Here is a 72,089-nt window from a genome sequence, read left to right on the forward strand (position 1 = left end):
GACCTGGGAGATGAGACAACTTCTCTACATGAAGCAGCATGTTTGGGATTTGAACCCAGACACTCAGGGATACTAAGCAGAAGTTCTAACCTCTAAGCCACGCAGCTGCCACGTGTGAGAACCTCCTACACATAACTACACATAAATACTGGATTTCTTTGGACATACAGGTGATGGAATTACATTACTCAAGAGTTATTCTTCTTGATTTATTCTGTGATATTTGGTGTTTTTTTGTGGATGAGAGTAGAATATTACCCTCAAATTTTTGGGAATGACATTTTGACTTCTGATGTTGGTACACATATCACATTTTTTGGACTCAAATTCTGAATATTTGGAAATAATAAAAAGCACAAAAAAATTGTGATTCATTTTAAATTTGCATCAGCAATGGTATTGTTTGTGGATTATAAAGACACCTGTGTGAGTTTGGGGTAAAGATTGTTGTGAGATGGAGAGTAGCAAGTGAAAGTGACAGAAAAAAATATATTTTACCAAAACATCAAAACATTCCACATTCTAGTATTCTTAGGCCCCTTTCACACGGACGGACCGTCTATCCGTTTTTCTTCTATCCGTCGACGGACGACAATGCATTCCTATGGGCAAAACGGATGACCATCTGTTATCCTCCACTTCCGTTTTTATCCGTTTTTTTTAACGTACAAAGCTACGTCCAGATCCGTCAAAATGGATATTAACTGACGTTAACGGACAATGTCTGTCAACGTCCGATCAGTTAAGATCCGTTTTGAAAAAATACTTTTTTTTTTTTGTTTATCTGTATGGGAGGAGCAATGCTTTCTGGGTAATTTCCTTAAAGGCACAGAAACTGCTGTAAATGGATCAAAACTGATACAAAAACGGATGAAAAAACGGATGTGAACGTGTACATTAACGGATGAAAATGGATATTAACGAATCGGAAGACGGATGAAGCAACGGAAAAGAACTGATACGTTTTTAACGTGGCTAAACTGACAGTGCCCGTGTGAATGAGGCCTAACAAACAAAATATTTTAAGTAGAAGCAACAATGTTGCAAAGGAAAATTTATTTCACAGAAAGATACAATTCATCTCAACATTAAAAGGTTTTTTTTGTGAAAGTTAGAATTGTTCCATTGGAATCAATGGCTAAAACCTGATTTGGACTAAAATAGAGCAGATTTTCACTTTAAAAAAATGCTCTCTAATTAGCTCTCATTTTGGTATTTACTATAGCGCCGGGTAAAAAATGGAAAATTTATATCAAATACTTACCGTAATTTTCCTTTCCTGATAGGCTCCATGGCAGCATACGTGTGGGTAGGCTCCGCCTCCATAACTACCCAATAGGACCCCTCTCCCATAAATCTTTGCTCTAGGCTGCTATCCATGTTCTGTAACTAGCCTACTCCAGACATTTGGGAGGGACTACTGCTGCCATGGAGCCTATCAGGAAAGGAAAATTACGGTAAGTATTTGATATAAATTTTCTGTTTTCCTGACAGGCTCCATGGCAGCATATGAGTGGGAAATAACTCGCCAAAACACACCCGGGTGGGCAAAAATGTTTGAGCAAAGAAACCCAAATTTATTTAACATTGTCAACCGACAATACTTGTAAACCAAAATTAATGGATGACAGAGCAGCAGGCTCAACACAGTAGTGAGAGACAAATGTGTTAATAGAAGACCAAGAAGCCGCTTTACAAATTATTTCAGGCACAACATGCCGAGAAGCTGCCCACGAGGTCAAGATACTCCTGGTCGAATGAGCTGTCACTGCCTCTGGAGCAGCCAAGCCCTTTGCCTTGTATGCCCTCTGAATGGTCTGCACAATCCAAGAAGAAATTGATCTGACCGAAGCTCGCATTCCCTTGTTTTTACCATGGAGAAGAACGAAAAGAGATTCTGTTTGTCTGAATGGAGCCGTGACCTCCAGATATTGTTTCAGAGTGTGGCCTTACGTCAGGTGGATGAACATCCTGATTATCCGTTGTTCTGAAAGTAGGAAGTACAATCTCTTGGTTTTCATGAAAGACTGAGGTCACTTTAGGGTTTGACCCTAGCATGGGAATTAACACTACCCTGTCTGGAAATAAGGTCATAAAAGGTTCTTCTGAACCTAGATTTCTAATCTCCGACACTCTTTTAGCCGAAGTCACAGCTACTAAGAAGGTGGTCTTGAGCGTGAGGTCTCTCATGGAAAGAGGTTTGTCAGGATCTGATCCGAGATTGGAGAGAAAATCCAAGACAATAGGGAGGTCCCATTTGGGAAACCTAGGTCTTCTCTGAGGTTTAAGCCTGATAGCTCCTTTAAAGAATTGACGAACTAATGCGTGATTTGCCCAAGATACTCCTGTGAAGGCCGAGATGGATGAAACTTGAACTCTTAGTGAGCTGACTGCTAAGGATAGGTCAAGCCCTAAGTGGAGAAAACTTAGAATGTCCTGTACTGCTGGAGAGTTACAAGGATTTGACCTGGAAGACATATGATCAGTGAATTTAGACCATATACGCTCGTATACTCTATTAGTACTTCCCCTCCTGGCACTAAGAAGAGTTGGAATAGCTTCTTCAGGACAACCTAGAGATTCAAGCCTTTCCCTCTCAAGAACCACACCCTCAGGTGTAGGCAGGATGGGCATGGGTGTAACGTCGTGCCTTGAGACAGTAGATCCGGCCTGAGAGGTAGGGGAACTGGGTCTTGATAACTGAGGAGCGATAACAGAGGAAACCACGGCCTGTTGGGCCAGAAAGGAATCACTGCAATGATCTCCACCTTCTCTGTTCTGAGCCTCCGGAGAAATTGAAGAATCACCAGTACCGGAGGGAAGGCATAAGCCTTCTGAAACTTCCATTGATCTGAGAGAGCATCTATTCCATATGCCTGAGGGTCTCTGAACCTCGAATAATATCTGGGCATTTTGTGATTGCATGGGAAAGCAAACAGATCGACCTCTGGAAGTACTCCCAGGGTCAGAAGCCACTCGAACACCTCTCTGTGGAGAGACCACTTGTTGTTGTCCATTTGAACCCGCGAGAGGAAGTCCGCCTGTACATTCTGAATCCCCGGAATGTAAACTGCCGAGATGTTGGACAAGTACTTGTGAGCCCAGCTCATTATTGGCTCCACTTCCTGTAACAGAGACCAGCTGCGAGTTCCACCTTGCTTCTTTATGTAAGCCACCGCGGTTGTATTGTTGTATTTGGGGGCGCGCATCGCGCTGATCGGTGGAGCGGTGTGTCAGCCTGACACACCGCTCCACCGATCTTGGTAAAGAGCTTCCGGCGGAGGCTCTTTACCACGTGATCAGCCGTGTCCAATCACGGCTGATCACACTGTCAATAGGATGAGCCGTTGATCGGCTTTTCCTCACTCGCGTCTGACAGACGCGAGTAGAGGAGAGCCAATCTGCGGTTCTCCTGACAGGGGGGGTCTGCGCTGATTGTTTATCAGCGCAGCCCCCCCTCAGATCACCACATTGGACCAGCAGGGATGCCACTAGGACCACCAGGGAAGGGGGCAACATGTGGATGGCCAGGTATGTACCCCATGGCCATCCACATGTGCCCAATCTGTTCCAATCAGTGCCCACAGATGGGCACTGATTGGCACCATTATGTTTTAGTTATGCCCAGCAATGCCACCAATACATTTTATCAGTGCCACCAATCAGTGTCATCAGTGCCACCTGTCAGTGCCCACCTATCAGTGCCTATCAGTGCCACCCATAAGTACCCATCAGTGCCACCCATATGTACCAATCAATGCCACCTACGAGTGCCCATCAGTGCCGCCTATGAGTGCCCATCGGTGCCACCTATGAGTGCCCATCAGTGCCGCATACCAGTGCCACCCATCAGTGCCCATCAGTGCCACCGTATCAGTGCAGCCATATCAGTGCCCGTCAGTGCAGCCATATCAGTGCCCGTCGTTGAAGCAGAAAACGTACTTATTTACAAAAAATTTTAACAGAAACAAAGAAAAACGTGTTTTTTTTTTAAATTTCGGACTTTTTTTATTTGTTGCACAAAAAATAAAAACCGCAGAGGTGATCAAATACCACCAAAAGAAAGCGCTATTTGTGGGAACAAAATGATAAAAAACTGGAGTTAGACTTACCGGTAACTCCTTTTCCAGTGGTCTTCCAGGACAGCTCTTGAGAGATGGAGTCCCTCCCATCGACCCAGGAAACACATTGCCAAACAGTTCAAAAGGCGGTCCCTCAGGTCCCTGGTCAGTCATTCACCAAGAACCGAAGGATGGAACTGTAAAAACATAACCATAACAGGTAATAATGTTAGTACATTCACATAATCAAAAAAGGGTGGAATCGTGCTGTCCTGGAAGACCACTGGAAAAGGAGTTACCGGTAAGTCTAACTCCAGTTTTCCCCAGTTGTCTTCCAGGACAGCCCTTGAGAGGATCCCCAAGTACTCACCAGATTAGGGGGGGACCACGGCTTGGAGAACTTTTCTCCCAAAAGCCTGATCCTGACTGGACATTAAGTCTAGGCGATAATGCCTTGTAAAGGTGGAAAAGCTTGACCACATGGCTGCTTTACATATTTGCTCCGGGGTGGCACCAGCTCTTTCTGCCCAGGATGCTGATAATGCCCTTGTGGAGTGGGCTTTAATACCCCAGGAGGATCTTTGTTTACTGTCTTATAGCCCTCTGCTATAGCTAGCCTAATCCAACTAGCTATGGTGATTTTTGAAGCTTTTTGCCCCTTACGTTGTCCGGAAAAAAGAACAAAAAGTGAATCTGAGATTCTGAATGGATTGGTTACCCTAAGATACTCTAGGATACACCTCCTCACATCTAATAAATGAAAACGCCTTTCTTTCTTGTTTGAAGCCTTCTGACAGAAAGAAGAGAGGACAATATCTTGTGACCTATGGAAATTGGATGCCACCTTTGGTAAGAACCCAGGGTCTGTCTTTAGGATGACTCTGTCTTCCAGAATTTGGAGGAAGGGCTCTCTGACAGAGAGAGCTTGGATTTCACTAACTCTGCGTGCTGAAGTGATTGCCACAAGTAGTACTGTCTTGAAAGTGACCAGTCTTAGAGAGGCCTCTGAGATAGGTTCAAAAGGTGACCCCAAAAATGCCTTTAGAACGACTGATAGATCCCAGGATGGGGCGATGTTAACTCTAACTGGTTTGTGTCTGGAGATTTCTTTACAGAACCTAGCAATGAAAGGATCTTCTTGCAACTTTTTCTCTAAGTACACACTTAAGGCCACTATCTGGACCTTAATAGTACTAGGAGTTAGCCCTTTGTCTATCCCCTCCTGGAGAAACTCCAGGATATTTGCTGTATCCATGTTTACCTCACCTCGGCTGTTCAACCAGCTGTTAAACTTTCTCCAGACCTTCCTGTAAATGGCCTGAGTGACAGGTTTTATACTCTGTAGCAGGGTCTGAATCACTCTGTCAGTCAGGCCCTTGCTCCTCAAAATTTCCTCCTCAGTAACCACGCTGAGAGGTTCAGCATGGATACTCGTTGATGAAAGAGAGGTCCCTGCGACAGAAGGTCTGGTCTGCAGGGAAGCCTCAGAGGAGGTTGGTCTGTCAACCGTAGCAACGTTGTGAACCATGGTCTCTTGGGCCAAAACGGTGCCACTAAGATTAAACACGTTTCCTCTACTAGAAACTTCGCTAAAACCCTCGGGATGAGGTGAAGCAGAGGAAACGCATACGCTAAACTGAATGTTCATGGGGTCTGTAAGGCGTCTACTGCCCAGGGCTGATCTCCTGGGTGTAGCGAGCAAAAATTTGGAACTTTTGCATTCTCCTTGTTTGCAAACAGGTCCACTACTGGTTTTCCCCAGTAAGCTGCTATGTAGTTGAACACTTCCGGATGTAGAGACCATTCTTGATTTGACACTCGTTGTCGACTCAAGAAATCTGCAGTGTTGTTGAGCTCCCCTTTCAGGTGAACTGCAGAGATGGATGCCAGATTGGATTCTGCCCATTGAAACATGCGACTGGCCACCAGCATTAGTCGATGACTTCTGGTGCCCCCTTGCTTGTTTATATAAGCTACAGCCGTCATATTGTCTGAACGGACCTGTAGATGATGACCTTTTATTGTATTCTGAAAGAATAACAGAGCCCTGAGGACAGCTCCTTCCAATTGGACGAGAGGAGCTTCTCCTCTGCCGTCCACCTGCCTTGTGCCCAGTCTGAGTTGAGGTGGGCTCCCCAGGCACAGCTGCTCACATCCGTAGTTAGTATGGATGTGACGGGAGAGATCCAGAGAACCCCTTTGTTCAAATTCTCTGACTCTTTCCACCACCAGAGGGAGCGCTTTACTCTGGTGGGGATTGAAATCTCTTCTTCCAGATCCCTGTCTTTTAATTGTTCCAACAGAAACCTCTGAAGGTCTCTTTGGTGGAACCTGGCCCATTGTACAGCTGGAAAGGCTGCTGTCATCAGTCCTAAGACCGACATCACCTCTCTCACTGTACACTTGGCGCTGCTTTGAAGAAAAGACATTCTCTGGCGCAGATTCAATATCTTCTCTTCCGGCAGGACTATCCTCTGCTCTACTGACAGGATCTTGTACCCCAAGTACAAAATTTCCTGTGTTGGGGTAGTCTTGGACTTTTCCAAACTGACTATCCACCCCAACTGCCTCAGGTTGAGCTGTGTCAACTCTAGGTCCCGACGAAGTTGCTTCTCCGAATGGGCCATGAGGAGTAAGTCGTCTAGATATGGAATAATCGTGACTGACTGTAGTCTTAATGGAACTAATGCCTCCCCGAGAACCTTATTAAAGATTCTCGGGGAGGACGACAGTCCGAAAGGAAGTGCTCTGCACTGGAAATGATACATTTTGGTGTCTATCTGTATCGCCATCCGAAGAAATTTCTGGCATTCCTTTCTTATTGGGATATGCAGATAGGCGTCCCTTAAATCCAGGGTAGCCATGAACACCTCTTTTTGGAGAAGATTCCTTATCGAGTAGATGGACTCCATCCGGAATTTTTTGTTTAGGATGGAGCGGTTCAGAGCTCGGAGGTTCATGATTAGTCTGAACTTCCCGGACGGCTTTTTTACCATAAAAATGTGTGAGTAAAAACCGTCCCCCTGTTCCTGAAAAGGGACTGGTGTCAATACCTCTTGATCCATCATTTCCCCTATTAACAGAGGTAAGGCCTTGGCCTTTTCTGAGTGTCTTGGAAGCTTCGTCACAAGAAACTTTGAAGGTGGATCGCTGTGAAACTCCAGCGCATACCCTCTTTTTATAATGTTCAAGACAAACTCGTTTGAGGTTATCTTTTCCCACTGTGGGAGAAAATTCACTAACCTTCCTCCCACCGGGACCCTGATGTCACTGGGGTTTAGGGTTTGAATTGGGGCGGTTAAAAAAGTATGCCCCCTTTCCCTTTTTGTCCTGTCCAGTGCTTTTTGAGTTTGAACTCCTTCTCTGACTTAGAGGGCTCCTTTGAGGGACGAAAAAATTTTCTTTGAAAATTTTTCTTTTTAATAGGAAAGGTTTTCTTTTTGTCCGCCATTCTTTCCAAGGCGGTATCTAGTTCAGGGCCGAAGACTAGGTCTCCTGTAAAGGGGACACTGCACAAACATGTTTTAGACGCCGTGTCTCCCCCCCAAGTTTTCATCCAGACTGACCTCCTGGCTGCGACAGAAAGCGCCGCTGTTTTAGCCGTAAAATTTATGGCATCAGTGGAAGCGTCAGAGATGAATTTTGTCGCCTTAAAAAGCATAGGGAAGGTTTTTAAGAGCTCCCCCTAGGCGTGCCTGCCTTTAGATGCTCTTCTAGTTGGGCTAACCAGAACTCCAGATTCCTGGCAACACAAGAAGTGTCCAGAGCTGGTTTTAAACCTGCCATAGAAGCATCCCAGGCCCTCTTTAAGACTATGTCTGTTTTCCTGTCCATTGGGTCCTTTAAATGACCCATATCCTCAAAAGCAAGGTCAGACTGTTTTGAGACTTTGGACAGAGGGGCGTCTAGTTTAGGATTTTTATTCCAGACCGCCTCTGGGCTCTCATCAAAGGGGAATCTCCTTTTAAGGGAATTTGGGAAGAAGACCTTTTTATCTGGCTCGACCCATTCCTTGCGGACAAGGTCAGAAAGCACATTATGTATAGGGAATACCTTAGCTTTCTTTTTCCCCAGAGCCTCATACATTTTATCATGTCTGGTCAATTGAGTTTCTTCCTCATCAATTTCCAGTGTATCATAAATAGCGCTCAACAGCTCGTCTACATCCTCCAGAGACAGCTTGTATTTTGCTGCTTTGTTAGTTACAGCCTGATCCTCATCTTGATCTGAGTCTGCGTCAGAGGATTCAGGGCTAACTAACACGGGGCTATGCTCCCTGACTGTACGGGGCTCCCCAGAACTGGGTGTTGTAGGGCATGGTGAGGAGGAAATCGCAGCTGCTTTACTGGTGGAAGCAGACGTGCCTACATCTGCGATTAACTCGCGGAGAGATTTAAAGGTTGATGCCATCTCATCCTTAAAGGAGTCAAGGAATTTCGCCAAGGGAGAGTCTGCCTCTGTTTTAAGTAAGCCTGCAATACACTGCTTGCATAAGGATTTGTTAGAGCCTGAGGACAACTTATTTCCACAATTAGGGCATTTTTTGCAGCCTGACTTGTCTTCCCTTGGAGCTTCCTTACCCTAAAATAAAGAATAAACTATCTTAGCATCAGAGAACCTTTTTAACTCTCATTAAAAACACCTGTGCTGCAACCACTACTACATACACCCGGGACTGTGAGGTAACCACCACCATGGGGTACTACAAATCCCAGCCTTACAACAAAACCCCAGAAAAAAACCACAGTAAGGGCTTGCCCAGCAGCCTACCTGGGTTTGGCCAGTGCCTGCATCCACCGGAGTGTCCTGAGAAGTAGCCTCCATGGTCCCCCTCACAAGCTCCGGGTCCCGCCGATAGTCCGGTATAGCTGGACGCTGGTCGGGACTTGTAGGCCCAGCGTGGGCTTTCCCCTCCTCCTTGTGCCTTCTAGAGACTCAGAACCGGAAGTCTCGGCACACAGGATGACGCGGTTCCGCCGGAAATGACGCTCGGCGTCTCCAACCCCCACCGCTATTGCAGCAAGGAGCTGTGATGGAAGAATCCATCTGCACTGCTCCTGGGGGGAACCTGCACCAACCTGCCCCTGGCACACCTCAGCACTGGAAAGAGGGGGCGGGTAATGGCTCTGCTCCTGTCAGCTGGACGGTATCCGAGCCCCAAGCATTTTAAGGTAGGACTAAATTGGAGCCGCTGGATAGGACCCGGTTCCCCTGTGCAGCTCCGCTCCCCTCAGGCAGCCCCTGAGAGATAGAGTCCTTCTCCTGGTTCCTGGCAACATGTTCCTCCGACGGAGGAAACACAAATGACTGACCAGGGACCTGAGGGACCGCCTTTTGAACTGTTTGGCAATGTGTTTCCTGGATCGATGGGAGGGACTCCATCTCTCAAGGGTTGTCCTGGAAGACAACTGGGGAAAATTTGTTTGGGTACAGTGTAGCATGACCGCGCAATTGTCATTCAAATTGCGACAGCGCTGAAAGCTGAAAATTGGTCTGGGCGGGAAGGCGTCTAAGTGCCTGGTATTGAAGTGGTTAAATAATATACTGCATATTTCAGTACCATTTAGGCAATTCTATTATGCTCTAAACATTATTTCCATGTGCAATTCTCCAGGTGTTAGCAGAGTAAGGGTTTGGGCACTATTTGGTTTCAGGGAACTATAGTAAATTCGATTTTGGGGGTATTTTCTCACCAGCGCTATAGTGAATACCATTTTAGCACTAATTACCGCTAATTAGCGCTGCAGCTCTATAATAAATGACCCCCACTGTGTGACAATTACCACATAACCAGTGCGCTGACTTCCCCTTCTGCTTCATCAGCTGTTCAGAATGTATGTATTCTCTCCCTAAAATGTGCACACTAAGCGGTGCTGTTACCAATATGCAGATTTTATGTTTTTATCAGAAGTCAGCAACTGAGTTCCCATCGCCTCCCCCGGCCGCTGACAGCTGTACGTTTATCTGTATTTAAAGCTGAATTTTGGACAAAATAAAATGTGGGTGCGCCCCCTCATATATAAAAGATATATTGCTTGTTTGATCTGGGGGGCTCTAATAGGAAAGATTACTTAGCACCTGGCCTAGGCTAAGAACACCTAAAAAGGTACAAATCATAAAAATGTTTCACATTTTTGTAAGAGGGAGGAGAAAGAAAAAAGAAAAACAATGCTGCTATAAGGAGGTTCTGCTTTAAGATCAGGAAGATCTCTAGGGAGACATTTTAGGAAACTGGGACTGTCCTGAAATTCATGACACATTGTTTATTTTTTTTATTTACTTTTAAAATCACTTCAAACATGTCTATATTTACCGTGGCCGCGAACCTCCTGTTATGGGGTCCCCTGTCGGTGATCCTGGCCCCTCCCCTCCGTCCAGTGCCTCCCATGGGGGCACTCATGCATGCTCACACCTGAGCCCCGCTGCTGCGTCCATTGACAGAGAGACCTGGCCCCGCTTCCCACCCCCTTGTCACTAACTTTGATTGACAGCACTGTGCCCCAGTAAAACCAGCAAGACCCAGAAGTGAGGGGAGAGAAGAGCTGCAGACATGCAGGGCACTGGATCAAATGAGTGCTCAAGTAAGTAAACTGGGGTGTGAGGGTGGTGTGAAGGAATGTGATGTAGATAATAATAATAGTAATCTGAAAATGTCTATTTTCTTATGTGCATACATATTTTTCTCCTTACTCATTATATAAGTATACAGGTTTGCTCTGTTCCTATATTTTCTCAAGATGACGGGTACCCCCTGCATCCCACACATCAGAAGAACGCGGAACTGAAGATAAAACCAAAGACAGCCAGACCTCGTTATGAAGATTCTCCATTTTCTTTTTCTGTCTTAACCAATGAGATGTACCTATTAGACTAACATAGCAATGACGTATTTGTGTGTATAAAACATTAGCACCGCCTTGAATAAATTAGAAGTGTAAAAAGTAACGGTGCTGAGCGTGTCTCAGAGTGTTTACTTTTATATGCATGCATATCAACACTTTCAAATTAGAGACAGCAGCAGATAACCTTGGGCTCGATTGGAGCTCTTAATCATTACCATAACAGATGGTGCCGAAACCCGGGACCCCAGGCTACAGTCGAAGCCATACCGCGACAAGCATTCGGGCGTTAATTGAAAGATAACAGAGGGGGTCTTTGCGCAGCCCTAACAGTACGGTAAGTTTGATTTATATTCTTACCACTGTACGACTCTCTTATCTTTCGGTTGACGGCTGGATTCTGTCGGTATGCTGAGACTGTCTTAGAGGCAGGTATTTCCTCGCCTGAGGTTGTTTTAATGAACCTGCTGATGGGTTTCTGCTGACTGTATTTGTTCACTGTCTGCCATTCTTTGGGCTACGAAACTCAGCAGTCTAAGGGTGCTACATGTGTGAATGTGTGGTCTCTGGAATGAGATGGTTTCCCTTGTAGCAAACGTTTATAGACGGATTACTCTGGGTTTTTAACGAACCTTTGAGGGTTATTTTAGCTGCTGGCTTTGCAGCCTAAAGTGCTACATGTGTGAATGTGTGGTCTCATCTCCAGATGAGCTATCGGTCTCTGGAATGAGATGGTTTCCCTTGTAGCAAACGTCTATAAAACGGGTTTATTTTTGCAGGGTGGTCTGCCCTTGTGGTTATCTTAGCCTGCTGAAATTTTGCAGTTCGAAGAGTGGCAGGTGTAATGTCCTGTCGTGAGTGTATTTGTGATTTACTGTTTGCTATACACGAGAGGGGTTGGGGAGGGGGGGCTGCCCGGGGGATCTGTTGGGTCGCGGGCCGTTGCTCCTCACTACCCCTGATGTGTTTGTTCTTGTTCTGAGATTAACCGTACATTAGTCTTATGTGCCCCCACCGAAGGAATTTGTTGATAAGAACACTGAGAAAAAATATTAACCCCTTGGTTGTATGTAATCTCCTCTCAAGCCGTTAGCCGAGAAAGAGAGAGAGAAAAGAAAGTGATATTGTAAAGAAAGTCATATTGCAAAGAAGGAGAGAAGAAGATGTTGAAATAGTTAACAAAGTTGAACGAAGTGGCGAAAGTTATGTTGCTGAAGAAACAGGGAGAAAAATCCTGTGTGATAAAGAAAATTGGATAAAGGAAGTTAAGAAAGATGGCGATTGTATTATGTATGTTTATCACAGAATTGATAATGTGCCTAAACCACCCCCCTATCAAAAAACCTGGACCGAGAGAAGGGAGGGACAACCCTGCCCTCCACCTGACATCCACTCCCTTCTCTCCCTCCCAGCCCAAGCACAGCCCACTGTGACAACTCCTGCCGGCGGCCATCTTGGTGCACCCATGCCTTCACTGACTGCCCAGCCCAGTGCACTTCCTGCCGGCGGCCATCTTAGTGCACCCATGCCTTCACTTTCTACCCAGTCCAGTGCACTTCCTGCCGGCGGCCATCTTGGGACACCCAGGAAGCTTAAACAGCCTGTACCCAGCCCTCCCTGTTTTAAACCAAGATGGTTCATACCACACACCTGTCTTCCCCAATACGGGAGCATCACATTCCCAGGCCGGATATGTTAATGATGAAGAAGCATCTGAGTGGGAAGCCCAACAGCAGGCAGCAAGGTCACCCACTGATTTAACCCCCAATCCGGCTCCAGACTCTCAGTTCCGAGAGGATCTCAAACACATGCTGGCAACCGTAAGGAACAGTGCTTCTTGCCAGCCCCCGCCCCAACAACAGTCTTGGTTACCAGAAGGGGCACCAGTGATGTATGTCGCTTTTACTCTATCACAAGCAGCGGCCTTAGTGACAAGTCTGCCTGACCCAGAGAAGCAGCCAATTCCCTTCTACCACAGGATAGTGCAGATACAAGAAACTTACTCAGCTGCCTGGAGAGACTTGATCAGCCTATGCCAAATCAAAGCAGGATATGTCTTTTGGCCAGTCATGCAGACGGCCTTCAATGATGCCAGCCTGACAAGTGCCACTTCCTACACCTCAGGCGTGGAGTTCTGTGCACAACTCCACGACTGGGCAAAGGAGAAGTTGACGGATCAGAAGACCACAATCCAAGATATTACCCAAGATAAAGGGGAGTCTGAAGAAGTATCATACTAAACTCGTACAGGCCTTTGATGATCTGAGTTTCTCCCACTATGAAAAGAGACACACACGTTTCCTGCGTGGGAGTGGATGGGGTGCTCCGCTCCAATCCATTTGCAGAGCCACTCCAAGTGGGGACATTTCCTGATTTGCTTGACAGATTTGTGGTGTCCTCTACATGTCCCTTGAATCTACTAGGAGCTGATGTGTTGTCCGGACTACAGGCCTCAATCAGGACACGCCTGAAGGGGGGATGAAGTTACATACTCCCCTATCTTTAGAAGACTCATCTGCTTTATGTTCTCTGCCTCTCCTGATGACACTTAATGAAGCAAAAACTTCAAGTTCAATACTGCAGGAAGTACTTGACAGAATCCCTGCGTGCCTATGGTCCACAGGACCGGAAGACAACGGTCACTTAATGGTGCCACCAGTTTCAGTCAAGCTAAAAGAGGGCGCTTCATTGCCCCGGAAACCACAATAACCCCAAGAAGAGAACCTAAAAAGAGAACCAGGTACCTACTGTGGATGCCTTTGACTGCAAAATACCTCACAGAGGTGGACCTAACAAACGTTTTCTTCAGTGTCCACCCTCACCCCTCCTGCTGGTACCTTTTTGCATTCATCCACGGAAAGAAACGGCAACATACCTAAATAGTTGTGCCACAAGGGGCACAGAACTTTCCAAGCCAGTCTGCAAAAGCTATGGCTATCATCCTTGACACATGACAAGAGGAACACCCGGAAGTGATTCTCTTCCAACGTGTTGATGACCTTCTCCTTTGTGCAGCTGACTTACCCCCTGTTGAAGTCACCTCAGAAAGCCTGTTGTGCTATCTTGCCAACCAGGGGTGCAAAGTCTCAAAGCCCAAATTGCAGTGGTGCTCAACACCTGTCATTTTCCTTGGACACTGTTTGTCCCATGGGACACGACACCCCACTGAAGACAGGGTGCAAGTAATCTCTGACATCCCACTGCCACAAGGTCAGAAATCCCTTCATGCCTTCCTTGGACTAATTTCCTAGTGCAGAGCATGGATTCCAGAAGCCTTCCTACTGATGCTCTGCAATCAGACCCTTCCAGATGTCTCCTGAAGAAATATCTAAAGTTTGAAACCCTTGAGTGCGCCACCCCCGGCGCTAGGGCTCCCAGCCTACGACAAAACGCTCAAGCTCTTTGTATCCGAACGTCTGGGACATGCTGCAGGTGTACTCACGTAATCACACGGCATCAGCCTACGCCCCATAGGATATTATTCCTGTCGGCTGGATGCGGTAGCAAGAGGAGGCCTATTGTGTCTGCGAGCTGGATTTGCTACACAAGCCTTGCTTGACAAAAATTTGAACTTGGTCCTCGGACACTGCCTCGTTCTGCTTGCTCCCCATGACGTTGTTGCCATATTCAACCAAGATCCAGCCGAAACACTTGTCCACTACCAGACACTTGAGACTCCTGTGTTCCCTCCTACTGGACAGCATTACTCTATTAAGTTGTCAAACACTGAACCCTACCACCCTTCTTCCACTTCTCGAGGGGGGAAAAGAGGAGGAGGAGTAGAGTCTTGACTTGTCACCCCATGACCACACAGGACACGCGGTCACCACTGAAAACACTGTTCTACAAGCTGAAGCCTTACCACCGGTGATGTCTACACAGGAGGCAGAGCTGTAAGCACTTACTACAGCACGTAAATGGGCAGAGGGAAAAAGAGCCAACATTCATATGGACTCAAGATATGCTTTCAGCATTGCCCATGATAATGGTGTTATCTAGGACAGAGGATTCCTGATGGCTGCAGGAACACCTGTGAAAACTTGATTGATGCCTTGCTTCTCACAACCCAAGTGACTATTATGAGTAAAAGCACACGACAAACTGAACTCAAAGGAAGCTCAAGGCAATCATCTAGCCAATTCAGCTGCCAAACAGACAGCTGGTGGTCGACGGGAAGTGGACAGCAGGGTGGTAGAAGAAGACCACCCCATGCTTACTTTACAGACTTTCCCAGTGGACAGAGTTTATCTAAAAGAACTACAGAAAACAACAAGTCCGGATAAGAAGGAAAGCTGGAAACGGAGAGGAGGAACTCTCAGAAATGGACTATTCGAGTGCAACAAGAAGCCTTGTCTACCCAGGAGTATGTACCCAGCCGTGGTGCAATGGGCACATGGAGCTGCCCACTTGACAAAGACTTTTATGAACTCTCTTATCAACAAGTGTTGCACCAAGAGTTACCCCACTGAACTGACCGACAACTTCTGCAGATAATGTATTATCTGCACCAAATGTAACCCAGGATGCACAGAAGAAGCACAGAAGAAGCACCTGGCAAAAGCCCTATACCCCATTCCAGAGGATGCAAATTGATCATTCTCAAGTGCCAAGAAGTGGCAGATTCGAAAACGCCCTAGTGGAAGTGGTCACGACTGCCAGGACCACAGCTAAGAAACTACTAAGTGAGATAGTATGTAGATTTGGGGTCCCAGAGGTGATATTGAGAGATCAGGGACCAGCCTTAACAGCAACCCTTACTAAAGAGATTTGGGCAGCACTGGGGGTTCAGTTGGCACTACACATCCCATACCACCCTCAAAGTAGCGGGAAGGTGGTGTCTTTGAAGGTGGGGCGTGACCGGAAGCGGATGGTGGTGCTAGCCAGCGTGGAGTGAGTGTGTGTGTCCACCCCGCTCTCCCCGTTTCATGAACGTGCTGCTCCGGGGATAATCACTGCATATTTCTCCTATGCTGGAGTCGTGAGAGGCAGGCTGTGGGCTGCGGTGACCTGTCCGCCTTTGCTGTCTCCTCCCGGCGCTCCCGGGATAAACGGTGACTCTTCCCGAAGCTCTCTCTATCCACAGCCTGATAAACACAGGCGCAGTACGAGTACGAGTGAGAGCCGAGTGAAACTCTCGCGAGAACAGGGAGGAGGGGACGGAGCCCAGCTACGAGAACTAACTGTTTGGTGAGCCCCTGCCGTGGAACCCTCAATGCACCAGGAGCTGAAACGGTATTTGCTGCCCCAAGGAGATCCGGGAATAGAAGTGAGTACACGCTTTAGATCCGGCAGAGTTGTTGGGGAGAAATCAGCGTGATTGTCAAGATCGGCGGGATGATGTATTGAACTCTATCCCTTTCGTTGGTTAACTGGTGGTAAAGTGGAGGAGGAAAGTAATTATTTCAGATGTACTGAACGTCTGGTGGACTGTAAAACCCGCTATAAGCTTGGGGGGTAGGATAAATATTAGGACTGTTGGTGAAAGAGAGCTGTGACCCTTTAATTTACTACAGTCTATTGTGCCTGGTTAAAAGTTAAAGGACATTACCCTGTGGTTCAATAGCCTAACAGGGGAAAAGGAGAAGTGATCGGGCAGCTGTGATTTATCTGACCAGTTGGTTAAATCTCCTTGAACTGTTGAAACACGCATACTGGTTGAGAGGGGATTGGAGGGGTGTAAATAGAACCTTGCATTAAAGAGATAGTACTTATCTGTGCTAACCCCTTCTGCGGTTCCCTGGTTTCCCCCGTGCCCCACTTGTTCCCCACTGGTGGTGTTAGGTATCCAGGTACATAAAGGTAACAATGGCAATGTCAAGGAGGAGAGGGGAGGAACCAGCCAACATGGAGAACTTAGGGCCCCAGTCGTTACGATCTGCAAAGGAGAAGGGGAACCAGGCGGCAGCAGCTGCAGCAAAATTGGAGAGGTTTGCACACACTCCTGAACAGACCCCCATTAAGAATGGGCAAGCTCCGCAACCTAAGACCACCGGGGATAGGAAAAGTTATGGACAGGTATCCTCCACCCCAGCTGGAGTAGGGCATAAAAATCTAATTGTTAATAAAAATTCAGGGGCAGGGGAAAGAGTCCAGGTACCACCACCAGCAATGGCCTCTGCTACAGAGGTAGAACCAACCCTGAGGGAAATTTTTCAAGCGATCAACTCTTGCAGAGCATCGGTTGAGGGGTTAAGCTGCCAAATTAAAGAGATCAAGGATGAACTATTACTAATAAAGCAGGAATTGCAAAAGGCAGTAGATAGAATAACCGGCTTGGAGGGAAGAGTGAGCCAAGTGGAGGACGATGTTTTTCCCCTACAGCAAGATGTTAAATCTATGAAGGAACAACTGGGTAGAATTAATGAAAAAATGGATGAAATGGAAAACCGCCTGAGAAGGGATAACATAAGAATAGTGGGCCTCCCGGAGAGATGTGAAGGGCAGAACCCCATTGCTTTTTTGGAAGGATGGTTCACAGAAGTATTTGGAAGAGATGCATTTTCCCCACAGTTTGCAATTGAGAGAGCCCATCGGGTCCCCTTCAGGGCTCTGCCCCCTGGAGGGCGCCCCAGGTCCTTGTTGATGAAATTTTTGAATCACCGTGACAAGATAACCTTAATGCGTAAAGCCAGAGAGAAGGGGCTCATTTTGTACAACGGTGCAAGGGTCTCATTTTTTGCGGACTTCTCACCGGAGCTACAGAGATGCAGGGAAGGCTTTAGGGAGGTTAAACGTACCCTACAAAAATTTGATGTCAGATATGCCCTATTGTACCCAGCCAGGCTACGAGTTGAGGCAATGGGGGAGGTTCTCTTTTTCGACTCCCCGGGGGGGGTAACCCACTGGTACGAAGAAAATAAGCAGAGACTGAAATCCAAGGAAAGGAGCCCAGAGTGTTAGGCTGCTCGATTAGAAGATAAGAAGATCTGGACTGTGGGAAGCAATATGAACTTGGTATAGAGAGGGAGAATGATGGTGTATGGTAGATTGGGAGTGGGGGAGGAGGAGGTTACTATATTTAAAATTTTGCATATGTGGATACTAATGGTGCAGGGAGGGGGGGGAATGGTAGGAATGGTAGGAATGTTAGGAAGAGGTACATTGGAAGGAATATATGAGATGGTCACGAATAGAGCCCCAGGGGCTAACCTGGTAAGGTGGGGGAGGGGGGGGGGGAGAGGGGGGGTAGGGTGGGAGGGACTGGGGGGGTAAGGTGGGGGGGATAGGTGGGGGGGATTGGTGGGGGGGGTGAAGGAGGGGGAGAAGGGTTGTAAATTTATAGTTGGAACCAATATGCACATAGTACTGGTGGGGGTAATTAAAGGGAGGGGGGGGAGGGGGGATGTAGGATTAAGCACAGGTGTGGTAAATGTAAACAACATGAAAAAGCAGATATTTAGAAGGATCACTAGAATGGAATATAATAGCAAGGAAGCCTTAAGGGTCGTAAAGCACAAAGTACAGGGGGTAATTAAGGGAATACCCCTTTTCTCTCTTTTTGTTTGTTTTCCCTTTTTCTCACCATTTTTACACGTAGTGCACAATATGGTAGTAACAGAGGATTTTTCACTTTAGCTATTTCTTGGGTGTTTTTTTTTTTTTCTTTTTGGGAGGTATAGGGGGTAAGAAGATGTTATTTTCTGGCACGAAACAATGTACTAAGTTTAAGGCACCCACTTTGTTTTTTGGCTTCTTGGAGGCCATCTCTAACCTGTGGCCTGTTTGATGCAGTCTAAGGTTCTCAAAATAGGTTCCTGGAACGTACGGGGGATGGGGAATCCAAACAAAAGGGCTGCTATTTTTTCGCTACTGGAGCTAAGGGGGGTGGGCCTGGTCTGTTTACAGGAGACACACCTGACAAAGGATACGATGAAATATCTCCCAAGCAGGAGGTTTCAAGCCCAATACCACTCGGTTCACTCTTCATACTCTAGAGGAGTGAGCATATTGGTGACAAGAAGTGTGATGTTCTCTTGTAGGCAGACCAGGATAGATAGTTTGGGTCGTTATGTTTTTTTATACTGCTCTATTGAAAACAGAATGTATGTCATTGCTAACATTTATATCCCCCCACCTTTTAAACTAGAACTGCTATACAACTTATTGGAGTTTATGCTGGATAAGATAGATACCCCGGTGATAGTATTGGGGGACTTTAACGAGGTGGTGAACAGAGAGCTGGACAGATACCCAGCGAAAGTCCAAGCAAATAGTGTAGCAGGGGGCCGGTTGGGTCAATTCTTAGAGGAAGCAGGCCTAGTGGATATATGGAGGGCCCAGAATCCCGGAACAAGGCAGTATTCCTGCTTCTCTGCCTCCCACTCCACCTTTTCCAGGATTGATATGGTCCTGGGGAATGTGGAGGCAACACCACTAATGAAGGATATAGTATACTATCCGAGAGGGGTCTCGGATCACTCTCTGATGGTGGCCTCAATGGACATAGGGGTCAGGGAGGCTAGAGGGTTTTGGAAGCTAAGCCCATATTGGTTGGAGCTAATGGGGGAACCAGAGAGGATAATAAGGAAGTTAGAAGACTTCTTAATATCTAATGAAGGTTCAACCACAGTGGGTGTACAATGGGACACGTTGAAGGCATTCCTGAGGGGCATCCTGATCCAGGGGGTGGCAGGTGTAAAAAAACGGGCAAGGGAGTGGGAGGAGGGAATTAGGAAGGAACTGGAGCTGGCAGAGGAGCAATTCATAGCAAACCCTAGCCCAGAGAAGCAGAAATGGTGGGAGGGAATACAGGAACCCTATAGGGCAGCAGTCTTGAAGAAGGGTGAGAATAAGCAACTCTTCCAGAAACAACGGACATTTGGGGAGGGGGAAAGTGTGGGACGCATGCTGGCCTATTTGGTAAAAACCAACTCCTCCTCCTCGATGATTCCGGCAATCAGGACTCCAAAGGGCGAGATATCCTCCCAGAGATCAGAAATTACACGTATATTCGAAAAGTACTATAAAAATCTGTACAGGTCGCAAGGGATTGCCGAGGAGAAGGACATGAAAATTTTTTTTGAGGGTATAAGGATCCCGAGGGTTACTGAAGAGGATAGAGAGGGTATGGATGCGCCAATTACATTAGCTGAAGTACAACTGGCGGTAAAGGGAATGGCAAACCAAAAATCTCCAGGACCGGACGGTCTTCCGGTAGAGACCTATAAGCGGTACGGGAAGGTCCTTTTGCCAGAATTACTGAAGACACTGAACTGGGCTCTTCAGGGAGGGTGTCTGCCTGTTTCGATGACCGAAACAGAGATCATTCTGCTCCATAAAGAGGGGGGGTGACCCATTGGACCCGTCGGCATACAGACCTATATCCCTGTTATGCGCAGACGCCAAGATCCTGGCAAGGGTGTTGGCTGCCAGGCTTAATAAAATTATATATAAACTTATCCACGGGGATCAAACGGGATTTATTTCCCATAGGACTACGAGCATGAATATCAGGAGGGTCTATATGAACCTCCAGACCCCGACAGAGAATATGGGATCAAGAGCAGTATTGTCACTGGACATAACTAAGGCCTTTGACAGTTTGGAGTGGCCATATCTCTGGCGGGTGTTGGAGGAATTTGGCCTGGGCCCTGGTTTCAGAAGGTGGATAAAAATATTGTACAAGACCCCAAGTGCAAGGGTTAGGGTCAATAAAGACTTCTCAGGGAAAATATGCTTGGAGAGGGGAACAAGACAGGGGTGCCCTCTGTCCCCCCTGCTCTTTGCCCTGGCTATGGAGCCACTAGCAATTCATATTAGAACCAGCTTAAAGATCAGGGGGTTTGTAAGAAGAATAGGAGAGGAGAGGGTTGCCCTGTATGCCGACGATGTCCTACTGTTTCTTGGGGATACGGGAGGCTCGCTTAGGCAGGTAATAGATACAATGGAGAAGTTTGGTAATGTATCGGGACTGGTGGTGAACTGGAAGAAATCTGCACTTTTGCCGCTAGATACACCCATTGGCCATGACCCGCCGGGGATCCCACATTTAAAAATAACCTCAACAATCCGTTATCTGGGCATAAATATGTCAAAAGACCCTAATCAGTTTATTGTAGATAACCTGGTTCCACTACTGGATAAATTTGAGCGCAAAATCGATATCTGGAACAGGCTGCCCCTTTCTGTAGCAGGTAGGGGCAACCTAATTAAGATGGTTTGGTTGCCCCAATTGTTGTATTTACTACACAATTCACCGGTGTGGGTGAATAAAAAGTGGTTCAAAAAGATAGATTCACTTTTTAGGGATTTGTTATGGAGGAGAGGGAAGGCCAGGATTAGTCTCCAGAACCTACAGCTACCAGCTAAAGAAGGAGGAATAGCTCTCCCGCATCCGAGATGCTATTTTTTGGCGGCACAGCTGCAGCATCTAGGGGGCGGTTGTGCTGATAACAGCCTGTTAACCTTGGAGGCACCCCATAAAATTGTAGCGGTGGCATTGGAAGCAGACTCACTACCTGGTAGTAGCCCCACAACCAAGTTAATAACAAAAGTCTGGAAAGCAACGAAGTCTTTAATGGGATATGTCGGGTTTACAGAATTTGCTCCCCTCTGGCACAACAGAAACCTGCAGGAGATTGTGGCTATGGGGGAATTTAAGGATTGGGCGAGGTGGGGTGTTAACAGTCTCTCCCAACTGTATAGAGGGAATGTATTGAAAACTTTCGAGGATCTTCAAAAAGAATTTAGTATGCCAAAGCAAACATTTTTTAGGTATCTGCAAATGAGAGCGGCTCTGGAGGTGCAATTCAGGGTAGGTCCGCCTGTTTGGGTAGATGCGGTATTACTACAAAGAGTGATCAGACCTGGGAAGAGGAAGGGTTTTATTTCTGAAATATATACGCAACTATGTAAGAAAGCTGTCGTTAGTTCAGAGCACCTTGGCTGTAGGGAGGGGTGGGAGAAAGATATGGGAAAGCTAACCGACACACAATGGAGGGAAATCTTGGAGGTGGGTCAGGAGGTTTCAGTTTCACCTGCACAGAGACTCTCCCACCTAATGCTGCTATATAGAGCATACTACACCCCAAAGAAACTATTCTGCTTTGGCGTAAGACCTGACGCCAAATGCCCTAGGTGCGGGGAGGAGGGTGACCTGATCCACATGGTATGGAGGTGCCCCAAACTAGTACGGTACTGGTTGGGGGTAGTGGGCTTCATTGGAGAAAAGTGGGGAATTTCGTTAGAGGCAGATGTCAGGCTCTGCATACTCGGATATAGGGTATGGAGCCGAGAGGAGGCAACAGTCAAGATAGTGGTTCTGAGATGCCTTTACCAGGCCCGGAAGCTTATCATGCAGAGATGGCAATCAGTCCACCCCCCGACAGTTGATGAGTGGGTTAAAACAGTAAATGACGTAATATGGAAAGAGAGAGCTTTATATATCAGAAGAGGGAAAATTTGAGAAGATGTGGAACCCCTGGTTGGCAAACATAGGGTGTCAGGAATAATGGAAGGTTTGGCTTAGGGTGGGATGAGGGCAAGGGGAGGGTGGGAGGGAGTGGGGGTAAATAGATTCCTGTCGTCCTATTGTACCATATAAAATCATCTACTGGATACATTTTGTAGATTTAGTGGGAGTGAGGGGGGACTGGTGGAGGGATACAAGGCCCCTTCCCCCGCAGAGTTTCTGCTTATGTGAAATTGAGGATGTTTTTAATGGTGTATGTAAATTAAGAAATGTTAATAAAGATTATTTAAAGAAAAAAAAAAAAGTAGCGGGAAGGTAGAAAGGATGAATGGGACACTAAAAACAGGATGTTAAAGATGGCCCAAGAGACTAACATGAGTTGGCCAGACAGTTAGCCCATTGCCCTGTTCAGTGTCAGACACACCCCCAGGGGAAACATGCCCTATCCCCTTATGAAATTTTGTTTGGTTCAGCTCCCAGACTTGGTTGTTACTTTTCACAACAGTTACAGTTACAGTCTGATGTGTTGACTAATTATGTAACCATTTTATCACGAGAATTAACCTGAATGCATGTCCAGGTGTTTTCTTCCATTCCAGATCCTGAATTAGATACAGGAACACACCAACTACTGTCTGGAGATCCTTGAGCCAAGTTATGATGGTCCATTCCAAGTTTTGGTGACCACAGCCACCTCAGTCAAGTTGGCCAGGAAGAACACCTGAATGCACGCTTATCACTGCAGGAGAGCGTGTTTTCGGGTGCTGCATATCCTTTTTCTGTTTGATCTAAGGGGGGGCCATCACAAAAATGATAACATAATTACGTTTTGGGGTAACTCTTCAGGTACACATGTGACCACCTTTACCTTAGATTACTGTGACATAGTACCTTGTCCGTTTGACCCTTCATGGTGATGCCATTGGTACAGTGATATCCCTGACGGTAAGGACATATATGTATGCCACACAGACAGTTACTGGGGACAGAGTTGTGGTTTCTGTGGGAGCCAGTGGGTTGGAACACAGGGCCAGACTGGGCGACCACAGAGTGCATTTGACAAAAAAAGGAAGATGAAAATAGAAAGCCCCATATCCTAACCAAAGATACCCCTGATACATACACTGACCCAGCACACAGTCAGAGGAGGAAGCGAGCAGCTCTCTCCGGAAGCTTTGATCCTCATGTATACATACATGTCATAGGGGTTACAAGGGGGGTCCCTGATGAGTTTAAAGCCAGGGATCAGGTAAAAGCTGGTTTTGAGTCTTTGATCCCCATAACAACTGTCAGCAAGAATGTAGATTGGATTAACTACATGTCATGGTTATGCAATAGAGTTTGTCGATCAGCATACCTGTCTCCATGTGTTCATCTCTAGAGACCAGCTGACCCTGATATTCCAGCCTGCTGCCTCCTTCCTCTTCTCCTGTAGTCTACCGTGAGCGTGAGCTGTGAGACCCCGGGGGCCGCGACCTGGAGCCAGACTGCAGCGCAGTCCATCCTTACCATTAAAGGCTCTGGTGAACACCTGCTGGCTCTTAGACTCCGCGCCCTGGGGAATCTATGCTCTAGCTCCCAGTGGGATCTGTGTCAGTGATCCAGTAGACCTGCTTCCCGAACCTCTCAGGGTTCAATCCGCAGCAGTCAGCCGTAGGGTCCACTACCTTGCGGTGCACTCCTGATCCCGACGGTGTGCATCTGTCACCCAGCCTCTAGGTGACCTGACACTACACATATTATAACCAACAGAGATTTGTAAATTACACTAAAGATGCCCTCCAGCGAATTGCTGACCAGTTAGCCCCCACTTCCTACATGACATTCCAGGACCTGATGGCCTTAGACATGGTGCTATCTGGGAAAGGAGGTGTTTTGTAAAATCATAGGAAAAAAACAGGAACCTGTTGTACATACATTCCTGATAATACTGGGCCAAATGGTAAGGTTACTTTAGCTATAAAGAAATTAGAAGATCTGTCACTGGAGTTGAAGAAGAACTCAGGTATCACAGACCCATGGGACCAATATTTTAGCTGGATGAGTGGGTGGCAGAAGGTGCTCGCCCAGATACGGGTAAGGGTATTAATAATCCTGGTTCTTTTAGCCCTGATTGTATACTGTATTCTACCTTTCATAAAAAGTTAATGAGCAAGGCTGTAGACAATAGCACACCTACATTTCTCCGCCAAGAAGAAGAGGACCTCCTTATGATGGAAGATGACAAACCCTTCACTCCTCTCAGTCACTCCCTGTCCATAACCTCACCATCCTATAGGGTTATAGGGATAGATAGCGCCTGACTGCACCTCTCCAGCTGTATCGAGGAGGGAAGTGAACAGTTGCTGCCCAATTCTATATACAGCCAAAAAGAGTTGCTGAGGAGAAGGGCCAGGCTAAAAGTAGGACCTTTAGTATTAGGGACAGAAAAGAGAAAATAGTCATTTTGGGGGGGGAATTGTGAAGGAATGTGATGTAGATAAGAAAATAGACATTTTCAGATTACTATTATGTGCATACATATTTTTCTCCTTACTCATTATATAGGTTTGCTCTGTTCCTATATTTTCTCAAGATGGCGGGTACCCCCTGCGTCCCACACATCAGAAGAACGCGGAACTGAAGATAAAACCAAAGACAGCCAGACCTCATTATGAAGATTCTCCATTTTCTTTTTCTGTCTTAGCCTAATAGGTACATCTCATTGGTTAACATAGCAATGACGTATTTGTGTGTATAAAACATTAGCACCGCCTTGAATAAATTAGAAGTGTAAAAAGTAACGGTGCTGAGCGTGTCTGAGTGTTTACTTTTATATGCATGCATATCAACACTTTCAAATTAGAGACAGCAGCAGATAACCTTGGGCTTGATTGGAGCTCTTAATCATTACCATAACAGTGGGATACTGACACCTAAACATTTTTTACCTTAATGCAAGAAAGGAATGCATTAAAGGTAAAAAATGTTTAGGCTTTACAACCACTTTATACAGGTGCATCTCATAAAGTTAGAACATCATCAACAAAAAGTTAATTTCAGTTATTCAATTCAAAAAGTGAAACTCATTTTATATAGATGTGTTACACAGAGTGATATATTTCAATATTTGTTTCTTTTAAGTTTGACAATTATGGCTTACAACTAATGAAAACCCAAAATTCAGTATGTCAGAAAATTTGATTACATAAGAATAAAAAAATTTTAATATAGAAATGTTGGCTTACGGAAAAGTATGTCTATGTACAGTAGATTATGCACTCAATACTTGGATGGGGCTCCTTTTGCAAGAATTACTGCATCAATGCAGCGTGGCATGGAGGAGATCAGCCTGTGGCGTTGCTTAGGTGTTATAGAAGCCCAGATTGCTTGGATAGTGGCTTTCAGCTCGTCTGCATTGTTGGGGCTGATTCTTTTTTTTTGTTTAATAAATTTTTATTAGAGAAAACTATAACAGAAATACAATTATATCTCAAAGTAGAAAAACATTCTCATTTTTAACAATAGAACAGAGAGGGAGAGATAGTATCTCACAAAACATACCAGTTATGATAATTCCACAATTGCCTCTAGATAGGTACATAGAATTAGCGTACTATCCAACTAGGCGAAAGGTATAAGCTATGTGGGTATCATGTATCAAATATAGTTGAGTAAGAACATAGAATTTTGGTTTGTTAGCAATAGGTACCTAAGGAGTACTATTGAGGAGCGAGTGTAGATGAAAAAAGGAGAATAAAGGAAAGATAGAGTAGGAAGGGAATATAAAAAGAGGAAATGAGGGAAGAAGGGTGAGAAGGGAGGAGAGGGGAGGTGAAGGGTTGCCGGCATGCAGGGCCATGTGTTGAAAAGAGGGTTGCATTAGCGAAGTGAGAGACAATGTTATATGGCTAAGTTTGGTTAATTATTTTAAGGGGTTTCGGTAATGAGATTTTTATATAAGGAAGTGGTCTTAAATTTTTCCCAAGAATCCCATATAAGAGAATGTTTTTGAGAGGTCCCTCTGAGATCATGGGTGATACTCTCCATGAGGTGTACGTTATCAATCATTTGTAGCCAGTTTTTGATGGGAGGAATTACCGGTTGACCCCATAGAGTGGGAATCAAGGCCTTGGCAGTGTTCAGCAGATGAGGAATGATTGAGCGTTTGTACAACCTCATGGGAGTTTTTGTAACATGAAAAAGTATAGCCCACGGGTCGTTTGGTATGTGTACCTCGGCAATCTGAAGAATCAAATCGCGAATGGCATCCCAGTATGGACGGATAAGTGGGCAGGACCACCATATGTGTGCATGGGTAGCTTTGTTCCCACAGTTCCTCCAGCACAAAGGGGAACTGGCAGGGAACATTTGGTGCATTTTAACTGGGGTGTAATGCCATCTAGTGAGCAACTTGTAGTTGACCTCTGACATTTTTGATGCTAAGGACGTGGTGTGTGCTAGTTGTAGGATCCTGTCTTTTTGAATATCAGTCAGGGGAAGATCAAATTCAGCCTCCCATTTAGTCAGGAAGTGTGGGAATCCGGGATTTTGGAGAGTGATAAGGGCTTTATAAAATAACGAAATGCTATGTAAAGGAGGGTCTTTTGGGTAAAATATAGCTTCTATAGCATTTAAATCACTAACGCCCCTAAGTGGAGTAGTAAGAGAGTTTAGGAAGTGTTGTATCTGGTGGTATCTCCATTTATCTAAATACGTGACAGGTTTAGGGGCGAGGATCATAAATAGTGGTTTCAATACATTGCCATTAAGGATATGATGGAGCAAAAGAGGTTCTCCCGGTCTCCATGTCTTAAAGCCTGAGTCTAGAAGACCCGGCAGAAAGTATGTATGGTTGAGGAGAGGTAATAGGGGGGAGTCATAAGCCCAGGAGAGTTTTTTACGTAGGGCGTCCCATACATCCAACGAGGATATGGTGAGAGCCGAGGTGGAGCGAGCAAGGTTCCTGTGAGATTTGGGTATCCAGGGCGCCACCGAGAGGTCCATGCCACTCAAGGAATACTCAATTTGTACCCATAGCTTCGAATTAAGAGCATATTTCCACTCAGCTAGTCTGGCCAACACAGTCGCTTGATAATATGCTTTGAAATTGGGAAGTGCCAGGCCACCTGAGCATTTGGAACGAAACAATGACGCCCTGGATATTCTGGGATGTTTGCCCTTCCAGATGAAGCGGGAAACCATGGATTGTATAATAGTAAAGAACCCCACTGGAACATCCAATGGTAGCATTTGAAAAAGAAAGAGAATGCGAGGTAAAATGTTCATTTTAATTATATTTACTTTCCCCAGCCAGGTGTGAGACAGGTTGGACCACTTTCGTAAGTCATTTCTAATCCTATTTAGCATGGGGATATAATTATATCGGAAAAGGGAGTGGAGATTAGGAGTGAGATAGATGCCTAAATATTTTATACATTTTTGTTCCCATTTAAATGGAAAGAGGGGTCTAAGCGAGAGAGCTTCAGATTTAGGGATGTTAATGTTTAAAATTTCGGATTTAGATAGGTTTATTTTGAAGTTTGAGATTGAATGAAACAAGGAGAATTCGGATATTAAGTTGGGGATCGAAGTGCGTGGTTGTTGGATGAAAAATAGAACATCATCTGCATAAGCTGCATATTTGTGGGATTTGTTGCCTATTTGTATGCCTTTAATATTAGTGTTGTTCCTAATTGTGGCTAGGAAAGGTTCTAAGGTAATAGCAAAAAGGAGAGGGGAGAGGGGGCATCCTTGCCTGGTTCCATTGTGCAGAGCAAAGGGGTCACTGAGCGTCCCATTAATTCTGATTTGAGCCAGGGGATCAGAGTATAATGATGAGATACAGTGGAACATTTTAGGTCCCAGACCAAAGTGGCGTAAGGTCAATTTAAGGTACTCCCAGTCCACCCTATCAAAAGCCTTCTCTGCGTCTGTAGACAGGAGTAGGGTGGGCTGGGAGTAGCGTCGGACATATTGAATCAAGGAGATTGCCCGAAGGGAGTTGTCCTTTGCTTCTCTGGTGGGTATGAAACCTGATTGGTCGGTTGTAATCCATTTGGGTATAAGGGGAAGTAAGCGGTTTGCCATGACTTTGGCGAATAATTTAGTGTCGACGTTAATTAATGATATTGGTCTATAACTATTACAATTGGTAGGGTCCTTATCTGATTTGGGGATGACAGTGATATGAGATAGAAGTGATTCCGGGCGAAGACCTGAGGAGGAAGAGATAGAGTTTGCGTATGCAGAGAGGCGAGGAAGCAAAATGTCACTGAATTTTTTATAATATAGAGTAGTGAACCCGTCTGGTCCAGGTGCTTTACCGGAGGGGGAAGACTTTAATGCTGCTTGAAACTCCTCCACCGAGAAGTCTGCTTCTAATTCTTTAAGGACGGCTACAGGCAGTTTAGCAAGATTGGCTTCAGTCAGATAGGAGAGCATGCGATTCCGTCTCTCCTTATGAGGAAGAGAGGACAAGTCGTTTTTGACGTTATACAAGTCCGAGTAATAATCTCTAAAGGCTTTAGCGATATCTGGAGTTGCATGAGCTAGTGAACCAGACGGGAGTTTAATTTTGGGAATAAATGATTGTGATTGCTTAGTCTTTAATGATCTAGCTAACAATCTGCTAGGTTTATTTCCCCATTCGTAAAATTTTTGTGACAGGCGTTGAAATTTTCGCTTAGTGTCTAAGTTAAGGAGGGATTTCAGTTCCTCTCTTTTAAGTGTAAGGGATTGGAGATGTGCAGTATGTAAGGAAAGTTTGTGTTGTTTGTCCAGAGCCGCTATCTGTTGTAAAACCTGGTCAATTTGTTGACCATGCTCCCTTTTCTTCCTAGCGCCAAGCTCAATGAGTCGGCCTCTAATAGTGGCCTTGTGAGCCTCCCACACAGTAGAGGGGGAGGTGTCAGAAGGTTTGTTTTCCTTGAAGTATTGTGATAAATGGGAAGCCAGCATGGAAACCTCCACTTCATCAGAGAGCAGGGAGTCATTCAGCTTCCAGTTAGTGGTGCGTCGGGGTAAGGAAGGCATGGTCAATGTCATCGACACAGGTGCGTGGTCTGAGATAGATGCGGTGCCTATATGAGTAGAGTGTAAGAGAGGGAGATGAAAGTGATCTAAGAAAATATTGTCTATTCTGGAGTATGATTGATGCGTTGAGGAGTAATGTGAAAAATCCCTCTCTTTGGGGTGAAGAAGGCGCCATGCGTCCATTAATTGAAGATCGAGAAGTCGTTTTTTCACAAATTTCAATCGTTTGAAGGAGATATTAGAGCGGTTTTGTGACGTATCAATGGAGGGATCTAATGGCATGTTTATATCCCCTGCTAGGATAGTAAGGCCTTTAGCAAAATGTGACAATTTAGTCAGTATTTGGGATAGAAAGGTTGGTTGATTATGGTTCGGGCAGTAGATGTTCGCAAGGGTGCATTGAGTATTTCCAATAAAACCCCTAAGAAAAAGAAAGCGACCGTGATCGTCTGCAAGCATTTCAGATAACCTAAAGGACATGTTTCTACAAAAACCAATAGCTACACCTTTAGCTTTATTGGTGTCCGATAGGCTATAGTACCACTGTGGAAAGTTAGGTGACGTTAGTTTAACGGGTGTCGTGTGAGTTAAGTGGGTTTCCTGAAGAAAGGCAATGGAACATGTAGCTTGTTTCAGTTCTCGATATACTTGGTGTCGTTTAGCAGCAACATTAAGACCCCTAACATTGTAGGACACTATCTTTACCTTAGCCATTTAGAAGTAAGACGTGAACCTTCAAACAAGTTAGCCCGGCATGCCAGCAGGAAGAAAGAAATGAAAGAGAAAAGGGAAGAGAAAGTAAGTAAAGAGAGAGAAGAGAAGATATGGGAGAGGGTAAACATATATAGAAGATATACCTGTGAATTAAAGAACTTGTGGGAAATAAATGAATGTCACGCAGAAATCTGCAGTGGTCCCGTTGGGGAGAGAGAGAGCGAAAGGCCATCCCAATCCCTAAGCAAGGGCGGGATGGGGTAACTTCAGGGCCGTTCGCACTCGCCTACCCCAGAAGGAGGTGGGGGGCGGGGTTACGCTGTAGGAGGGAGATAGTGAGGGGTATGTGCCCCGACAGCACACGGCCTGTAGTGAAAGAGAAACAAATTAACAAATAACTTACAGCTAGCAAGAAAACAAAACATTACGTTCCAGTTAGGGATATGGAAAACCCGTACAGACTAAATCAGATTCAGTATATACAGTGTTCCCCCTACAGGGCGTCAAAAATGTAGGTTAGCCCAGTGCTTGATCCATACAAAAAAAAAAAAAAAAAAAAAAATTTTTAAAGAGGGAAGATCAGACACTGGTGAAAAAAAAAAAAAAAAAAAAAAAAAAAAAAAAAAGGGGGGGGGGGGGGGAACATTTTTTCTAGGAGCCCTGCAGGAGAGACACCGTCCACATTAATGATGGAGGTATGGGTGAAAAAGTAAATGGTTCAGTCATGTTTTTGTGCAGAACCCGGGAGAGAGGTGCACTTCTTCTTTGAGGGTGTTTTTTTCCAGAGAGCGTCCATAGGGCAGGAGAATTTAGGAATTGGGTCCTGCCAGCCTGGAAGTTCCATGGGCGGGAGATGCAACTCCTGCAGAAAATTTGAAAGTTCCTCAGGGAATCTCAGCGTATGGGAGCGACCATTTTTTGTGGCAATTAGGCAGGCAGGGAAGCCCCACCTGTATGTGATCCCGTCTGAGCGTAGTCGGTCAAGGAGCGGTTTTAGGGCTCTACGACGATCTAGTGTGTCCTTGGAAAGATCTGGATAGATAGTAATAGTTGCACCGTCAAAGTCGATGTTGGGGAGTCCCCGCATTTTCATCATGATAGCATTTTTATCTTCAAAGTAATGCAGACGGCATATAACATCTCTAGGCAGATCTGAGTTGGCATTACGGGGTCGCAAAGCACGATGCACACGATCGAAGCGTAACGGTGCAGTGGCAGGGTTATCCAGAATAGTATTGAAGATGCCTCTTATAGAAGGTTCTAGATCAGAGTCTCCAGTGGCTTCTGGTAGACCTCTAACACGTATATTATTTCTACGGTTACGGTTCTCGAGGTCTTCAAGCTTATATAGAGAAGCACGATGGGCAAACGCCAACTGGGTAACGGTGTCCTGCAATTCTTTGATAGCTACTGCTTGCGTGTCTTGTCGCTGCTCTGTTTCCTCCACTCTGACCAAGATATGTGATATATCCGATCTAACTGCAGTTATTTCTTTTTTAATGGATTTCTCCAAGCCGTGAAACATGCCTGCGAGTTCTTTTTTTAGGCCACTCATAAGTACAGACATTTCAGAGCCCGCAGGGGATCCAGGATCATCCATGAGGTCCGAGCAGTAAGAGGATGCCGGAGAGCTCTCTCTCGCCGATGCAGCGCGGGATGATGGAGATGCGCTTGTTCTCGCAGTTCTGGCTTGATTACCACGTGCGTTGGCTAAGTATTGTTGAATAGAGCCAGTGGAGGTTGGATTGAGTAGTGATCTCTTAGTGGGGCGTTTTGTTGGGGCAGACCGGCGTTTAGATGTTTTTGCGGGCATAATTGGAACTGTATGGCCGATAGCTGTGGGGAGCACCCCCCTCACATTTGAACAAAGTCATACATTCAGTAAGGCACCATCAGCGTATAGGGGAATTCCCATTAGAAGCGCAATGGTGGTCTCTGGTCTCCAGATACTGGTCAGAGCCGTGGATCCTCCCTGCGGCGGCAACCAGTCGATTATTATTTAGGGCTCAAGGAGGGCAAGCAAATTCTCTGGATAAAAGTCCCAGTAGGCGCTATGTAGTGTGGCAGTAAAGGGGTTTCAGTGAGGTTCGGTGAGGCTTGGAGTCTGAAGGGGTGTATATGGAGCACCAAGATGGCCGCCGGCCTCCAGAGGTAGGCCGGAGCCGGGGACTTTCCTAGCGGTTCCGCCCGATCGGGTGGGCGCCGCTTCTGGGAGAGGAATCTAGTGTCCAACTTAGGTATTGAAAAGGTGGATGCTGTTACTCACTGTGTCCCAATTAGTAGAAAGGATCGGTCTGCCTCTGGTGGATGCCTGGAGCCTGAGTGCTGCAAGGTGGATGCTCCGATCGAGCCACAGGCCGCAAGATGGCGACCGGCCCCAGGGAAGAGGAGCTGCGGACTTGTAAATATATCCCCGCAGCTGGTCCCCGGCAATCTTCGGTGCGGTGGGAGGCCACTGACCCAGTGTAGATGCCCGCCGAGCGCACGGGTCACAGGGATGCCAGGCCGGAGGCTCCGTACAGGCAGAAGGCCCCAAGATGGCGACCGGGACCCCGGCGCGGCGCGATCCGTAGGCCCGGGTCAAGGTGCTCGGCCGGAGCCAGAAGAGACCGGTCCCGGGGTGTAGCAGGGGGGATCCGGAGGGCTTTACAGAGGTGATGGAGCCTCAGGAGGAGGTTTAGTGTCCGGATGGTAGCGGATTCCGGGCGCCGTTGAGGAGCTCAGCTAACTCGCGTCCTCCTCGGTGCTCGTCCAGACACGCCCCCCCTGTTGGGGCTGATTCTATACTATACATGGACATACTTTTCAGTAAGCCAACATTTCTATATTAAAAATATTTTTTTTGTCTTGTGTAATTTTCTGATACTGAATTATGGGTTTTCACTAGCTGTAAGCCATAATCATCAAAAGAAAGAAATGCTTGGAATACATCACTATGTGTAACACATCTATAATATGAATCACTTTTTGAATTACTGAAATAAACCAACTTTGATATTCTAATTGTATGAGATGCACCTATACTTACCGGCCACCTTACTAATACCAGGTTCTTCATGGTAGAACCAACAAGGTGTTGAAAATATTCCTCAGATTTTGGTCCATATTGACATGATGGCATCCAACAGTTGCAGCAGATTTGTGAGCTGCACATCCATGATGCAAATCTCCTGTTCCACCACATCCCAAAGGTGCTCTATTGGATAGAGATCTGGTGATTGTGGAGGCCATTGGAGTACAGTGAACTCATTATATAAAAAGGAGATGATTTGAGCTTTGTGACATGGTGCATAATCCTGCTTGAAGTAGCCATCAGAAGGTGGCTACACTATAGTCATAAAGGGATGGACATGGTCAGCAACAATGCTCAGGTAGGCAGTGGCATTTAAACTATGCTCCACTGGTACTAAGGGGGTCCAAAGCGTGCCAAGCAAATATTCCTCACATCATAACCCTGAACTATTGATACAAGGCAGGATCCATGCAAAAAAAAAAAAATATATATGTAGAGGGTTCTTTACTGTAAGAGCGGCAAGGATGTGGAATTCCCTTCCACAGGCGGTGGTCTCAGCGGGGAGCATTGATAGCTTCAAGAAACTATTAGATAATCACCTGAATGACTGCAATATACAGGGATATGTAATGTAATACTGACTAATCACACCAGGTTGGACTTGATGGACTTGTGTCTTTTTTCAACCTCACCTACTATGTAACACACACGAAAATTGTGGTATGATGCTCAGAGAATAGTTATAGCATATTTGAAATTTTAAGCTAGATCAATTAACCTCTGCAAATGCCATTTGTATTTAGGAGTCTGAAGTTCAAGGCAGACAAGGTGGTCAGATAAAAAAAAATAAAAAAAATTGCCAAACACATGGGCAACTTCTAGACTATAGAGGGGACAGATGCAAGTTGGCAAAAAAAAAAAAAAAAAAAAAAAAAAGTGTGTATATGTATATATACACACACCCATCCTGGAACTTGGGCAGTGGATGATTTAATGTTTGCAGTTTCCTTTCCCCAACTCAGTAAAATTCCATCCCTTGGCCAAGCACAATTATCTTTTAAAACAGATAGACAGATTTTGGGGGGGGGAATCAGGCACCTGGGTGGATCCAGACAAAACAAGCAAGCTACATGCTTGTGAAATGCATCAACTGTAATCCCTGTATTTGTCTGGCAAACTGATTACATTCAAGCAAGTTTTGGATTTCCAGTGTGCAGCTGTTTTCATTGTGGATGGTGGTGAGCCAAGGTCTGCACCTAGTACCCATTTCTACACCTGAAGTTGGCCTAGAAGCGGTGTGTTTCTCCCTGTAACAAGAGTGGCTGCTCTGTATGGGCACTGCTGAATCTAATCATTACTGCCACAATGTTTTTCAAGCTTTAAACCACCAAAACAGCTCATATTTCCTAAAGGCCAAGTTTACCTTTTGGGTCACTGATCCAAGGCAAGGGAGGAAACACACACCTTAGGTACTGTAGTCAAAGTCCTATCTAGGCAACCTACATTAGCAGCATATTGAGGTGTCTATTACACAGCCCATCAAGCCACACAACTGACAATATTGAGTAAAACAGGTTTTTATTTTAAACCATGAGATTTAAAAAAACAGACATTAAAACAGCAAAATTAAACAGTTCAGCTTAGATGTGAGGTCACCCAGAGTAGTCCTGATTTTGTAGAATTTAGTTTTAAAGCAACATCTTTATTGGCTCCCATAAAGTTAAACTAATGGATAGTTGGCATGGGTAGCAATTCCACAATGATTGTCCTTGTCTCTTGCAATGTAGATGTATCCTTTGTTTCCCCACGACACATCCCAGCTAAAAAGACAAAAATTGTATTGCAAAATGAGAATTGCATCTTAACTGCAGGCTTGAAGCCACCGGCAAGCATACCAGTTAAATCTGGAGTTTAGTATACGATGGTTCCAGATTAGCAACAATTACTGAAGCCATATAAAAGTCATCTAGAAGACCATTAAGCAGTGCATTTTAAACAAAGACATATGCCATTTCAGTCCTTGGATGAGGTGCCTGCATTAGGTTTTAGCCCCTCCATATTGTCACCTGGTAAACCTGACCACCACATTTATTCCTCCAGTGCAAGGAGCCATTAAAAACACTGAACACGCGTTTGCCTGAACTCCATTTGCACAGGCGCTAATGGAATTACAACACCCCCCCCCCCCCAGGTGTTAAACTATAAAAGCTTAATAGGAGTACCAATGACACCATAACACTGGTATCCAGCCATTTTCTGTACTTGCCAAAAGTGGTCAGAAAGCAAATGCAGCCACCCAAGGACTGTTAAGCTGCATTATAGTTTGTTAGAAAGTTGTATGCAGTCGTTCCATCAGGCTACTTGTATTGCCCAGGTGAGTCCTTGCCAAAATTCTCTCAGCAGCTGTGAGTCAATATACCATGGGTCTGAAGTTAGCAGTTCTAACCTTGCCTTTGAAAATAATCCATCAGGAGAGACAGTTTCCAGTGCCAGCTTTTGCCCAAGGAGCCATTTAGGAAGGTTTCAGCAAAAAGCTGTGAGCCCTCATTTCCCCAAACTGCATTTTACAGTGTTAGTTTTGAAAACATACCTGTTTTTAACAATCCAGTATTTCTTTCCATCTACATCCTCTCCTTCAAATCCATAGCCAACAACCAGAACACCATGGTCTAGATCTTCACTGCTGCATTTAGGTTCATAGTAAATACCTGTAAGTAGTTTTACATTAGTACATAAGAAGCCATAAAAAGTTAGTCAGGTTTAGTAGAGCAATACATACCTTCTTTATAGAACTGGAATGAGTGATGCCTGGCATCAATACCTACAGAGATTGGACCAACTGATGCCACAGCTTTCTTTAGAGCCTTCTCATCCCCAGAGGCAATTTTCATAAAGCCTGTGTCAGTGGCAGCCTTGTTGGCTGGATCATATTTGCAGTCTTGATCCTATAAAAACAAAGAAGATTATGTATCCCAATGTCTTATGACTTCAGGCTACATTAAAAATGCAACAGGAAGTTATCCATCTTTAGAGATCTGTCAGACAGCAGCACTGTAGGAGCAACTGTAGTCAGGTAGTGTTGTGAGAGATTACATAGTTGCCCACCCCATTATAAAACAAGCCATGAAGATTATGTAGCCCAACATCAAGACTGCATACATTAAAAGTTAATAGGGGAAGCCAACACATCCCCATAATTTGTTACTGACCCTAGGCAGAAAATTAAGGCCATCAGATCAAGACGGCCATAAACCTTACCCTTAAGACCCCTTTCACACGGAGCACCTGTGCAGTTAGTGCTGCTTGTTTTTGCAGCTCTTCGGCTGCTAGCGGGGCGGTTTTTAACCTTAAAGTAAAAAAAGTTCTGTTTTGCAGCACTTAGGAAGCGCTGCCCATTCATTGCAATGGGCAAGGTGTTTTGGGACCTCTATTTGCAGTGCTCCCAACCTGCCCTGAAGATGCTGCAGGACTTTTGTAACATCCCACAAATCACACTGCCCCAGTGTGAAAAGACACTGCAATAATGGGAGGGGTTTTCTGAGACCGTTTCTAGCACTGAAGAGTCTGAAAACCACCTCAATGTGAAAGGGGTCTTAGTCACAAGGCAGGCATGTTTTAAGTTAGCGGTCCGTCCTGCTAAAGTTTCCATTTTGGAAATATTCTGAATTCCCAGGAAAGATTAACTGTCAAGTACCTGAGCTACAGAGCAAGACCTATAGTGAGATGTCTCAGATTACAATGCCAGTCTCAAATTTGCAAGGTAAACATTAAAGTCCTGTAATAAAAGCCAAAACACTACCAGTAAGAATTTGAGTGGACTGCCCCCTCTGATCTCAAGGTAGATCACCTAATTAGTCTTCCTTTCAGTAAATCCAAAAAGTGAATGTACTCCCGATATCAAAGAAAAGTCCCTTACTTTAGCAATATATGGATACGACTCCTCAGAATCTATGCCATCGTTGTCAAGAACGTATTGATAAGCAAGTTCCATCAATCCTCCACCGCAGCCATGATTGCCTTCTGCTGTAGAACAGTCGACAAGATTTTGCTCACTCAGGGACACAAGCTTCCCAGTCTTCCTGAAATGTTGACCTTCCAAAGCACCCGTCGCACTAAAGGCCCAGCAAGAGCCACAATTCCCCTGAAAAGAAAGGATATGCAATTTGTAATGCAGTTACTAGGCATTTTATTTCAATTTCTGCAAAAAAAGCAGAAATGTAGTTTATACCTGATATTTTACTGGAGTTACATAGCCTTTTTCACGCCAGTCAACTTGTTTTGGAGCCTCAAAGTTATTTGGTGGCAGGAATGTTGCTCCTCGTGTCATGTTCTGGTTAAATTTGTATCCATTCATTAGCTGTTTAAATTCTTCTGTAGTCTAGAACCAAAATGGGGTGTGTGAATTATTTCTATAAAAAAAAAACTCAATTCTACAGTACTAAGGAAGCCATGTTTCTAACTACAAAACAGTGAAGATGTTAAAAGACTCTGTAGGAACCACACTATATGCAGAGACTGCCATTACATGCTGTCAATAGTGATTGTTCTGGAACACTTTACTAAATATGCATCTGTGATAAGCAGATACCCCAGTGGAAAACCATGTATAACATCTACCTCCACAATGGACATTCACAGTATAAAAACCACTGCGCACCACCATCATTAAAAGGACCATCCGTAGATGCTAGTTGATTTTGCATATACTGATGTTAGATAATTGCTGGTGCCACATGAATGCCTATAAACCACTATATGCTCCCTGCAGTTTTATAACTGTTTGACTTACTGGATCTTTGTAAGAGACTAGGCCTTTAACACTATGGGGTTGATTTACAAAAGCCGTGCACCATCAGAGGGGCAACGCACATATTTACGAAATGGTGTGCCGGGAACAGCGTGCAAATGCACAGAATCAAATGACCAAGAATAAAGCTGTACATGCACAGCTATGCTAGACTGAACAGGCAAGCAAGATCATTTTCTTGGATATATAGCATGTCTTTTCTGCAATAAAGAACTGTGCTTGCATTTTAAATGAAAACTTTGATACACCAGCTACTCTTACAGTATAAATCCATTGTTGCTCAAAGGTTTCATGTACACTTACCATGTCCCCAAAATGGTTCATGCCAAGGGTGTAAGTGTGTTTTCCTGCAGCAGCTTCCATATTGTGCTTCATGATTTTCCTGAAATTATCCTCAAACACCAACCTTCTCCATGTACCATCATCCTAGAGAGGAAAAATAGGTTTAGCCATTTTTATAGATTCAACCAAGCTTTTACTATATATGGACCTACCTGGTGTTAACTCCAGAACCCAACACTGATGTTAAAGTGGTTCTAATGGCAGGCTTTTTACCTTCATGCAGCAAGATAAAACTTGTGCGCAGCATACACACTACCCCTCCCCAATACTTACCTGAGCCCAATCTTCCTCCAGCAAGAGACACAAGAGCCTTAGCTGTCTGGGGGATGCTCCCTCATTGGCTGAGACAGCACTGATGTCAAAGTCAGTGAGCCAATAAGGGATGGGGCAGAGCCTCCATGTCTGAATAGATAGAGCAATGGCTCATGAGCAAGCCTGCTTGTGTCCTCATAGCAAGCTTCTTGTTATGGGGCAGAGCTCCAGCAAGGGACCCAAGAGGATCTGGGCTGTTCTGTGCAAAAATCACTGCACAGAGTAGGCAAGTAGAACATGTTACTTAAGAAACTCAAGAGCACATGAGCAGGCTCACTCCTGAGCCTGTGCTCTGTCCATTTAGACATTGGCTCACTGACAGCAGCACTGTCTCAGCCAGCTGAGACTCAAGTATTGGGTTACCGATTGTTACTATGCTTAGCAGCACCAGTTTCAGTAAGTCGCCCCCAATTTTAACCACTGGTCACTTAAACCCCCTTCCTAACCAGACCAATTTTCAGCTTTCGGTGCTCACACTTTGAATGACAATTACTCAGTCATACAATACTGTACCCATATGAAATTTGTCCTTTTTCCCCCCCACACAAATAGAGCTTTCTTTTGGTGGTATTTAATCACCGTTGGGTTTTTTTATGCTATAAAAAAAAAAGAATTTTTCTTTGTGTGTTATAAAATTTAGCAAATTAGTAATTTTTCTTCGTAAATTTTGGCCAAAATTTATACTGCTACATATCTTTGGTAAAAATAAGTACAACTTGGTGTATATTTGGTCTTTGCGAATGTTAGAGAGTCCAAATGCTATGGTGCCAATATCTGAAAATTGATCACAACTGAAGTACTGACGGCCTATCTAATTTCTTGAGACCCTAACATGCCAGAAAAGTACAAATACCTCCCAAATGACCCCTATTTGGAAAGAAGACATTCCAAGTTATTTAGAAAGATGCATGGTGAGTTTTTTTGAAATTGTCATCTTTTCCCACAATTCTTTGCAAAATCAAGACTTTTTTTCACAAAATTGTCATATTAGAAGGTTATTTCTCACACACAGCATATGCATACAACAAATTACACCCCAAAACACATTCTGCTATTACTCCCAAGTATGGTGATACCACGTGTGAGACTTACACAGCGTGGCCACATACAGAGGCCCAACATGCACGGAGCACCTCCAGGTGTTCTGGAGCACCCAGGCCAATTCTTATATTTCTCTCCTACATGTAAAAATAATAATTTGCTAGAAAAATACATAGAACCCCCAAAACATTATATATATTTTTTTAGCAAAGACCCTAGAGAATACAATGGCGGTTGTTGCAACTTTTTATCTCGCACGGTATTTGCGCAGCAATTTTTCGAACGCTTTTTTTGGGAAAAAAAAACAAAAACAGTAAAGTTGGCCCAATGTTTTTGCATAATGTGAAAGATGAAGTTACGCCGAGTAAATAGATACCTAACATGTCACCCTTCAAAATTGCATACTCTCGTGGAATGGTGCCAAATGTCGCTACTTAAAAATCTCCATAGGTGACGCTTTAAAATTTTTTACTGGTTACATGTTTTGAGTTACAGAGGAGGTCTAGGGCCAAAATTATTGCTCTCGCTCCAACGTTCGCAGTGATAGCTCACATGTGTGGTTTGAACACCGTTTTCATATGTGGGCGGGACTTGCGTATGTGTTCGCTTCTGCATGCGAGGACACGAGAGCTTTAAAAAATTTTTTTTTTTTATTGTTTATTTTACTTTATTTTAGTTTGACACTTCCCCCCCAAAAAAATTTTTGATCACTTTTATTTCTATTACAAGGAATGTAAACATCCTTGTAATAGGAATATGGCATGACAGGTCCTCTTTACAGTGAGATATGGGGTCAATAAGACCCCACATCTCACCTCTAGGCTGGGAAGCCTGAAATAAAATTAAATCTTGGCTTCGATCGTAGCGGTGAGTTGGTAGAAGCACCGGAGGGTGGCAGGAAGGGGGGCATCCCCTCTCGCCTCCCATAAGAACGATCAAGCAGTGGAACAGCCGCTATGATCATTCTTATGGTGTAGGAAATCGCCGGCTGAAAAAGCTGATATCTGAATGATGCCTGTAGCTGCAGGCATCATTCAGATATCCCCGTTCAAATCAAGGACGTCATATGACTGGGCAGGAACTGGTTAAAAATTGAAGAGTATTGCGGAGTAGTGCTGGGTATAATGCAGAGCATTGCAGGGATGGCGGAGCATGGATGGATGGATGTGACTAATTGTCACTGAGCACCGCTGTGGGCACTACACATGCAGCCCACAGTGGTGCTGCCATCCGATCCCTCCCCCTCTCACTGTACCGATCAGTACAGAGGGGAGGGAGGAAACGGCGTCATGACATGACGCTGGTCTGTTGACATGTGATCGCTCCGTCATTTGACGGAGTGATCACATGGTAAACGGCCACGATCAGCGGCCGTTTACCGTGATCCGCCGGGTCCAGAGGAGTTCATGGAAGTTATCGGGTGCGCGCCCCAGGGGGCGCTTGAGAGCAGTATTCTGGGAGGACGTCCCACGGACATCCACCCAGAACTAGCCGACCGCGCTGCAGCCATCTTTTGGCTATGGCCCAGTCGGCAAGTGGTTAAGCTCAACAAAAAAAAAAAAAAAAAAAAAACTTCCCTTCTAGCAGATTCCAGTCCAGGTGTTAGGGCATCTTACAGAAATAGTTTATAATGGTAGTAATCTAAAGCAAGTCTATAGAAGGTAGCAGTTGATTACAAGAGAAGTACATTTATTAAACTTACCTTTTGATATTTTTTATTAAAGAGCGAAGTAAACAAGTTCCATGTTTCATCCAAAGCTGGATCGTGAACAGGAAGAGCAAATACCGATGCCAAGCATAGGGAAGCAACTACAAGTAACATCATGATTTCTAACCTGCAGATACAAAATACAACTATTAGGCACAGGTAATAGAGATTACAAACACAAAGTCAATAGTTCTGACTAGTAAAGAGGGGAATTGGTGCTTGTGTAGAAGATCAAAGAATGAGTAAAAGTGAGTTTACTACTTGCTCAGAGGCACAAAACACCCAAGCGCCAAGTTACGCAAAGTTTAGGCCGATCACAGTTCAAACTGTAATGAGCAGGCTGAATGTACCCAGTTGAGCGATCAACTTTGCTACAACCAGCCTGCCAGATTCTTGCAATTATCACTAATGGCTGCTAGCGATAGTCACCATCTACTCCCACCCACTTGTCAGGAGAAGACAAATGATGATTTCCCCCCCCCCCCCCCCCCCCTTATTAGCACTGTGTTGATGGGGGATTCATGGTTGCAGGAAAGAGTCAGTGTAGGGCTTGCCTTATACCTTTTATTTATCTATTTATTTTACAATATTAATTCTGAGAAAACTTGGGTTTAATTGGTTTATGGGGCACCAGCAGGAATACACGCCCCCACCTCCAAAGAATGGAAAACCCAGCAGCTGGGTCAACACACAACCTGCCCACCCAATAAATAAGAGGCAATTCAATCTCCAGTGTAAAACCTTCAGTAGCCAGCTGTAGATGGATTAGAATTCTCAATTCATCCATGTATAGGCAGGAGGTTTACAGAAGTGGGTCCACCCTGTTGGACTTTCCCCACACAATTCAGCACTACTGGCAATGTATTTTCTATGGTAAAAGCAGCTTTCCAGCCTGGTCAAAATCTTGAATGGGGGGGGCCCCTCAAAAAAAAAAAAAAAAAAAAAAGTTTAGATGCATACAAGCAAGGTCCTGCTGAGGAAATGGCCCTGAAGTACTTGCAAGAAGTCTGCAGCAGTGTTCTACTTCAAACATACATAGCTGTGTCTACATATGGAAGTGCTTACTAAGTGTAGGCTCCCCAATGACTATAGTGCTGCATTTAGATACAAACAAAACTGTTGAATGCATATAAACAAGATTTGTGTGAATGAGCCCCAATTACAGATCTGGATGTATTACTACTCTGCACACCTCATTACCAGAATGAATTGTGTACATGAGGAATGGAGTCATCCCAGCCCATCAAGATGGCTGACACACACCCCCCCGAGCACTAGATGAATAGGATGGTGCTGGTGGGGGGAGTTTTGCTCCACTTTAAGCCCCTCCCGGCTATCACATTACAAACAGTCATCACATGTGACCACAACAAAGCAAACGTTTAAATAGTCACCAAAACAGGACTAAAGCCTCATGCACACGAGACTGTTAAACACGCGTTCAGAGGCAGTTGGACACTTTTCTCAACTGCCCCTGAACTCAATGTTATCCTATGTGTCCATGTACAGTCTCATTTTTTGCCATTTAGGCAGTTGTGTTTAACCTCGTTTTTCCAGAAGCAAAAAAACGGGTTCAGACGCAAGCGTTTTCCACATTTGACGTCAAACACCGGTACCGCGTTTATAAGTGTTAAAAAGGAACCCTATTTTTTGCACGAGAAAACAGAAATATGATGGTAAACTGCAGCAGAGAATGATATTTTCCAACCTAACTTTGGGGCCCCATATCTCAAGGCCACTTGGTGCTAGGAATCCCAAATTTGGATATGTTGTAGTGCTAGCTACACTTTGTTTGCACGCCAAATGTGGCATTCCTAGCTTCAAGTGGCCCCAAGATAAGGGGTGCTTCTAGACACAAACATGGTAAAACATAGCAAAACAGGCATTTCTAAACACTGGTTTCAGCTTTTAAAAACATGTGTTCAGCAGAGTTTGCACCGGCGTCTCATCTACATTAAGACTAAAGATGAAATCTTAGCTAGGACCTCTATGTGGAAACTCAGGGGAGGGTCTAAATCAGTTCTTTTGTAGGAATTTCTAGTGTTGGGGTTTAACCAGCAGGAATAAGGATTTACATACATCCAATCCTCAGGGAAGGGTCATACATTCCTGTATGGGGATACATACACCTTGTGTGTGAAGGTCTGGTCAGCCCAGCTGCATTCTACTATAAACAAGCTTTAAACACCCCACACAATTGAGTTCTTACAGCTGAATAGACTAAAACTGGAGCCGCTGTGCAAAGTAACCAATCAGCTTTGTTTATAAAGCTCAACTAAAACCACCCTGAAGCTAGAAGCTGATTGGACGCCATGTACTCCAGCGTTAGAGTAAAGCCTGAACGGCTATGGCCATTCCCCCACTACATAGAAGTGCCTGGATTACCAAGAAGCCGTCCTCACTCCCTCATATCATTAGAGAGGCCTCCATGGCCCACTAACAATAAACAAAGCACATTCCATACGCCCACCTTCTCCGCCATTGTTTCTACATACCTCACAATACGATCACCAGCTGGAAACTGCAGGCATTATCAAGCGCCGGCGCGTTTTTAAAGGGAACTGGTGGCCCTGCCTCCTAAAACGTAGACGCTCTTCCATTGGCCGCTCCCTGGGAACGGGGCGGGTTTTACCCTGGGGTGGGCGGGGGAGCTCACGTGACTGCCTAGCTCGTGACTCTTTGTTGCGTTTAGGAGCGGAGTGGGCGGCGCTTCAGGGTGTGGTGATGTAGTAATAATAGGTAAAAGGTCACATGGTGTCCTGTTGCTGGGGGGTGTTGGGGAAGAAGTATGGACAAAGCAGTGTGAAAAGCAGGGAGGTGACATTGGTCAATACATTGGTCAATAGAAGTCTAAGTTGTTTTTTTTTCTTAGTTTTAATGAAAAGTTCATTTTAAATTGCTGTTTATCAAACTATTAGGGCCCAATCACATCTGTACATAGTAAAACCCATATTGTGATTTTAATGTGTTGCATTGAATTTTAAGACAACCCTTATGCCTGGCACACACAATCAGATTATCGGACAAATGATCATCTGTTTTTTTGGGGGTTTTTTTTGCACGCTAATCTCATATCGAAAATGAAGCGTTTACTAAAGTGATGAAAATTCTCATACGATAGAATAAAAATGTGGAAGTGATGTAATGTGTTGTAAGGTATTTGTATTGTATTTTCCAACAACAGCTGTACTAAATGAAAATCATACAATCTGGTATCTTACGAAAAAAAATTTTTGCTTGTCCCATCAGAAAATTTTGTATAAATTGTTGTGATCAGCTCTCAAAAGCTGCACGCTAACGATCAGATTATCATACGATCGCTTCAAAAGTGGTATTTTTCGTGAGATTTTCTGATCATGTGCATGGGCCATTACTGCATTTTTCATGTGATTTCCTCCAACAGTCACCAGGGAAAAAAAAAAGTGAACATGTGACTCGAAGGACACGCTAATAAAAACGCATGATGCGTTTTCAGTGTGTTACCCTTGTGTATAATGGGAGATGCTTATTTGGCGTGTTTTCCCTTAACACACTGAAGGTGCAACAAGCAGGACTCCTTAGTAAAAATGCAGCGCACGGCTGTGAACAGTTTCATAGCTTTTAGGCTGCACTGACACCTGAGCGTCGTATTTATATACGGGGGTGTTTTTTCAGGCATTTGTATGGGCATTTTTGAGCATTTTAAAAACACTATACAAATGTGCTTTTGAGCTTTGGCGTTTTTCATTAGCCAATAGAGAAAAATATCATCATCTGTTTCATCATTTGTTGCTATGTTTTTTCAGCTTCTCATCCATTTTTTTTTTTAGTATTTATTTATACAATTTTTTTAAAGGAGTTTATTTATTTTATTTATTATTTATATATTTAGTTGGGTTAGGGGTTGATATTATGGGTTGGGGTTAGGGTCATTGTACTTATTTGTTTAAATTGTTGTTTATTTTTTAATTATGTATTATTTTAATTATTTATCCACATGCCAAGCGGGCCATAGCTGAAAGACGGCTATAGCACGGTCGGCTTATTTTGGGTGGGTATCCATGGACGTCCTCACAGAAGGGCGCGTACCCGGGAATATCCGTCACGGAACGCGGTAAACGGCCGCTGTTAGCGGCCGTTTACCACGTGATCGCTCCGTCAAATGACGAAGCATCACTTGTAAACAAGTGACCGATCGGTACAGTGTGAGAGGAGCGAGGGAGAGATCGTTTGCAGAGCTGTGGGCACTACAGATCCAGCCCACAGTGCTGCTCAGTGCCCATATGCTAGTACTGCCATACTATGCAATACTCTGCCAATACTCTGCAATACTGTGCCAATACTCGCCAATACTCTGCAATAAATTTTAACAGAAACAAAGAATTTTTTTTTTTTTCATACCGAATTTTCAGTCTTTTTTGATTTATAACGCAAAAAATAAAAAATCCAGCGGGGCATAAATACCACCAAAAGAAAGCTCTATTTGTGTAAAAAAAAGGACAAACATTTCATATGGGTACAGTGTTGCATGACTGAGTAATTGTCATTTAAAGTGTGAGAGCACCGAAAGCTGAAAATTGGTCTATTTAGGAAGGGGGTTTAATGCCCAGTGGGTAAGTGGTTAAAATGATTTTTATTTATGTAATTTATTTATTTTTATTTAATTATTACAGTTGAGCAAAAAAAGTGCAACAAAATGCACTAAGTCACTCAAAATCAAGTGTTTTCATGCATTTCTATGGAACAAAAAAAGCTGCAAAAATGCTCTAACTCTGATAAAAGCTGAAAAACGTGGCTGTTTATGAGTATTTTGAGCCATAAGCTTAACTTGGAGTATAGTTTTGCTAAAAAACGCAAACGCTACTGCAAAAACGCTGAAAAACTCATTCTACAGCTTTCTACAGCTAACGCTACTGATGTTTTTTTTTAACGTCCTGTGTGCATGAAGCCTAAGCCCCGGTTCACACTGAGGCAGCGCGACTTGCAGCGCGACTGCCTCAGGCGACCTGGACACGACAGGGGCGGCGACTTGCAAAACGACTTCTATATAGAAGTCTATGCAAGTCTCCTCAAGTCGCCCCCCAAAGTAGTACAGGAACCTTTTTCTAAGTCGGAGCGACTTGCATCGCTCCGATTAGAACGGTTCTATTGTACAGAACGGGACGCTACTTGTCAGGCGGCTAGGTCGCCTGACAAGTCGTCCTAGTGTGAACCGACCCTTAGGCTCCATTCACATCTTGGCATTCTGAATCACCGGTGGAATCGCTGCGATTCCGCCCTCAATTCGGAATACAAGAACTTCTTTTGGGTGACAGGCATCCTGTGATTGTGTTTGCATGATTTTACCACGATTGTCACCAATGAATCACGGCAAAATCGTGCCATGATCGTGGGCCATTGGAAGTGACGGGGATCGCACGGGCGTCCCGTGATTTTCCGCTAATTCGGGTCACGGGCAAAATCGCGGCGATTCCGCCCTCGATTCGGAACGCCAAGATGTGAACGGAGCCTTAGAGAGAGGGAGACAATGTTCCTGGTGACAAGTTAGAAATGTGTTTGAGAAAAACGTTTCAAACGGCTTCTTCAAATTTTCTCCTCACTGCGGTAGAAAACGAAAGTCGATTTGACACCACTAATGATTAGAAAATTGAACTCTGCTAATGGGAAGTACACACGATAAGAAAATCGGACCAAAATTTCCGTGAGAGGAACGATCAGTTGATTACCTGTTGGTTAGTATAGTGTTTTTGAAAGCTGTTTACAACTTTTTGAACTAAAAATACGAAGGTGCAAGCTAGAAAATGTTTATTGTAAGTTAACACAATGGTGGTTATTTACGAGAAGGCAAGTACACTTGGAAGTGCAATCGCTGTAGATCTGAGGGGTAGATCTGAAATGAGGGGAAGCTCTGCTGATTTTTAGCATCCAATCATGTGCAAGCTAAAATTCTGTTTTTTATTTTCCTTGCATGTCCCCCTCAGATCTACAGCGACTGCTCTTCCAAGGTCACTTGTAGTGCAAAGTGGATTTGCCTTTAGTAAATAACTCCCAATGTCTAATTTTCGTTCAATGTGTACAGTACAATTCTGAGAATATTGCTGGCAAATATATACCACCTCCAATATAAAACATTTATCAACATCAAAAAAATTGAAGAGCACTTTACTGGTACCCGGGGATGACGCAACTATTCAAATTTCATTTTTTTTATTTACAACAAAAAAACAAGAGTAAAAAAACAGGGATTATGATCCCTAATGAAAGTTACATCTTCAGTCCTCCAGATGTTCAGGAACTACAATTCCCATCATGCCTAGTCATGTCTGTGAATATCAGAGTTTTACAACGCCTCATGGGACGTGTAGTTCCGCAACAGCTGGAGGGCCGTAGTTCGGAAATCCCTGTGAAATAGCGGAGCGGCTTGCACAGGAACGATGTGCGTCTTTGGCTCCGTTTCAGGGCCGAATTCAGGTTAGGCCCTGATTCGTGCCTGAAACAGAGAACAGGGACGCACCGGACCCCTGCTGCGAGCCGCATCTGTCGAAGGTGTGAACCCAGCCTTAGATTTACCAAAATGATGTAAAGTCAGGAGTTACCTAAACAACGTAGTTAGAATCCAGTCAGGTACACCCTTGTTTTTCATTATTGGTGGATCTACAAAAGATTGCACAATGAGATTGTAATTTGTTTACCTAATAACAGATGGACTGTCTGGATTAGGGTTGCCACCTCATCCCTGTAAACCCGAACACATATAAATTACAAAGGTTCTGGGGCTATTCTAATGCAGATAAGGCACCAAGTGGGTTTAATTACCACATTGATCAGCCACAAAACCTGTGTAATTAATGTGTTCGGTTTTAAAGGGATGAGGTGGCAACCCTAGTCTGGATTCAGGTAAAAAGTGTGAAAATGATCCCAATGATAGGTAAGTATTTTTTAGGTATGTTATTGCTACTTTTAGCTATCAGGGATCAAGGAGGATGGGGGGTACTCAGTCCAATGTAAACACTGCGAAATGTAAATATTGGCACAGAAGCTCCATGTAGGCTCAGACAGCCATTTCAGCAGTGTTCATAAGACGAAAGAAAGATCTGATAAGTATGACGCATACTGTGTGACAATTACCACATAACCAGTGCACTGACTTCCCGTTCTGCTTCATCAGCTGTTCAGAATGTACGTATCCTCTCCTTAAAATGTGCACACTAAGCGGTGCTGTTACCAATATGCAGATTTTATGTTTTTATCAGAAGTCAGCAGCTGAGCTCCCATCTCCTCCCCCTGGCCACTGACAGCTGTACTTTTATCTGTATTTAAAGCTGAACTTCGGTCAAAATAAAATGTGGGTGCGCCCCCTCAAATATACAATATACATTGCTTGTTTGATCTGGGGGACTCTAATAGAAAAGATTACTTAGCACATGGCCTAGGCTAAGAACACCTAAAAGTACAAATTATAAAAAAAAAAAAAAAAAATCTAATTTTTTGTAAGAGGGAGGTAAAATAAACAATGCTGCTATAAGGAGTTAAGTTCCGCTTTAAAGGATAAGTTCACCTTTTGTAACATGTTCAATGTTTCACCCGTATTCAGGATGTAACATGTTACAAATGTACTGCATCTGGACCCCTCCTAAACCCCCATTTTGGAAGTGGGCGGAGGACCTTCACCCCCTGCTCGCTGCCACAATCTGAAGAAAATGGGGTTTCACATCATTCACTCAGTGTTCTGTGCGTGAATGGGCCACAACTACCGACAGCCTTTGCGCCAGTCAGATAGTTCTTAATAAACTACCACGGTGCTATTGTAGGTCATTGATTCTTCCTGTTGATGTAAAACTGCCTGCCCATATGATGCACGGGGGGGGGGGGGGGGCGGTTGGGGTTGGGGGCAGGCAGCTCACACTGACAGTTTGCAGGAGTCCTGCATGGCATGATTTCCCCATTAACATTTACAATGGGAGGTTTCCCTGCCGGGGGGGGGGGGGGGGGGCTTGGGGGGGGGGGGGGGGGACAAAACAAAACAAAAAAAAACAGGCTGGTTGTACTAAAGTTGACTGAGGCCGGGTTCACACCTATGCGAATTAGATGCGGCTTACAACGCATCCAATTCGCAGGACATTTTAAACTAGGTTCATTTGAATGAGGCTGGTTCACATATGTGCGATGCATTCGCACTGCGCATTGCACAAAAAACATGTGCGTTTTCTGGGCATTGCAGTGCGAATTACAAGCCCAGTATCTTCTATGGGAACACATCTGCTTTGCAGATGCATTGCGTTCTGAACATGGATTTTCTACATCTCCTCAATACACCTCCCCCTCTCCCCCTCCCCTCCCTGCTCTCTGATCCTGAGCTAAAACGCAGTGATTCCTTTGAACAGGAGATTTTTATCTCCCCAGTGAAACCTGAGCTTCAATTCGCACCGCACATGTGTGAAACCGGGCTGATAGATCCAACCAGCCTGTTGGTTTTTTTGATATGATTACCTGTGCTGTTTAAATACAATGATTACTGCTGCTGGCTATAGTCAGCGGTAGTAATCGCATGGAAAAAAACAGACAAACACCATGGTTGTACTGAAGTCGATCGATAGATGAACTTCAGTACAACCAGCCTTCCCACAGATAGATTGAAATTAGCAATCCGTCTATGGCTGGCTTAATGCTGTATACAAACAATGGCATATGAAATCCACTGGGGGGTGTTAATGAAAAATTTCAAAACCACATTACCAGGACAAAAGCGTCACATTGATATTCAAATGTTAATGTTAAAGAAGCTTTGGCTGGCAACTGCTGACCACCTTCTAAAAAAGGCTAGTTGTCTGGTTGTCCTCATTATCCATTTACCCAGAGCTTTGCGTTTGTAGATTGGAGGATTTGACTTCACTTGCTGCATAATTGTTCTGCTTTAGACCCCTTTCACACTGAGGCACTTTTCAGGCATGCCCCTGCCCATTGTAATGACTGGGCAGAGCTTCCGAAGTGCCTGAAAAGGGCTTTGGAACCGCCACAACACCGGAGTTTTTAACCCCTTTTTTGGGGTTAAAAGCGCCCTGCTAGCAACCGAAAAGCAGGGGTTTACCGCAAACGCACGGGCGGCCCAAGTGTGAAAGGGCTCTCAGGCTGGGTTCACACTAGAACACTCAGAAGCTAACAGCAGGAGTCCGGTGCGTCTCCATTCACTGTTTCAGGTCAGATTTCAGTCTGAATTTTGAGGCTGAATTTGGACCTGAAATGGACCAAAAGACGCACAGGACTCCTGTGTACTTCACACCAGAGCCGCCGCGGAGATATGTGAATCGGCTCCATAGAGAGATAGATTCATGCATAGCATAGCATGAATGAATAGCATGAATTGCATAGCATGAATCTATCCATGGCCACCACGGCCTCCCTCTATTCGGGTTACCGGGCACCTTATTTACAGGCTCTAATAGGCTTCAAAATAGGGTGGGCTCAGGACGCTGAGGATGCATCCGGAGCCCACCCAGGTGTGTTGCAACAACGAATGAATATTTGCTGTTGCAACACTGATCCTCCTCCAATGGGGAAAGCGAGACTGATACCCGTCACCCGATTTGGCTGAAAGGACAGGCGATCCTATTGAACGCCTAGGAGGAGGGGAGGAGACGCACAGCGTAAGCGAGGAGGAGAAGAGCCGCCCAGTCCCCTCTGATGTCTGGATGCCTGGTTCCTGCTGCCGCTCCATGGATGCCCGATCCCCACCGCCTAGATGGCTAGATGGGGTAGGTGCCAATGAACCAACCGGCAGACAGCGGGGGGGGTTTGATTTGGTTTCAGTTACTGAGGGGGGTAGGGTTGCCACCTGTTCGGGATTCACCCGGACAGTTCGGGTTTGGAATCATGCGTCTGGGCTTCAGACCGCCTTAAACCCGGACACATTTTTTCAGACCAGACTTTGGCTCCCCAGCAGGGTTGCTGGTGGCAATTGTGTAAGCCAAGAGTGTGTATTACACTCTTTCACACTGCCCAAAGCCAGCACTAACAATTCTTACACACACACACGGGAGAGGAGAGAGAGTTCGATCTGCACCTCTTCCACCCGCCCCTACCCCTCTATGTCTGCCCACACTCCAATCCCTGGCGCTGTGCCTCAGAAAAGTTAAGTGGGAGTGCGAAATTGTTAGTCCAGTAGCCTCAGATACATCTGGATGAGAGGTGCTGACTGCCATGGGTGAATGAGCTCTCCATCCATCCCTGTCTGTGACTGAAGTCTCCCCTCTTCTCTCTCCTGTCTCTGAGTGAGTACATGAAGGTAAATCAGGGTTCTCAGAGCACTACTTACTTTAGAGTTCCCCTTTACACCAGAGGCCACAGTGTTCCCCCTTACATCAGAGTCCTCTCCGTACATCAGAGTTCTTAGTGTCCCCCTTAAATCAGGGTTCCCAGAGCATCCCTTATGTTAGAGTCCCCAGAGTTCTCCCTTACATCAGAGTCTGCAGAGTCCCCCCTTACAGTGTAAGGAAACTCTGCGAGCTCAGATGTAAAAGGGGAACTCTGTGGACTCTGATGTAAAGGGGGACTCTTGTGATTAATTTCATATGATTAGAAATGTTATTTAATTGCAAAATATGTGTAAAGTTTATACTATAAAACAAAACAAAAAAATTGCTGTGCACCGCTAAAGTGTACGAGTTTGACTTGAAGAAAACGTGGCAACCCTGGTGGGGTAGGGGGGGGGCTTCGTTGCTGCCCCCCCCCAAGCAAAAAACCACCAGCCGTCACTGCACGGTTTGCTGAGTGGCTACTATTTTTCCTTATTTACACTGAACACGGATTTTACATTCTTTTCCAACTAGCACTGGTGTGCATGACAGCAGCAGAAAACTTCAGCGGCTAGCTGCGGTACACAACAAACTGCGATGCCCATTTTTTTCTGCTTTCAACACATTAACTTCACAGCAAAATGTTTACTTAATGCCTAATAGATTCCACTGACTGTCAGATGCCAGTGTAACAAGATATTCAATGTTATTCACTTTACCTGTCAGTGCTCCTAACCCCTTCAGGAACAAGGTCAAAACAAACCTTAACGCACAAGCCCAGTTCTGCAACGTTGGCATGTGTCATGTACATATCATCACAACTACTGAAGACAGCCATAGATGGTTTGAATGTTGGCCAGTCCCTGCTGAACCGGATTTGAACCATCTATGAGCAGGCTGATTGTACCCAAGTTAATCCATTGATCGACTTGAGATTCTTACATGCAATTATTGCCAGCGCCTATGGCGGCTAGCAATAATCACTGTGTTCTCCTGGCAGGGACAGCTCACTGCTCCCCCTCCCCCCACCGGGAGAACACAATAGCTCGGTGGGAGGGTTGCAGGAAAGAAAATCACAACAGCTATATTCCTGCCTTAGTTTATCCGGGTGGATTATACCTTGTTTTTTCAGGATAATTGAGGCTGCTTATGTGTACATAGTTTGTTCTATGTACCCATAGTAGGGCCAAGAAACAATAGTACGCTTTTTTTTTCTCCTACCTGACATTGACACTAACACTTGTTCTGACACTAAATATAAAACCATTTTTTCTTATCTAAAACGCACTAAGGGGGAGATTTACTGGTGAACACAGAATCTGGTGCAGATGTGCATAGTAACCAATCGGCTTCCAGGATTTATTGTCAAAGATTATTTAAGCAAACTGAAGACAGAAGCTTATTGGTTACTATGCAGAGCTGCACCAGATTCTCTGTGTGCCAGATTTCGTAAATCTCTCCCTAAGGCCCCTTTCACACTGGGGCGGTTTGCAGGCGCTATTGCGCTAAAAATAGCACCTGCAAACGGACCTGAAAGTGCCGTTGCTTTGTCTCCAATGTGAAAGCCCCGAGGGCTTTCACATTGGAGCGGTGCGCTGGCAGGACGGTAAAAAAAGTCCTGCTAGCAGCATCTTCGGAGCAGTGAAGGAGCGAAGTGTATACCGCTCCTGCCCATTGAAATCAATGGGACACCGCAGCAATACCGCCAACAAAGCGCCTCTGCAGAGGCGCTTTGCGGTGGTGCTTAACCCTTTCTCGGCCGCTAGCGGGGGTAAAACCGCCCCCACTAGCGGCCAAATACTAACGGTAAAGCGCCGCTAACAATATCTGAGTTTTACCGCCACCGACGCCTCCGCCCCAGTGTGAAAGGGGTTTTTTTTTTTTTTGCTAAAACTGGAGAGTGATAAAATCTGGTGCAGCTGTGCAGAGAAACCAATCAGCTTCCAGGTTTTATTGTCAAAGCTTTATTATCCCGATAAAGGATTTTTTTTTAATGGGATTATTATTTGATAAGGTATAGCAGGAAATGAGGAGAATTACTGGAATAAAGGGATATACCTCATATACTCCAATATGGAACAATAGCAGCTATACGGAACTGTTGAAACTGGAAGGGTTTGAAATTTGGAGGCAGAAGGGACTAATGCCACATACACACGGTCGGACTTTTCAGCTACAAAAGTCCGACCGACAGACTTTCAACGGATTTTTGGCAGACTTTCAACAGACTTTCTAACGACCGGACTTGCCTACACACGATCATACCAAAGTCCGACGGATTCGTACGTGATGACGTACACCGGACTAAAATGAGGAAGTTGATAGCCAGTAGCCAATAGCTGCCCTAGCATGGGTTTTTTTTTCGTCGGACTAGCATACAGACAAGCGGATTTCTGGGTCCGGCGGAGTTACGACGTAAAGATTTGAAGCATGATCCAAATCTAAAGTCCATCAGATTTGCGACTGGAAAAGTCCGCTGAAAGTCCGGGGAAGCCCACACACGATCGGATTGTCTGCCGGATTTGGTCCGTCAGCGTCCTTCAACAAAGTCCGGTTGAAAAGTCCGACCGTGTGTACGCGGCATAAGGTACATGATACAGTTATTTCAGGAAGATGAGATGAAAACCTTTAGCCCGGGTTCACACCATAATTCGCTGCGGACCGCACAGGAGCGCTGTGCGTCCCTGTTCACCGTTTCAGGGACGAATCAGGGCCGATTCTATGCCTGAATTCGGCCCTGAAACGCAGCCAGAGACGCACAGCGTTTTTGTGCAGTGCGCACCGCAGCCGCCCCGGAGATATGTGAACCGGCTCCATAGGGAGCCAGTTACATTCTCCTGCTATGCGAATTAGAGGTGCGGAAACGCACCTCTAATTCGCATAGGTGTGAACCCGGGCTTAGTGAATTAAGAAATTAATATAATATCCCAAACCAAAGATTTTTTAAATTTTTACAGCTTAGGCATGCATTAAAAGCACAGGGTCGATCACATGAATTGAAGTTTAATAAATCAGTGGTAATAGCCTTGCTCGATAAGATGGAAAGAAAAAAGGGTTTGGTATCACAATTATATGATATATTATATGAGAAAACTAAAGGTGCTGTGAAAATACCTGCAGGATCAGCATGGGCTGGCGATATAGGGCCAATTTCTGATGAACAGTGGGCATTGGCACTGTCGGCAATACCCCTGGCCTCTCTATCTCCAACTCAAAATTTAACACAACTATTCATCCTACATAGGGTACATTATACACCTGAGAGATTATTTAAATGGAAACAGGGGGATACAGACCAATGCCCTAAATGTAAGGGGGGGCAGCCAACCTAATACACATGATATGGAGATGCCCTAAACTTCATCGTTATTGGTACGGGGTGGTATCTATGATTAATAATGTATTTGAGATTAAGATGTCTATAGAACCGGGGGGATGTCTCCTGGGTATCATGGACAAACTAAGAACTCCAGGGGAACACATGGTATCAATAAATAGAAGTTTATTTCAGGCTTATAAGCTTATAGCACAAAAATGGTTGTCACCATGTGCACCTACAGTAGCAGAATGGAAAATGCAAGTAAGGGAAACCATAATTAAGGAAAAATATTCCTTTTTAGTTACATAGAGGCAGTCTAGGGAAATTTGAAAAAATATGGAGAAGATGGTTTGATATTCTGGATGTATGATGAGCGGGGACCAGATAGATGTGGGAGCCATGGGGAGAGAGGGGGGGGGGGGCATGGGGGCCAGGGGTGGGTTTTTTTTTGGTTTTTATTTTTTTATTATTCCCTCTCTATACGTGCTGGGTTGTATGTTGTTATCGTTTATGATGTTTGTATATAAAAAAATATTTGATTTAAAAAAAAGCTTTATTGAACAAGCTAAAGTGCACCAGTTTAACCACTTGAGGACCAGCCACTGCAGTTATACTGTGGCAGGTTGGCTCCTCTGGGCGAGCCATTGTAGCTGTACATTGGCCGCTTTAAGAGCACTAGGGGGGGTCGCGATGACGAAGCTGATGTACGTGCCCGGCGGCCACGATGTCTGCTGGGCACCCGCGATTCCAACCTATGTATGTGATTATGTGTCAGTATTGCATTGTATATCCCTGTATGTTGTGGTCATTCAGGTGCTTATCTAATAGTTTCTTGAAGCTATCAATGCTCCCCACTGAGACCACCGCCTGTGGAAGGGAATTCCACATCCTTGCCGCTCTTACAGTAAAGAACCCTCTAAAATCCTGTATATAGTGTGGAGCGACTCACAACAGGAGTCCGGTGTGTCCCTGTTCACCGTTTCAGGTCAGATTTCAGTTCGAATTTTTGGCTCCAATTTTTTGCTCCTGAGAGAGACAGAACGGTGGTCTGTCAATGTAAACAGACAGATCTCTGTTCTGTCAGGAGAGAGGAGACAGATCTGTTGTTCCTAATGCTTAGGAACAATAATCTGGCTCCTCCCCCAATCAGTCCCATCCCCCCACAGTTAGAAACACTCCCTAGGACACACATTTAACCCCTTGATCGCCACCTAGTGTTAACCCCTTCCCTGCCAATGACATTCATACAGTAATCAGTGGCTATTTTTTTTTTTGGAGCAAAAAATTGGAGCCAAAAATTCGAACTGAAATCTGACCTGAAACGGTGAACAGGGACACACCGGACTCCTGTTGTGAGTCGCTCCGCACGGCAGTGTGAACCCAGCCTTACAGCCAAAGAAGCTGCTTCTGTTTAATCTGCAACTGCCATGGTGCTGCACATTTTATGGTTTTTATGGTTTCACAGTTTGGTTGAAGAAACAAGCAAATGTGACAGTTAGCAATCTCAACATTCCAGGAATATAACTGTTCTTTTTAAACCGCTAAATTGATGAGTTTAGTTGCGCTTTATGATTTACTTCTACTCAGGGGCTCAGCAAAATGGCAGCCTCCAACAGAAAGAAAGGCAAATTACAATACACTCATTTTGGTAGCATAATTATTAATGTAGAATTTATGTTCCTTGCTAAAGTACATTATTTTTTATCAAGTTGTTATGGGTACAGTTCCACTTTAAGTAAATCTCCCATTAACTGAAACTTGCAATGCCACTGACACTAAGACCCCTTTCCCACTCGGGTGTTTTTCAGGCGTTTTTCAGGCGCTTTAGCGTTAAAAAAAATGCCTGCAAAGAGCCTGAAAGAAGCCTCATCTGCAATACCAATGCGAAAGCCCGAGTGCTTTCACACCGAGACCCCTTTCACACTGGGGTGTTTTTCAGGCGCTTTAGCGTTAAAAAAAGCGCCTGAAAGAAGCCTCATCTGCAATCCCAATGTGAAAACCCGAGTGCTTTTACACCGGGGCGCTGCGCTGGAAGGGCGTCAAAAAAAGTCCTGCGAGCAGCTTCTTTGCAGCGCTTTCGTGTTTTTGTCACCGGGCTGGGTGCGCCGATGGCCCGAGCCCTTTCACACTGCCAGCGCCCGAAAAATGCCTGAAAAACGCCCCAGTGTAAAAGGGGTCTCAAGCGGCGCTTTACCAGCGTTTTTCGGGCGCTGGCAGTTGAAAGGGCTCAGGCTTTCACATTGGGATTGCAGATGAGGCTTCTTTCAGACGCTTTACAGTCGCTTTTTTTTTAACGCTAAAGCGCTTGAAAAACGCCTGAAAAACGCCCCAGTATGAAATGGGTCTGATAGAGAAGTCTGTTGTTTCCCCTCATCACAGAGAAGCAACAACATTGGTAAACTACAGAATGAACGATTACTGTTATAGCCACCCCTCTTTCTCCTCCACCCCTCTCTGCCAATCCCTCCACTGGCTGCCACTCACCCAACTAATACAATTTAAAGTACTAACAATCATTTACAAAGCCATCCATAACTCTGCCCCCAGCTACATCACTAACCTAGTCCCAAAATAACAACCAAGCCTCTCTCTTCAGTCCTCCCAGGACCTCCTGCTCTCTAGCTCCCTTGTCACCTCCTCCCATGCTCGCCTCCAGGATTTCTCCAAAGCTTCTCCCATTCTTTGGAACTCCCTACCCCAATCTGTCCGACTGTCCCCTAATCTATCCATCTTTAGACAATCCCTGAAAACCCTTCTCATTAAAGAAGCTTATCCTGCTTGTAGATGGTTAGGAATCATCTGACTCATCATCATCATTAAGGTTGAAATTTTGAAGGGCCTGCAGGGCACTGCGTGCAGCTTTGCCATACACTATACGAAAAATCGGCCGAACCCATTTTTGAAAAACGAACGTTCGACCGTGACCGCAAACAATCGTGTCATCATGCAATGACCGATAAATCGTTCAGTGGACATAAATAATTTTTTTGTTCGTTTTTTTACATATACCTAGTGCATACAGTTCGGACGGGAAACACATTAACCTTTCAATTTATTGTTTGTTCGGCATAAAATTTCCAACCTTGTCCTTAGTTTTTTCGGCCCCAAAACGTCCCAACGATTATCGATTTTGTGCCCATTAACTGGCCGAAAAAACGAACGGTCTAAATGACCGATTTTCGGGCTGATTTTTCGTATAGTGTATGGCCAGCATAACTCTGTTTTACTTCCTCCATCAGCTCATCCCCCACAGCTATTACCTTTTGTATCAATTGACCCTTCCTTTTTAGATTGTAAGCTCTAATGAGCAGGGCCCTCTGATTCCTCTTGTACCAAATTTTAATGTAGCTGTTATGTCTGCCTTCATTTAGCTAAACGCTGTGCAAACTGTGGGCGCTATAAATCCTGTATAATACTAATAGCCAGTCGGAGGCTATCACAGCAATTTGTGATTGAGATCCAGTTTCCCTGGTCCCGATCTATGAAGACCCGTAACGGTCACTGAAAGTGCGTTGTAAGTGCTGGAAGCGCATGATGGAGCTCGCTCCCAGCACAAACAGTTGAACTCAGATATGCAACGCCCATTTCCCTTATGTGTTACATGGTTGTGAAGGGGTTAATGTTATGGCTGATCGGTGTAACCTGAGTGTGTCTTGTAATACTGAGCAGACAGACCTCTGCATACCTTCTTTTTACAATGCAAATGACTGATGTTTGTGTAAATAATCCCATGAATACAAACACCAGGCCGTCAAAGGAAGAAAGTTTATTCGGTGTTGTGTTCAGATGCTAAGAGACTCCCCTATGTGTTTTCACAAAAACATTTGCTTTTTTTTTTCTAAAACAGGAGGCAAATGTTATCCATATAAATTAAAATATTCACAGCTTTATGTATATGCAATCATTTGCACAATGGATTTACTATCCCATAGCAAATGTTAGTAAAGGGAGGCCCGGAGTGAAAATGAGGAAGGAATGATAAAGGAGGGCCGGGCATGACAGTGTGGAGAAGGAGACACAAGAGGGGTTAATTAGAAATAGGGAATGGGAGTGTCTAGGAAGGGTGGTGGAAGATAGGAACTTGTAAAAGGGGGAGTGGCATTACTTAAGGGGAGAGGTGGAGCCAGGAAGGGGCAGTGGAGAGAAAGAAGACACAGGAGGAGGCAGTTTTATTCACTGCTCCTCCAGCATCAGCATGGAGGACAGGACACCATCCTGGCGAGGCTGAGGGCTGCGACGGCGACGAGAGGAGTGGACTGGCTGAAGAGGCAAGTCGGGGCACTGATATTGGATGAGGAGGGATCGTGGACAGTGGAAGAGACCCATCACGTGCGGAGGTCGCGGCCTCCGGCGTGTTTTTCACCAGGGCCGCCATCGCGGCCTGCTCGGCAGACAGGGAGCCCTCGGGGGGACCGATCAGCGCCCCCAGTGAAGCGGACACAGCGACAGGATAACTCAGGGCCCGGGCGGTCTGCACGCCGCAGGCCTACTCCGGGGGGCGGGGCCACGGGCCGTTATGGCGCCGCTTCACCGCCAGAGTTTCACAGGCCTCAGAGTGAGGGTTTAACACATGGGGGGTGGCAGAACAGGCAGGGGGGCTAAGGGGGGGAGTAGTGAGGACACAGTGGCTACCGGAGGGGGATTAGAGTGGTCAGCAAGGCTGTGGGTGGGCGGGGCTTAGCCAACAGACTGGCACATGGACAGAAGGATGGCGGTGGTGGTCACAAGCAGGCCGATCGGTGCAGCCAGGGCGACTCCTAGTGGCGGTTCAGGAAGAAGTATAGCGGCAGGAGAGAGTCGGCCCTTATATGTTCAGATCTTCACGGCTTCCGGGGCCTCTTCACCCGGGGGGCTGACAACGCCAACTGTCAGGGAGCAGGACGATCGCTCGGAAGGTGAGGTGTCCGACAGCGAAGAACAACAAGTGCCAGCAGGAGAGACCAATCGGAGGCGGTGGGGGCGTGCTCCCAGACAGCCCGGTGAGTCCAGCAATGATTTATCTGTGATTAAGGCATTACATGACTTATTAGGGGTCGTAACAGCGGGTACAGTGGGGATAAAGGGGGGGGGGGGCGCCTGATCAGCAATTGGCGGCTCCAAGGCCGGCCAGTTCTGGATCAGGGGCGCAATTGAAGGATTTATCGAAAGGATTGCAGAATTTGGTGGGTAGATTTGAACTGGGACAGGAACAGCTGCCGCAGGTGGCCCTTGGAAGGGAACGGTAACCGGGGGGGAAAGAGGTGCTATGGCGACTAGGGTAAGGGTGCAGAGGGTGCCGGACCCCTCGGGGGCGGCAGCAGAAGGAGCGGGTCAAGGAAAAAAGGGGGGCTACAGAGGGGGCGGCAACAACGGCCAGAGTGGAGGTGGTGAGTATTGCGGATGCGGCGAAGGGCGAGGTATATGGGTGCTTTGAGGGTCCACTGGGAACACACTTAAAGCAGGAGGTTCGGGATAATATTGTCAAGGGTGAATATGTGGAGATATTTTTCCCTATTGCCGCTGGAAAAAATTTAACCGGTGATAGGGTAAAACCGGATAATTCCAAGAAGGGGGGATGAAGAAAAAAGAGGTACAGGCTGATTCCGCGGACATTTACAAATTGTAAATTTGGGGGGTCCTGTAAGTTTAAGCACGAGTGCTTCAAAAAAAAAAAAAAAAAAAAAAAGGGAGGCGTCACAGCGAGCCTGCACATGAAAGGGACGACGCCGGAAAGGTGAAAAGGAAGAAGCCTTTTCTAAGTAGGTATCCGGACTAGGTAGCGATGAGGCTATTGGTCACGGGGTTTGGGGAAGGTTTTCGTATACCATGTTCATGGGCAGTGGTTCCACCACTGACAAGAAATTAGAAGGTTAGTGGGGGGGAAAAAATTGGCGAAGGAAGTGGCTTTGGGTCGGATGGGGGGCCGTTTGTGGATAATACCTATACAGGATTTAGTTGTTTCACCTTGGGGGGTGGGGCCTAAGAAGGAACCGAACAAGTTCCGACTTATTCATCATTGGTCATTTCCTAAGGGAGTTTGGTGAATGATTTTATCGATCCGGAAGCATGCACTGGGTCTTACACGTCATTCAACGTGGCAGTATGATGGGTGAGGAAGTATAGCAAAAGAGCCATTGATGGCAAGTCGGACATAGAATCCGCCTTCCGCTTGCTTCCGGGGCATCCGGATAGTTTCCGGCCGTTGGGTTGTTATTGGCAAGAACAGTTTTATGTAGACAAATGCTTACCTATGGGTTGCTTCATTTATGGTGCCATGTTTGAAGCATTTAGCTCATTTCGGGAGTGGGTGGTTAGGGATGTGTCGGGCCTAGATTCGGTCATACATTACTGCCTCCGACGTGTGTGCGATTCTGCTAGCCACGTTGCAGCACTTCGCGGGCAGGTTTTTGGAGTGCCTTTAGCAGAGGATAAACAGAAGCCCCGACGACGGAACTCAGTTTGTTGGGGGGATAGTGGTAGATGTGGAAACAGTGGAATGTCGCCTGCCCAGAGGTAAGTTGGAGAACTTATACAAAGTAATTTGAGGGATCCACAGACTGTGGTAAGTCCAGTTGAGGGCTTTGCAGTGGTTACTAGGTAAGTTGACTTTCGCTTGTAGGATAATCCCAATGGGGAGGGTGTTCTGTCGACGGCTGTCGGCAGCAACGGTAGGGGTCAAGGCACCTACATATTTGGTCAGGCTTAATAGGGAAACCGGGAGGACTTGAAGGTATGGTATGAGTTTCTGGAGTCGTACAACGGCAGATCGTTGTGGATGTCGGGCCCGGTGACATGGATTTAACTACAGACGCGGTAGGGGCTAAGGGTTATGGGGGCGTTTTTTTCAAGGGCAGTGGAGTGCGGGTCCTTGGCCGCAAGTATGGGTGGAGGCAGGGTTCGCGTAACCTGGTGTTACTGGAACTCTTTCCAGTAGTACCGGCGTTGGAACTTTGGGGGTGAGGCTTGTAGGAATATGAAATCGGGACTGAATTGTGCCAACAGGGGAGTGGTCCAGGTGATCAACCGCATGTCGGCGTCATCACCACCTGTACTAAGGCTATTGCGTAGGTTGGTGTTGAGGTGCTTGGGATTGCACATTTTCTTGTATGCTGGTCACATACCTGGAGTGTATAATACACTGGCTGATGCACGGTCTCGCTTTCAGTGGGACAGATTCAGAGAGTTGACCCCGGGCGCAGAGCAGGAGGGAGTCCCTTACACAGATTGGATGTGGGAGCTGGCATTGGAGTCGCCGCGGGATGGATTCGGCAGTCAGTGAGTGTAGCCACGCGGGCGCATTATACTAAGGTATGGAAGGAGTGGTTGTTAATGGTACAGGAGGCCAGGATTGGTAAGGACAGGGCGGAGGTAAGGTTGTGGGTTTTGTATTTTGTGTCTAGGAACATGGAACGTGGGGGATTGGTCTCTGCCATTGAGCGGAAGATGGCAGGCCTGTCATGATTTTACAACTGATGGGGGAGGAGGACGCAACAAAAGAGTTTGGGTGAAACAGGCTTAAAAAAAAAAAAAAAAAAAAGGGGGGGGGGTTTTCCGGAGGGGTCACATGAAATTGGTTATGAGACGGCCTGTCATGTTTGCCAGTCTGAGGGCCATATGTGGGATGTTGTGTTCAGTATGTATCTCAAGCTATGAGGTCTTACTGTTTTACTGCGGTATCTTCGCTGGCATTTTATGACTAAGGCATAAAGATGGGTCCTATTTATCAAAAATTCCAATTTATGTCGGTGTTCAGCAAATGCCTTTTCAGGGCAGGCTTGGAGGGGGAACAATACGCTTCACACTCCTTCCGCATAGGGGCGGCTACTGAAGCTGCCAGGTGTGGGTAGGATGAGGCGGCGGTGTGGAGGAACGGGAGGTGGGAATCAAGGAGATTCCGCATTTAAAAATAAATAAATAAATAAATAAATAAAATACAATTTTAAAGAAAGAGAACAGGGGGAGGTAAACCGGATTTACGGGGTGTTTTAAATGAGGTTGTCAGTATGTGGGGATATGCTGGAGTATTGCTACCTTGGATGTTTTGTCGTCTCATTTCAGATGGAGGTTCCACACGCCTCATTTTCAGATGGAGGTTCCACACGCCTCATTTGGATCCTCGGTCATTTCTATGTGTGCTGGGATTGGGCATTTCGCGGAAAGAAGCTTATTTGCGGTGGTTGGGTACGCCTGGTATGAGGTGGGAGAGAGTAGTTCGGGAAGTGGTATGATATGAAATTTGGACAGACCTCCCGATGTTTTGGTAATCCATGCAGGGGTTAGTGGTTTGGGGGGTACGTCCGGTCAGGGAGCTGATCACAGACATCAAGGCTGATTTTCTGCAGTTAAAGGCTGATTTTCCGGGTACTCTGCGGCTATGGTCGGACATATTTGCCCGGACAGTTTGGAGACGGGCTAGATTAGTGACTAGCATTCAGAAAACACGCATATGCATAAACAAAATGGTGGGGAGGTTGTGGTTAATAATGGAGGTTTAGTCATTGGGCATCTAGAATTAGAGACCAATGTTGGGCTCTATTGGATAAAGGATGGAGTTCATCTTTCAGATGGGGGATTGACCTCTAGTCTGGGCTTGCAGGAAGGGATTCAAAGGGCCCTGTGGGTGTGGAGGTGCCTTCAAGAGTAAGTTGGTCACTCTTTCAGGCTGTGGCGGAGTTGCTTGTTGGTCTCTGACGGTGGCAGTAAGAAGTTGGTAATCCAAAAGGGGTGGGGGGCTCATCGGCAAGATCAGCCCCTCCGGTGTATTCCATCATGGTGGATGGAATAAGGAGATGGTGGCACTGCGGGAAAGGGGGTGTCTCCGAGCGGCTACAGCGGGAGGCCTAACGGTTTTCAAAATGGTACCCGCAGTGCGTGGTGGTATATATATTTTTGGTATACATATTTGGTAAACAAGGTGAGTCGCCGTCAGAGACCAACGGACTGGGGTAAAATGTTATGGTATGGGTTTTATGTTGATTTGATAGTGGAGTTATCTGGTTGGTTTGTCTAATAAAAGCTGTTATGGCCATTTATACTCCAAAACAAGGTGTGGACTCAATTATTATAAATGGATATTAAAGTGGGTTGGAGTTTAGGTGCATAACAGTTAATTCATGGGGGTCATTTTGACTACACTGGTCAAGGGAGGCCCGGAGTGAAAATGAGGAAGGAATGATAAAGGAGGGCCGGGCATGACAGTGTGGAGAAGGAGACACAAGAGGGGTTAATTAGAAATAGGGAATGGGAGTGTCTAGGAAGGGTGGTGGAAGATAGGAACTTGTAAAAGGGGGAGTGGCATTACTTAAGGGGAGAGGTGGAGCCAGGAAGGGGCAGTGGAGAGAAAGAAGACACAGGAGGAGGCAGTTTTCCCACCCTCCCTCCCTATATATAGATATATATAAAATCAGAAGTGTATACAATTTATGTTGGGTGTTTGTTGTGATTTTTCTTTTTGTATTCCAGGTGGAAGACGGTCGTCATAACAGCAAATAAGGGGTGTTTACAGAGGGTGGCGGAGTTGCTTGTTGGTCTCTGACGGTGGCAGTAAGAAGTTGGTAATCCAAAAGGGGTGGGGGGCTCATCGGCAAGATCAGCCCCTCCGGTGTATTCCATCATGGTGGATGGAATAAGGAGATGGTGGCACTGCGGGAAAGGGGGTGTCTCCGAGCGGCTACAGCGGGAGGCCTAACGGTTTTCAAAATGGTACCCGCAGTGCGTGGTGGTATATATATTTTTGGTATACATATTTGGTAAACAAGGTGAGTCGCCGTCAGAGACCAACGGACTGGGGTAAAATGTTATGGTATGGGTTTTATGTTGATTTGATAGTGGAGTTATCTGGTTGGTTTGTCTAATAAAAGCTGTTATGGCCATTTATACTCCAAAACAAGGTGTGGACTCAATTATTATAAATGGATATTAAAGTGGGTTGGAGTTTAGGTGCATAACAGTTAATTCATGGGGGTCATTTTGACTACACTGGTCATGGAATCTTTCTCTTCTTTCAAACATAGTCCCAAGGAAAACTTTGCAGAATAGACCTCTGATGAAGAGTACAGCCTCTTTGTGATAGCAATCACAAGTTCAAAAATTGTAAACATGTTAAAAATATTAAAATGCAATTAACAAAAATAAATTCAAATTGTATACATTTTAACGGACCCTCATTACCCCTCTATGCACACCTCGGACACACATGCCTACATAAATACTGATTGTGCAACACATATTAGGTCCGATTCACACCTATACATTTTTAGTGCTTTTTGCATTTTGCAGACTTGCACTACAGTCCATTTAACATGGTTTCCTATGGAACATGTTCTGTAGTGCAAATCTGCAAAATGCAAAAAGCACTAAAAATGCATAGGTGTGAATCAGGCCTTAGGTTTGACAACATACACTGGAATGAAAGGAGTCATTTATTATGTTTTATGTAAATACATGGATGTCTGTAGGCTGGTCACATGCTTACTTTGTTTTGGCACCCAAGCTCACATCCAGATTATGCAGATGGTCACTGAATTGGTCTGGGCTCACAGTAGATAGCTATGGTTGACATATAACTGGGTGTAAAGATTACATTTCATAATTCAGCTGGTTTAGCAGGAATTTCGGTATTCCTTTTCGTAGTCCTGTCTGATCAACAGAAGCAGGTCCAACGGTCCTGCTGGAAAACCAGCATTCGATCCGCAGCTGATCAGTGTATTCTGATGGAGGGGGGAGTCCCCGCTGTCAGAATACAATAGTGGCGCTTGGTATTTTTTTTGTTGGGGGGGCAGCAACCCCCCCACCACCACCACCACCACCACCACCACTCACTGTCCTTACCTTGGATGCGGGCGGTGAGAGTGAGGCGGGCTCGGGGAAAGCTGCTCTGGTGTCCTCTCCTGGAGCAGCTTCTGCAATGTCTCCTCTTTCCTCCTCCTGGCGCTAGACATCCAATAGGATCGCCTGACGTTTTGGCCAATTGGGAAACAGGTTTCATACCTGCTTCCCGATTGGCCGAAAGGAGTATCAGTGTTACAACAGCGAATATTAATTCGCTGTTGCAACACACCTGGGTGGGCCGCAGACGCAATACTCTGCGTCCCGAGTCCACCCTATTTTGAAGCCTATTAGAGCCTATGGCTCCAATCAGGTTCTTCTAAAAAAAACCTGGCCCCTTTAATTCATAGGCCTGGTGACCCGAAAGGGGCTGGACACATGAATAAGGGGCGGCCGCTGCAGGCGTGGATAGTTTCATGCTATGCATGAATCTATCCACTGCATATAGGGGGCGGCGAGGATAGGGAGGGCGGTGCCCGGGCGCCCCTATAGCACAGTGGGGGAGAACCCTGCATCTACATCGCTTGGGTTGATGAGCGGAGCTGTGAGGTTTTTTTGTTCAACCTGCGGGTGTATACCCAGCTTTAGACAATCTTATCTCAGATTTGCTGACACCAGTGATAATAGTATTTATGTTGTAAATCACATGCCTCTTTTTTTGGCCATTTGTTTAACTCTACTCCAAAACATATGTTCTTTATGACCTCAATGTAATGCCCAAAGCCTTGTTAACCTTTAAACCTGGTGAGGTAATGCATTTTTCTGATGGACTGGTAGATTGGAGGAGATCTGTAAATAGCAGTCACTAGCAGCCCTAGTATCTGTGCCCATATTGTATCTGTGTTTTTGAAGAGATAACATATTTCAGCAACCAGAAATAAAGTGAAATAAGGTGTGGCGCTAATAATGGAAGTGTTGTAAAATCAAACAGCAGTGATATCTATAGGGAAGGTACAAGGCCCTGGAATGTGTACCAAATAAACTAGTGATGGTCGTATAGAGTGTGTAGAGAGATATCTCTCTAAAAAACACCACAAAAACCAATAAACAAAAATAAAGAATTAAATAGATAAATGTGGGAATAGGTACATACGGTTAGGAACATATCTATATCCAATGTATCAATTGCGGATGGAATAACACATTTAAAAATGACTCAAAAATCAATCGCAATGGATATATAATGAAAAAACCAACACTGTGATGTGCATTAACCCCAAAAAAAACATGTTCATCAAAACAGGACCATGGTATAAAACCATGGGTCAATTAAAGTAGTGCATATGTGCAGATATTTAAAGTCCGTCACTATGCAATGGGGTAATCACAAATATCCCCGTGACACCCTGGGTGCGTACAGTCCTCATATATGATAAATGGGAACTATTGGAGGTGTCTCTGCATATAGATGGATTCTTCTCTTGATATGGTGGTATAACGTTTTAAAAAGGATTTACACTATGTGGAAGTTTTTTCTTTTATTTGCCTAACCATGTGGATGGTCGCTGATGAAGTGATTTTTCTGATTGATGACCAAGGCTGAACATTGAAGACACCCGAGTCCGGCCCAACCTCTTCAGTGACATCTGATGGGATCCTGATCTGGATCATCATATAGTTCGCTGCACTACACCGCTTGACGGTATAAGCTCACCGCCAAGGGCCTGTGAGTCCACCTTGTCTGGTAAGGGCACTTTATGCTTATTTCTTTGGAATAATACCACCATATCAAGAGAAGAATCCATCTATATGCAGAGACACCTCCAATAGTTCCCATTTACCATATATGAGGACTGTACGCACCCAGGGTGTCACGGGGATATTTGTGATTACCCCATTGCATAGTGACGGACTTTAAATATCTGCACACATCTACTACTTTAATTGACTCATGGTTTTATACCATGGTCCTGTTTTGATGAACACATTTTTTTGGGGGTTAATGCACATCACAGTGTTGCTTTTTTCATTATATATCCATTGCGATTGATTTTTGAGTCATTTTTAAATGTGTTATTCCATCCGCAATTGATACATTGGATATAGATATGTTCCTAACCGTATGTACCTATTCCCACATTTATCTATTTAATTCTTTATTTTTGTTTATTGATTTTTGTGGTGTTTTTTAGAGAGATATCTCTCTACACACTCTATACGACCATCACTAGTTTATTTGGTACACATTCCAGGGCCTTGTACCTTCCCTATAGATATCACTGCTGTTTGATTTTACAACACTTCCTTTATTAGCGCCACACCTTATTTCACTTTATAAATTCACAATAGTCAGATTGTTGTGTTGGCTGCTTCACTACTTATTTTTTAGGAGTTGGCGCAATCTTTTTTATATAACCTCAGCAACCAGAAATGTTGGTGTCAAGAATCATGAAACTGGAGTGAGATTTCAGGCCCAGAAATCCATTCTTATTCACACTCAGCTGATTACAAAACACTTTTCTTTTGTGTAGATCCAGGGATTGAACCAGACTTTCCACAGTATGTCTGTCTGCATCAATTCAACACCATGCACTGCCCCCTCCGCCCATTTACATTCCACAGGAAGACCCCCTGTCAGGATGACTGAAATCTTTTGAAATGGCTAATCCTTGCACACCCATGGCCTGACCAGGTAACAAACCATAGATAACAAAAGCTTGCCCAAAACACTGAAACGCCTTCAACAACACTTCATAAACAGAATACAAAATTATCTTTAACCACTTAAGGACCGAGCCTCTTTTTGAGATTTGTTGTTTACAAGTTAAAAACTGTTTTTTTTTTGCTAGAAAATTACTTAGAACCCCCAAACATTATACATTTTTTTAGAACACCCTAGAGAATAAAATGGCAGTCGTTGCAATACTTTCTGTCACACCGTATTTGCGCAGTGGTCTTACAAGTGCACTTTTCTTGGAAAAAAGACACTTTTTTTGAATACAAAAATAAGACAACAGTAAAGTTAGCCCTATTTTTTTTTTTTATATTGTGAAAGATAATGTTATGAAAGTATATTAAAAACAACCACATGATATTACAATATAAGTCTAATTGACTGGTTTACCAATAGAATTCAGAGGGCTCCCCCACTAGAAAGTGGTCAAACCTTGTAGGACCTAACCATGTATTTTGTCGCATACAATATACAGTATCTCACAAAAGTAAGTACACCCCTCACATTTTTGTAAATATTTTATTATATCTTTTCATGTGATAACACTGAAGAAATGACACTTTGCTACAATGTAAAGTAGTGAGTGTACAGCTTGTATAACAGTGTAAATTTGCTGTCCCTTCAAAATAACTCACAGCCAATAATACACAGCCATTAATGTCTAAATCACTGGAAACAAGAGTGAGTACACCCCTAAGGGAAAATGTCCAATTTGGGCCCAAAGTGTCAATATTTTGTGTGGCCACCAATATTTTCCAGCACTGCCTTAACCCTCTTGGGCATGGAGTTCACCAGAGCTGCACAGGTTGCTACTGGAGTCCTCTTCCAGTCCTCCATGATGACATCACAGAGCTGGTGGATGTTAGAGACCTTGCGCTCCTCCACCTTCTGTTTGAGGATGCCGCACAGACGCTGAAAAGGGTTTAGGTCTGGAGACATGCTTGGCCAGTCCATTACCTTTACCCTCGGCTTCTTTAGCAAGGCAGTGATCATCTTGGAGGTGTGTTTGAGGTCGTCATCAGGATGGTATACTGCCCTGCGGCCCAGTCTCCAAAGGGAGGGGATCATGCTCTGCTTCAGTATGTCACAGTACATGTTGCCATTCATGGTTCCCTCAATGAACTGTAGCTCCCCAGTGCCGGAAGCACTCATGCATCCCCAGACCATTACACCCCCACCACTATGCTTGACTGTAGGCAAGACACACTTGTCTTTGTACTCCTCACCTGGTTGCCGCCATACACGCTTGGACACCATCTAAACCAAATAAGTTTATCTTGGTCTCATCAGACCATGGGACATGGTTCCAGTAATCCATGTCCTTAGTCTGCTTGTCTTCAGCAAACTGTTTGCGGGCTTTCTTGTGCATCATCTTTAGAAGAGGCTTCCCTCTCGGACGAGAGCCATGCAGACCAATTTGATGCAGTGTGCGGCGTATGGTCTAAGCACTGACAGGCTGATCCCCCACCCCTTCAACATCTGCAGCAATGTTGGCAACACTCATATGTCTATTTCCCAAAGACAAGCTCTGAATATATCGCTGAGCATGTGCACTCAACTTCTTTGGTCGACCATGGCGAGGCCTGTTCTGAGTACAACCTGTCCTGTTAAACCGCTGTATGGTCTTGGCCACCGACCTAAAGCTCAGTTTCAGGGTCTTACCAATCTTTTTATAGCCTAGGCCATCTTTATGTAGAGCTACAATTCTTTTTTTCAGATCCCCAGAGAGTTCTTTGCCATGAGGTGCCATGTTGAACTTCCAGTGACCAGTATGAGAGAGTGAGAGCGATAACACCAAATTTAACACACCTGCTACCCAATCACACCTGAGACCTTGTAACACTAACGAGTCACATGACACTGGGAGGAAAAAGGGCTAATTGGGCCCAATTTTGACATTTTCACTTAGGGGTGTACTCACTTTTGTTACCAGCGGTTTAGACATTAATGGCCGTGTGTTTAGTTGTTTTAAGGGGACAGCAAATTTACACTGTTATACAAGCTGTACACTCACTACTTTACATTGTAGCAACGTGTCATTTCTCCAGTGTTGACACATGAAAAGATATAATAAAATATTTACAAAAATGTGAGGGGTGTACTCACTTTTGTGAGATACTGTAAGTTTACCACAGCATAAACATTCTATTATCCCCACCCAGCGCAATTTGTTCCCATGTCCATAGTCCAGTTACCTTTTTCTATAGGTATACACCTCTGTGTCACACAGCAAGTTCAATTATAATTCTTGGGCCTGTTTGAATAACGTTAAATTGTCACAAAGGCTTCATTGTCCTTTAAACCTGCCATTGTTTCCCACCAATAATTCCATGTTGCAGGTGAGGTTTTCTAATTTAGAGTGGTCAGGTACTAGAGAATATTCTATATTTACTCCATGTGGCCTTTGTGCTGAATTAAATCTAGGATAATGTCCAACTGGTGAGGTAGGAAGCGCTTTGTGTTCTTTGTACTGGCAACCAAAATACCACTATCGACTTGACTTTGGGATACAGTGGTGGAAGAGATGAGAAGGGGGTTCAGCAGTGTGGCAGATGTGCAGGGGTTACAGTTGTGGAAGAGATGAGAAGGGGGTTCAGAAGTGGGACAGAAGAGCAGTGTGGCAGATGTGCATGGGGTACAGTGGTGGAAGAGATGAGAAGGGGGTTCAGCAGTGGGGCAGATGTGAAAGGAGGTTTATTGCCGGGGCAGATGAGCAGGGTGAACTGAGGTGGGGCAGAAGATCAGGGGGAACAGAGGTGGGGCAGGAGAGCAGAGGGGTACAGTCTGGTGGGGCAGATGAGAAAGGGGGTTACAGTGGTGGGACTGATGCTACCAAAAACTATTCTGGTCTTTTGTATATTACAGGTGAAAGGAGACGGTTGCAGATGGGCACAGTCATGGAGGATATGCGGGCATCAGAGGAAAGGCAGCTGGAAAGGATTGAGAACCTTTCTGACAGGTTACCTTCAACCAGGCCTTCCTTGGTGTCCTGGGTCAGCTTGTTCAAGTGCTTGGAGCCAGTCGTGATCCCAGGTCACCACCCAGACAGTAGTGCCTTTCATGCAGCACAGGACCAGTACACTTGTACACATTTTGTTAAAAAATGTTTAGTTAAGTTTTTGTAAAAAAAGCTTATTTAATATATTTCTCACATTTTGACTTTCAAGAATATATTGAAAGATTATTTTTTTGTGAAATAAAAAACATGAGAGACTTTTTTGAGTATGTCTGATTTAATGTAACACTTTATTAAAAATATAGTAATACTTTATTAAAACTTTTAAAAATGAATGGTAAGAAATAAACATTGAGGTGCAGCATCAGAGCCTGACGTATTTCTCTGAACTCTTCTTCCACTTTACTAGTACTGGCTCTTCTGAAGATGTATTCCAATCCTGGTGGAAGTCTTCTCCATGACGTTCACAAAGATTGTGAAGAGCATAGCAAGTAAGCACCATGGATTTGGCAAGTTTAATGTCACTGTCATTCCTCTTCATAAGACACCGCCATTCTCCCTTAAGTCTTCCGAAAGCATTTTCCACTACGACCCGTGCCCTGGATGTTTTCTTGTTGTAGGTTTGTTGTTCTGGTGTCAGGCGGCCATTGTCAGGAAATGGTTTCAGGAGCCAATTTTGTAAAGGGTAGGCAGAGTCCCCGAGCACATAATAGCCAACATTCACCCCACAAATGTTCTTAGTGCAAACAGGGTAAAGGCCTCCCTGGCCAACCCAATCCCAAAATGTGGACAATCTTAGAAC

General features: G+C 45.0%; 1 protein-coding gene and 1 long non-coding RNA gene across 2 annotated transcripts; one reads left to right on the top strand and one right to left on the bottom strand.

The window, feature by feature from the left end:
• Positions 1–34,612: 34,612 nt before the first annotated feature.
• On the bottom strand, positions 34,613–43,881 carry LOC141146767 (procathepsin L-like). Its single transcript, XM_073633338.1, has 8 exons — positions 43,757–43,881; positions 41,256–41,388; positions 38,162–38,284; positions 37,280–37,429; positions 36,968–37,192; positions 35,831–35,996; positions 35,642–35,759; positions 34,613–34,871 (listed from the first exon to the last, which is right to left on the bottom strand). Exons 2-8 carry the CDS (start codon positions 41,376–41,378, stop codon positions 34,772–34,774), a joined length of 1,005 nt encoding a protein of 334 aa, XP_073489439.1. The 5' UTR covers positions 41,379–41,388; positions 43,757–43,881; the 3' UTR covers positions 34,613–34,771.
• Positions 43,882–58,821: 14,940 nt separating this feature from the next.
• Positions 58,822–64,212, top strand: LOC141146768 (uncharacterized). Its single transcript, XR_012244984.1, has 2 exons — positions 58,822–59,119; positions 62,889–64,212. It is a non-coding gene; the product is annotated as an uncharacterized lncRNA (long non-coding RNA).
• Positions 64,213–72,089: the final 7,877 nt, after the last annotated feature.

The sequence above is a fragment of the Aquarana catesbeiana genome, linkage group LG01, assembly GCF_042186555.1.
Source record: "Aquarana catesbeiana isolate 2022-GZ linkage group LG01, ASM4218655v1, whole genome shotgun sequence".
NCBI lineage: Eukaryota > Metazoa > Chordata > Amphibia > Anura > Ranidae > Aquarana > Aquarana catesbeiana.

What these genes read in the sequence shown, in the direction of transcription:
- LOC141146767 (XM_073633338.1), bottom strand. Translation starts at nt 41,378, where the DNA reads ATGATGTTACTTGTAGTTGCTTCCCTATGCTTGGCATCGGTATTTGCT. An exon ending in TTAATAAAAAATATCAAAAG is followed by an intron (nt 38,285 to 41,255) that starts GTAAGTTTAATA and finishes TTTCCTCTCTAG; the next exon opens with GATGATGGTACATGGAGAAG. An exon ending in TGAACCATTTTGGGGACATG is followed by an intron (nt 37,430 to 38,161) that starts GTAAGTGTACAT and finishes TTTTGGTTCTAG; the next exon opens with ACTACAGAAGAATTTAAACA.